Source organism: Anguilla rostrata, chromosome 3 (assembly GCF_018555375.3).
Source record: "Anguilla rostrata isolate EN2019 chromosome 3, ASM1855537v3, whole genome shotgun sequence".
In the NCBI taxonomy this organism is placed as follows: Eukaryota; Metazoa; Chordata; class Actinopteri; order Anguilliformes; family Anguillidae; genus Anguilla; species Anguilla rostrata.
In genome coordinates, this window is record NC_057935.1 from 3,379,521 (window position 1) to 3,449,589 (window position 70,069).

The following is a 70,069-nucleotide window of genomic DNA, read 5'->3' on the forward strand; positions in this document are numbered from 1 at the left end:
CAGTAGGATATACACAAATAAGTACAATGATGATTTCAATGCTGCTTTCACATGGTTCACGGTCAATGGTTAGACAGCAAATCGGATCAGTCATTGTAGTGGACAAGAGCACACAAGGGTGAAATTTGGTTAGGATGGCGAATAATGCGCAGGACGGGGATTACCTTCGAAGTTAAATTGATTCAAGTCTTAGATGTGGCACAACACAACACAACATGAATATGGAATACGAGAAATTAATTTTGTCGCCTTTTTCCCCCCCAACAAACATAGACAAAGAGCTATAACCAAGCACAATACTCCTGCCTATGCTGGAAATAGCCGTTTGTACAGTTCTATCGCCTAGCAACATCACCAGAGCAACGTACACATGCGCCCTCGTGCCATCTTGCTTTTTTTCCTTTATCATCCCAAAAGTGTCGTTCTGCCGTCCACCATCTAGCCTGATCCATGTGAATGTAGCAAAGGTGTCATTATAAGAGCTCTGAGTGTCCTGCAGGGTGGAAGGAGAGGGGCAGGGGGGTAAGGGGGGGGGGGGTGTGACCTCACGGCGTCCCGCTTCAGGACAGACGGCACATGGCGCTCTTTTCGAAGCCGCGGGAGTCGCAGGAGCCCGAGGGGGACGCCATGATGGAGTCGCGCCCGTTGAACTCGGCCGAGTTCAGCTCGATGTGCCCGTCCTGCAGGCCGCTGTCCTGGAGCGTGTCCTTGTAGTGCGACTGAGAAGGACGGTAGACCACATGAGGGTGAGTTCAATGAGAAGGACAGGAAACCACATGGGGATGAGTTCATAGAGAAGGACACGAAACCACATGGGGATGAGTTCACAGAGAAGGACAGGAAACCACATGGGGATGAGTTCATAGAGAAGGACAGTAAACCACATGAGGGCGAGTTCAATGAGAAGGACAGGAAACCACATGGGGATGAGTTCATAGAGAAGGACAGAAAACCACATGGGGATGAGTTCATAGAAAAGGACAGGAAACCACGTGGGGATGAGTTCATAGAGAAGGACAGTAAACCACATGGGGATGGGTTCATAGAGAAGGACAGTAAACCACACAATTTCATTGCATGGCATAATGTGATATTTGTGAGGATATTACTGCTGTATTCACTAATAAATACCTTGTGGGTGTTCTCACCCATGTAATAACTATGGGACTAATTTCATTAGCTTGTGGGAGTCTCCTGGGACAAACCACACCCACCTCCCAATATAAACACCAGGCCCCTCCCCCCTCTCACCTTGCTCACAGAGGAGTCCTCCACCCTGCATTCCTCCGTGGACTCTTCCAGGGAGTTACCAGAGGCCTCCATCTTGATTCGATGGGAGGGAACAGACTTCACGTCGTCCTCATCCTCACCCGCCACAGAGGGAAAGACCTGCGGGGACCAGGGTGAGGACACCCACACCCAACCCCCCCTCGTGGTCACTGGAAATGGTACCTTCCAACATGAGAGCCTGCACAGCTTTTGGGAAGTACTCTCGCCAAACTGAGAAAAACGTTTACAGACGGATGTGTTGAGTGAAGACAAAGACGGATCAAAGAGAAAGGAAAGAAAATAAACCATACATAGCTCACTGGAGAGAGAAAGAGACAGGCAGGCAGACAGACAGACAAACAGACAGACTGAGAGGAAAAAAGAGTGGGCCGTACCAACACGTCCTCGTTGATAGGGGGGTCCGGTGGGGAGATGGTGGCTTTGCTGATGGTTTGGGTCTCGAGCTGAGGACAGGCCGCCTGGGCATTTCCGTCTTTGTCTCTCTTTCCCTTCAGCCAGTACGTCTCAATTTCCACGTTACCCTGGGAGCCACAAAAAAATAAAAAATTAAAATAATAATCATAATTAAATACAGAGGATGGCTTTTGATACCACACACAAATGTTAATTTCCTCTGACTGAGGCTCAGAGACTACGATTTCCGTTTCTGCACAAGCGTCCAATCAGCAACCTGGGTCATTAACTACAAAGAGCAGCCAATAATTAGGCAATGAAAGAGCAGACGTGTGTGATGAAAGGTTGCCGTAATCAACGCGTGTCTTTGAAGGCTGTTATCACCAGCTGCAAGCTATCCCGCCTGCCTCCGTCTTCTGCGGGACTAATGATATTCCCAAACACTAACGGGCAGCCAGGACCAATTCGTTAATTAATCCTGCATTCAAACAGATTTCTTTTAATTGTAATTTGTTTTATTTTATTATTTAGATTTTTTACTCTTTACTCTTTGGTTTTACTGTTTTAATGATATATGCTTTTATTCACGTTATTTTTTTATTTTTATAATTACGAATAAAGCACTCACATAAAGGAGTTTTTATTATCTGAAAATGCACCTCTTTATTTGTTTTGTTTCTGGGTGAATTTTTCCTCCAGTGAAGACGTACAGATATTGTGGAGTCTAAACAATTTCACTGATAAATTAAACTATACAAGAGACCTCTGACCTCTGATTAGCTGATGAGGTCACAGCAGTACAGATTTGGTTGCCATAGATACTGACAGATGGAGAGTGATCATGTGACAGCGCACTTGGTCAAAAGTGCAGTTGGTGACTGTGCTAACCTTGATGGTGATAGTTCCCCTTCGCTCGAAGATAAAATGGCTGCCCTTCAGGTGCTCATATGTAGCGCTGCTCAGCTGAATATGCATCTCCTGTAGCAGCACAATGAGAAACCATCATCTCTTATTAATTTTGAAGTTATTTACCATCAGCCGTAACAGGTGTGAGCTTGCCCCCACGTCATTTCATACCACCAAGCAATTCACAATACCAGAGGAACTTTAAATACAAAGTCAACTTCTGTCGCCACATTAGAAGAATCAAGCGAATACAATATTAACATTATGCTGTAACAGATTGAATTAAATTTAGTTATGTCAAAATTGTGATAGTCAGCCCTCCCTGCGATGCACCAAGCACTCTGTACCTTTCCATTGCTCTCCATGGCAGAAGCCGTGTGCACCGTGTCGCCATGGAGACCATACCGCGGCATCTTGTGCCCCACCACTCCCGCTACCACCATTCCGGAGTGAATTCCTGAAAAAAAATAAATAAAAAAAAAACATTTGAGATACACTGAAATTTCAATTCGGAATTCGAAAAAAAATCCTCGAGGAACATTTTTCAGGTCATGAACTTTCAGCTCATTTGGTGAGTTCAGACGTGATTTTAAGCCAGACCCGCTGCACTCACCAACTCGGATCTGGATGTTGTTCCCGTTGGACGGGTCCTTCAGGTGGTCGATGGACCGGACCATGTCCAGCGCCATGTCGCAGATGTTGTGGGCGTGGTATTTGGTCTTCTCCGGTGCCCCGGCAACCACCATGTAGGCATCGCCAATAGTTTCCACCTGGGAAGGAATGAACAGGGAGCAAATTGGCCAACGGTCTACCCTACAAGCCATTCCAAAGGTCTACCCTACAAGCCATTCCAAAGGTCTACCCTGCAAGCAATTCTAGCAGTCTACCCTACAAGCCATTCTAACAGTCTACCGTACAAGCCACTCCAATGGTCTACCCTGCAAGCCATTCCAAAGGTCCACCCAACAAGTCATTCCAACGGTTTATCCTACTAGCCAATCTAAAGGTACACTCATGTAGGCACATGGATGCATAGACACACACGCACCCGCACCCGCACACACACACACACACACACACACACACCGCAGGCCGACCTTGAAGACGCGGTGTTTCTCGCTGAGCGTGTCGAAGAGCGTGTACATGGTGTTCAGCATGGACACCACCTGCATGGGCGTGATGTGGCTGCATATGCGCGTGAAGCCGACCACGTCGCTGAAGAGGATGGTCACATCCGGGAATACCTGGTCATTGGACAGGAAGAGCAGCCAACCTCACAGTCAACATGACCAGCCATCCTCACAGTCAACATGACCAGCCAACCTCACAGCCAACATGACCAGCCATCCTCACAGTCAACATGACCAGCCAACCCCACAGTCAACATGACCAGCCAACCCCACAGTCAACATGACCAGCCATCCTCACAGCCAACCTCACAGTCAACATGACCAGCCAACCTCACAGTCAACATGACCAGTCATCCACACAGTCAACATGACCAGCCATCCTCACGGTCAACATGACCAGCCAACCTCACAGCCAACATGACCAGCCATCCTCACAGTCAACATGACCAGCCAACCTCACCAGCCATCCTCACAGTCAACATGACCAGTCATCCACACAGTCAACATGACCAGCCATCCTCACAGTCAACATGACCAGCCATCCTCACGGTCAACATGACCAGCCATCCTCACAGTCAACATGACCAGCCAACCTCACAGTCAACATGACCAGACATCCTCACAGTCAACATGACCAGCCAACCCCACAGTCAACATGACCAGCCATCCTCACAGTCAACATGACCAGCCAACCCCACAGTCAACATGACCGGACACGTTTCCTATTCATTCTGTACAATGTGTAAACTTATAAATCATCAACACAGAACATCTGATACTTCCTTAGAATGCTACACAGTTTATTTTTAAACTTTTGTTGCCATTTTCTCCCCAATTTAGTCGTTATTCCAATTCCCCGTGTGTATCAGGGTCCTGGTTGATGCGCTATCCTCTCTTGGTCTGGGGAGGGTGTACACTGCCACATGCCTCCTCCGATACATATGGAGTCGCCAGCTGCTTATTTTCACCTGACAGCGAGGAGTTTCACTGGGAGAGCGTAACGCGTGCGGATGTTCACGCTACCTCCCCCAGATCCCCTCCCTGCTGGACAGGCGCCCCGACCAACCAGTAGGAGTCGCAAATGCAACGATCAGGACTCATACTCCTCACTGGCTTCCCACCCACGAACACTGCCAATTGTCTCACCAAGCTGGAAGTACCACTGCCGGGGATTGAACCCCGGTCTCTGTGGTGGTAGGCGAGTGCTTATACCTCTACACTACCCAGACAGCCCTCGCAGTTTGCTTCTAAAGATCAACAAGAGCTCTGACCTCGCAGGTGTTGACGGCCGGTTCTCCCTTACGGAGCCTTTTGGCCACAGGTTTGGGGATCATCCTGTACAGCAGGTCGTCCGTCTTCTTCATCTCATAGTCCAGCATCTTCATGCTCTCCTCCAGCTTGCTGGACTTCTTTTGTTCCTGCAGTCGAAAAAAAATAAAAGGTATGTGATGTGTTCCATCTCAAGCACACCTGATTCTACCAATGAAGCCCATTGATTAGTTGGACCAGGTGTGCGTGAGATCATAGAACACATCAAATACCTGGAACTGGTCGGGGGTAGCCAAGTATGTCATGTCTGTCGCACACAGGAAGTGAAGTATGTATACGTCGCACACAGGAACTGTAGTGTGTATATGTCAATCCAGGGCATATATTTGTGTGAAAAATACATCACTGGTGCATCTTTGTCCAAAAAAGAGGATAATGCCGATTCTTAAATTTCCTTCCAAAGTAGAATTCTACAATGGCAGAGGTAACTCAGCAACAGTCTCAAAGAAAGCTTTTTCAGAGATCCGAACGTTGGCACCGTCATCTTGTGCAAGTACCGTGTAATTTTGCACAAAACATAACAGAAAATGATTCTGGCAAATGATTACAAGCCACCTCACTTTTTAAATTACACACTAGTGTTAGAAAGTGGCTCGTGGCGTTCCAGCTAAATTGTTACCAGACAAATAACCCATACTTTTATACAAATTTTTACTATTCCCATAGCTATGAACACCAGAACAGGCTGCTTCAGACACATGACTTCAAAATGATTTGAATTAAAGATAAATGTAGGTTTTGAACATGCCATTTTTAACATGTCTTTAGAGACCATACAATGCCCACACATACAGCCTTAGAAAGGCACAGACTTTGTGTGTGTGTGTGTGTGCATGTGTGTGTGCCTGTGAATGTGTGTCTGTGTGCATGTGTGCGTGTGTGTGCATGCGTGCCTGCATATTTGTGTCTGTGTGTGCGTGCCTATGCGTGTGTGTGTCTGTGTACGTGCGTGCGTGTGTGCCTGCCTGTGTGTGTGCGTGCGTGTGCGTGTGTGTGTGTACCTGTCACACAGCGAAAGCTGCGGTCTCTACCTGAATCAGGGCCCGTTTCAGCTCCTCTGACTGCTGTGTGCCGGCCAGCACCAGGTCCCGGCTGGAGTCGTGCATGCTCAGGTCGTTGATGTACAGGCCAGTCTTAAACATGGCACTCAGACTCTCCATTCTGCACAACAGAACAGTCAAATATTATATTATATTGGTGTGCTTGTGTGCATTTCAGTTTGCAGGTGCATGTACAGGTGTGCTTGTATGCCGTTTAGTTTACACGTGCTTGTATAGGTGTGCTTGTGTGCAGTTTAGTTTGCAGGTGCATGTACAGGTGAGTTTGTATGCAGTTTAGTTTGCATGTGCATGTACAGGTGAGTTTGTGTGCAGTTTAGTTTGCAGGTGCATGTACAGGTGAGCTTGTATGCAGTTTAGTTTGCAGGTGCATGTACAGGTGAGTCTGTATGCAGTTTAGTTTGCAGGTGCATGTACAGGTGAGTTTGTATGCAGTTTAGTTTGCAGGTGCATGTACAGGTGAGTTTGTATGCAGTTTAGTTTACAGGTGCATGTACAGGTGAGTTTGTATGCAGTTTAGTTTGCAGGTGCATGTACAGGTGAGTTTGTATGCAGTTTAGTTTGCAGGTGCATGTACAGGTGAGTTTGTGTGCAGTTTAGTTTGCAGGTGCATGTGCAGGTGAGTCTGTGTGCAGTTTAGTTTGCAGGTGCATGTGCAGGTGAGTTTGTATGCAGTTTAGTTTGCAGGTGCATGTGCAGGTGAGTTTGTATGCAGTTTAGTTTGCAGGTGCATGTACAGGTGAGTTTGTATGCAGTTTAGTTTGCAGGTGCATGTACAGGTGAGTTTGTATGCAGTTTAGTTTGCAGGTGCATGTACAGGTGAGTTTGTATGCAGTTTAGTTTGCAGGTGCATGTACAGGTGAGTTTGTATGCAGTTTAGTTTGCAGGTGCATGTACAGGTGAGTTTGTATGCAGTTTAGTTTGCAGGTGCATGTACAGGTGAGTTCGTATGCAGTTTAGTTTGCAGGTGCATGTACAGGTGAGTCTGTGTCTCACACAGGTGTCCCCAGGAAGATGATGGACTCCCACTCGGGCATGTATCTCATCTGTCCCTTCAGCTTCAGACAGCGGCTGCCGTCTCCCCAGCTCTCCATGGCATTGGCGCTGTTTCCGTCTGCGTTCAAACACAGCACGGTCCAATCACAGCAGCCCTGTCTTAGCTTGAACACAGTACCAGCCAATCACAGAACCCCTGTGTCAGGTCAAACACAGCACAGTCCAATCACAGCAGCCCTGTCTTAGCTTGAACACATTACCAGCCAATCACAGAACCCCTGCGTCAGGTCAAACACAGCACAGTCCAATCACAGCAGCCCTGTCTTAGCTTGAACACATTACCAGCCAATCACAGAACCCCTGTGTCAGGTCAAACACAGCACAGTCCAATCACAGCAGCCCTGTCTTAGCTTGAACACATTACCAGCCAATCACAGAACCCCTGCGTCAGGTCAAACACAGCATGGTCCAATCACAGCAGCCCTGTCTTAGCTTGAACACAGTACCATCTGATCACAGAACCCCTACTTTCATTTGAACACAGTTCCACTCAACAACAGAACCCCAACCTTTGTTTGAACACAGCACAAGCCAATCACAGAACCCCAACTTTTTTTTTTGAACACAGAACCAGCCAATCAAAGAAACCCCTGCCTTGGATTACACACAGCCACTTAAACATCTTATAAATGACTAACCCTCATTCAGAGGAGGGTCTGTCAGCAGGTTACGCAGCTAGCCTGCACAGACAAGCGTGCTGAGAGCGCTATTCTCCCAGAACTGGGGCATCGCTTTTCGCTTTGTCTCCACAGGAGAGCAGCCACACGGGGTCTGTGTGTGAGCGAGACACGGGCTCGCATCCCGAATTCAGAGCAGGCTTCACGCTCCGGGGTTCAACAAATTCGATCTGCACCATCTCAAGGACCCCTTTGTCTGCGGGCTTTCATCCCGGCCCGCCACTTAACCGCAGTTCAGTTAAGTTCAGCTCTTTGTCTCTTGTCTCCGTTCAACCGCGCCGGCCTCCTCAAACCGACAACAGGGGGTTACGTCTACAGACTGTGACCTTCGTTTAAAAAAAAAACCCAGAAATAAAACTCTGTAAATGTCAGCGGCAAAATCGACAGTCTGACGAAGGTCGTCGAACGCGAGAGGAAGCGAACGTCGACGGCATGTCCTCTTGAGCGCACGTTAGCTATTCACAGCTCCGCTAGGCTAACAAAGTGCCACATTCTGCAGTTTAAAAAAAAATCAATCACTGAACAAGAGATCCGGTGTGTGATCAGAATAACATGTGATAATAAGCAGACACTCAAAAGTTATAAAAGACTAAACACACGCTGGAGCAATGCATTCTGGGTCGGTCGATCTCGGCTCTCACCTTTGTAGTCGTCTCCGATGATGGACTGGAAGGCCATGAGCTCCACGTCCACGTCCGCAGAGCGGTTGGTGTTCTCGTAGTCGGAATCTATGAAAGCAGACCCACAGCACGGTTTTAAAAAAAAAATCACCATCAACTGCGCTCAAAAGTTTCAACAGACCGGGTCATGTGACGACAGGGGAGGCGGACACCTGACCCCCCCCCCCAAAAAAATGGCACCTTACTCTGGACGCGGTTGTGCAGGTTCCTCTCCCTCTTCACCGGCTCCTTGGACATGATCTCAAACAGGTTGTTGGGGTGCGAGATGATCTGTGGAGATGAAGCAGAGGACACGCCCGTCTCAGCGGCTGCGACTCATTGGTAATTCTGCGGTGGCTCACAAATTATAGATGCTTATGGTTATTCTGGCTATGGCTGGTAGTTCAGCTAAAGAGGTTAATCTTTAACTTTTCAAACCAGTATGTTTTGGCACGCGGCCTCCATCTGTCCTGTCACATTGGGCCAGGGTTTTCAAGGGGTTTTCTGGTCCAGGGAACCCCCCCCCCATCCCCACATAGGCTCAAAGCATTATAAGTTTAAAGTTTATTTTTAAATATTTTCCCAAATCTACATGTAGTTGATTAGTCACTGCATATCCAGTCTGGCCAGGGGTCCACTGCAGTACCTGCAAGGAACTCCAGGGGTCTGCGAACCCACCAGGATATGGGCCATCACCTTCTAAAAGGCTCCTGTGACAGCACACAGCCTGTCTGTAAAATGGTCAGCTGCATGTGGAGTTGCCATGGCAACTTACACGTAACACAACTACATGGTTAAGTGGACCCAAAATAGGCCACCTGTATGTGTTAAATGGAGTTTGCACCCCCTTTGAGTGGTTATAGAACAGCTGACTACAGGGGGTTTCATTCGAACAGCCTGTTGCTTGGCCATCAAGAAAGAATCCTGTCTAGTATATTGCGTACTGACAAATGTATAGCCAAGTCAAAAATGTATGTACTGCAATATCTTTTGTAAAACTTGTGCATCATCTTACATTATTATGACCCTTGTTGGTTTCCGTACAATGCTTGTCTATAGTCCTGAGCCAATCAGATTAATGTCTGGCAGATCACTGTACCTTGTGCCGAGGCAAACTCCTCATATGAATCCTATACTGATTCCTACATCTCGACTCCGGTACGTTTGTTTCACCCGGAGTTCTAGCCTTGCCCCAAATTACACGCTTTAGCAGAGCAAGGCCCCCCTGGCACCTCACCATGTTCCAGGTGAACTCCACCAGGGGGCGTGCCAACAGGAAGGCGTCGTTGATCTTCTTTCCGTCCAGGTCGGGGAAGACGGTGGCCAGGCCAGAGCCCACGTTGTGCACCACCATGTCCTGGAAGACAGAAATTACACACGCCACACACCAGGGGTGTATCCACGTCGGAGTACCCTACTGGGAAATGCACGGGTAATGCGATGTACACAGACTTGAAGCACAATGTCTGGATGGTGTCCAACGATGAGATTGGGGTAAAGCATTAAACGGGAAATTACGAAACTGTCAATTGTAGCGCATAATTAAACAAGTTTGAATAGATGTTGCGGCACATTGACAGACACAAATGTTAAATAATACCGCAATTAGCAGAGATACATCCTCCCCCCATCAGCAGTCCATCACAACCCCCCCCCCCCTCAATATCTGTACCTGTTGGCTGAGCAAGTTACATACAAAGTGCTGTTTCTACACACCCTACTAACTCTATTACTCTGTTTTTCCTTATCCCTCTTTCTCTCTCTCTCCCTCTCTCTCTCTCTCTCTCTCTCTCGCTCTCACACACACACACACACAAACACAGATTTACTGTAAATCCTTGTCAACAGCTTGAATATCAAGAATCTCATCTGTTTTTGGTTTTTCCTTTAGATATTACAGAAACAGTTCTCAGAGAGAGAGAGAGAGAGAGAGCACATTAAATCACAGTAACGCAGCAGTGATAAAGCATAAGTCGCCTCGCACACGCCCACACACACACGCCCGCCCGCGCACCTGTCTGAAGACGATGTTGAAGGGGAAGACTTCGAAGAAGAAGTCACTGGTGATGGGCAGGATCTCCTGCTCCTCCTCGTCCTCCTTCTGAATGTAGCGGTAGGCAGAGTTGTCAAAGTTGAGCCTGGGAAACAGCCATGTTGTGCACAGGAACCATGGTTACAGAATTATTATTATTATTATTATCATTATCATCATCATCATCATGCTGTTTTTGCATTGTTAGTGTTTGTAGAACAGATAAAGCTCATTTTAACCTAATTAAAATGATAAAGAGGGTCGCACAAACAGTCCTCTCATTTTGCCTCTTGAATGATTAATCAAGCACCTAGTTAATTTAATTTACCAAAATAAAGGCGAATAAATGCTTCGGGTTCACAGAGCACTCAGAAAAAGGGGCAGGCTCGACGCCAGGCTTTTGTTTTGTAAAAAAATACTTTCGCGCGGTCGCTCATGTCTGTTTCCTGAGCGACAGAGAGCAGAGCAAAAGACCGGGGTGGGAAAAAAAAGGTTGCCGTGGTGACCAGCGCTGACCTCATGGTCACGTGGGAGTAGTCCCCCACCAGCTGCTCGGACAGCACCTCCACGTGTATGTCCGTGTCGTAGAACTGCTTCCCCATCTGGCGCAGCTGGCCCATGGCGTAGTGCAGGTAGCCCTTCCGTTTGCTCCTGCAGGGAGAGAGTGTGGTATAACGGGTTAGGGAACCCGAAGGTTGTGGGTTTGAGTCCCAGGTAGGACACTGCTGTTGTACCCTTGAGCATAGTGCAGGTTTCCCTTCATTTTGCTCCTGCGTCCGGAGGAGGGGGGGCAGAGAGAGAGAGAGTGGGGTATAACAGGTTAGGGAACCTGAAGGTTGTGGGTTCGAGTCCCAGGTAGGATGCTGCTGTTGTACCCTTGAGCCTTGGGATGTAACAACGGCGCTAAACAGTTTGTGTAAACAGCAGCGTGAGCTGGATCAGGAGAATAGAATAATGTCGTTTGCTAGAAGCCTGTAATGAAATACACAGGTGTGAAATTAGGGGGAGAGGGAAAGGTGTGAAATGGAAGGAAATTGGAAAATTAACAGATGATTCAAAAAGGTAAGTAAGCAGAGAACGAGCAGCTGCATTTTGCTTTCCATTAGGGGTAAACTCTTCCGCCCTTTCTCCTTCCAACCTCCTTCTCCTTTGTCCCTTTCTCTGTCTCTCTTCCTTCTCTGCATTTGTGTTCCCAAATTGTTCATCACCAGAGCTGCATCACACATAGTCAAGTAATAGCAAAGGACAGTATAATGACTAAATTGCACCATTCAGCTCACCTTAGCGTATGGGTTGCTATAATCTTGATTGCCTCTATCTGAGTGCAGATGTTCTCCTGTACTCCACAACACTACAAATCCCAAATCCATTTCTATCCATAAATAATGCTCTCGACCGAGATGTACTGTCTGCTGTAATCGGGTCACTTCTAACTCTATCAATTGGCTCTGTTAACAAAGTATAAAATATTCAAATGAATACCTTTCAAATTGTAAAATACTTCAACAACAGCTTCTTCTCAGTGACACATTTAATCTCTTAGACACCTGGAGCTAGATTTGTTGCCCTTTTTTGGCTCTGTAATTGACCTGTAATGCAGGGGGACCCCATTTTGGCTCTGTATTTACCTGTAATGCCGGGTGACCCCATTTTGGCTCTGTATTGACCTGTAATGCAGGGTGACCCCATTTTGGCTCTGTATTGACCTGTAATGCAGGGTGAGCCCATTTTGGCTCTGTATTGACCTGTAATGCAGGGTGACCCCATTTTGGCTCTGTATTGACCTGTAATGCAGGGTGACCCCATTTTGGCTCTGTATTGACCTGTAATGCAGGGTGACCCCATTTTGGCTCTGTATTGACCTGTAATGCAGGGTGACCCCATTTTGGCTCTGTATTGACCTGTAATGCAGGATGACCTCATTTTGCCACTGTATTGACCTGTAATGCAGGGTGACGCCATTTTGGCTCTCCATTGAATTGTAATGCAGGGGGACCCCATTGTTCAGTCTGTATTGACCTGTAATGCAGGGTGACCCCATTTTGGCTCTGCATTGACCTGTAATGCAGGGTGACCCCATTTTGGCTCTGTATTGACCTGTAATGCAGGGTGACCCCATTTTGGCTCTGTATTGACCTGTAATGCAGGATGACTCCATCTTGGCTCTGTATTGACCTGTAATGCAGGGTGAAGCCATTTTGGCTCTGTATTGACCTGTAATGCAGGGTGACCCCGGTGGCAGACTCCTCCTGGCAGAAGAAGGTGGGGGGCTGCACTTTGGGGTAGCTGAACCGCAGGTACTCGTGGAGGTTATCCAGCCCGTTCACAAAGTCACGCACATGCCGGCCCAGTACCTGCAACACAGGCAGGAACTCAACACACGAACTCAACACTAACATACTAAACACGCCAACTCAACACTAACATACTAAACACGCCAACTCAGCACTAACATACTAAACACACTGACTCAACACTAGCCCACTAAACACACAGAATCAACACAAACCTACTAAAAACACTGACTCAACACTAGCCTACTAAACACGCCAACTCAACACTAACCTACTAAACACACTGACTCAACACTAACCTACTAAACACACAAACTCAACACTAACCTACTAAACACACTGACTCAACACTAATCTACTAAACACACAGACTCAACACTAGCCTACCAAACACACTGACTCAACACTAACCCAGTGAACACACTGACTTCACACAAACCAACAAAACACACTGACTCATCATAGGCACAACACTGACACACACAATCAGGATTGACAATCAAAAAAACAAACACAAAAACAGCTAATAACAGCTAACGGTACAGAAAACTCAACACAGTGAAACACACATGGAATCATAACCAAAGCTAACAGTACAGAACATTCAACACACTGAAACGCACAAGCAAACATCTATCAGTTTTGCATGATGAATGAATGAATGAATGAATGCATTCACCCTCACCTTCAGGATCCTGTCGTATCCGTACTTTCCCACAAATCCCAGGAAGTAGACACCCCAGGAGTTCATCAGTTCATTGTAGGGCGTACCTGTTACCCCACTGGCTGCCTTGGCAATGCGAGGAATCACACTTTCACTGTACACCTGGGGGGGGGGGAATAAACTACCTCAGGAATCACACTCTCACTGCATTGATTGTACTACAACACACATGTACCCACACACACATAGACACACACACATTCAAACAGCACTACACACATGCACGCACACAAACAATACTATACACACACACACAAACATACACAGACACACACACATACACACACACACACACACACACACTAACACACACACACAGGCACACAAACAAAAACACAAACGCATAAACATGACCTTAACTCTGGAGCTATGGAACTCCCCCCGACCCCCCCTTACCAGGAACTCCCTCGTCTCTCAGGACACCCCCTGGCCAGTAAGCCGAGGAAACCAGATACCCTCGGCTATCTGTCAACAGCGGCTCTCTCACACGACAGGTGTGAAAGTGCCCCCCTGACCCCCCCACCCCCCACCCCACCCCGCCTCCCCACCTGCTGGAGCCATCAGCTCCGCCCCCCCCTCGCCTCCCCCCACCTCGCCGCCTCTCCCACCTGGTGAGTGACGAAGGAGTGGAGCCTCACATCCGCTCGCTCCCTCACCAGCTTCCACACGTCGTCCCCGTACGACTCCTTGATGAAGTCGTGCAGGCTCTCGCACAGGAGGCCGTACATGTCGCTGCCGCGGCGACCGTGTCACCGGGGTGGTGGGTGGGGGGGTGGGGGGGTCAGAACCCCAAAAAACCACCCAGGAGGCGCCGGAGGAAAGAGAGAGGCCGAAGAGCAGTGCGGGATATAAACGAGGTCCCGCGAGCCGCGCTGTCGCCGTCCGTCTCCGTGGGAGACGTGCTCACGCTCGAGTCGATTTTCGGGTTTTCCTCCCCCCGCCGCTCTCTGCCTGTTAGCTTCTCGGGAGACTCTCTCTCCTGGCCTGGGACGACGCGGAGGACTCCTTTAAAAAGGGTCTACGCCCCTCGCGCTGCCACTCGACTGCTGACGGCCAGCCATTGTCCCGCTGTCACCTGTCAGTACCTGGTGGCCCCCGGACACGCCCCCGCACCTTGTTCATGTGACAGGAACAGACCGCAGCGCTCTGAGTCCAGCTCTCAGCGCCACATGACGCCCCGTCAAGAGCCTCTTCCTGTCTGATCTCTGCCCCAAAATAAGGACGGAGGTCTTCCAACTTTGGGATGGGGGACAACAAACAGAAAATTTTTTTTGGGGGGGGGGACTAATAGTTCCAGAAATACAACATGATAATATTGGATGGGGGGGCATTTGATGTTTTCCCAAAGTTGGGGGGAATGTGTATGCTCTATATGCATGTACATACACACACATAAGCACATGCACACACACACATACACATACACACACACACACACACACACACACACACATATACCCACCCACCCAGCCGCACACACACACAGGCACACTCATGCACACACACACACACACACACACATATATACCCACCCACCCACTCGCACCCGCACACACACACAGGCACACTCATGCACACACACACACACACACTTGTAAAATCACACAATGATGTGTAATCACAGCCTGCTGAGTTCCCTGATTACAAACATAGAGCGCATGCAGGCACTCCTGTCACACTGGGAGCCACTGGAGCTTCGGTATCCTCTTTAGACTCTGTGCCCCATTACCAAACCCCCCATTTTACCATTACTACACCCCCTCCCCCATTTTACCACTACCAAACCCCCCCCAACTGCAATCTACACAATGGCCACTAATGAGGACATACGGTCAAAACATAAACACGTTACCTCTGAAATCTGAGGTATAACCTGAGGTTGCAATATACACTAATGACACCATGCTATATTTCAATTCAGCTCTACTTGTATAATCCTTTTTACCGAGACACTGTCAAAAAGACATATTACAACAGCAAAAAACCACACATTACATATTGTAAGTGTAATGCATACTTTAAACTTATTCATGGATCATAGGAAATGTAATTATATAGATGGAATGGATCTAGCAAACATAGTGAATGTACTCATAAAAGCTGCCATGTTCACAGAAGAGGGAATCCATTATTCCTTTTAATCTGTATGCATCGACCGTTCTGAACGCAGCGACTTGTTGAATTAATTAAGATGTTGCATTGCTGTAAGACTCAAACACAGAACTTGTTATGAATGATGATACAAGCTCATGAATAAATAAACAAGACTTGTGATTACTGTGTGAGTGTGATTGAGAAAGGGGGGAGGGGGTTTCATCAAGAAAGCCTTGTTTGGAAACAGGAGGGGGAAAATCACAGGAAAACAGGAGGGGGACTAAAACTCCAAATTACATTTGTATGATTTTGGTTTGCAGTTCAGTAAAGGCCTTTACCCTTTTCTCCAGAGAGAAACCGACATGTAAACAGAAGTCAACAAAACCATGTCCAAATCCAAGGAGAGAACGGCCGCAGCAATGCTAGCTGTGCGTTTAAATAGCTTAGCTGCATGGTTAACCCAACTCCAACCCTTAACCTTCGACCCTCAGATATTCAGTGATGATGTCATATTCCACAGTAATGCCATCAGTGGGAATGACATATTCAGTGGGAATGTCATATTCAGTGGGAATGCCATATTCAGCGGGAATTCCGTTTTCAGTGGGATTGCTATATTCAGCAGGAATGCCATGTTCAGTGGGAATGCTATATTCAGTGGGAATGCCATATTCAGCGGGAATTCCATATTCAGTGGGAATTCCGTTTTCAGTGGGAATGCCATATTCAGCAGGAATGCCATATTCAGAGGGAATTCCGTTTTCAGTGGGAATGCTATATTCAGCAGGAATGCCATATTCAGCATGGATGCCGTATTCAGTGGGAATGTCTGGGGGCTGTGCTGAGGTGTGGCTGCCTGTTTGGTTCTGGGAATCACGGGCTGTACGGCTGCATGGTGTCAGTTGTTTTCTGGGCACAGGCGACAGCCGACGTCTAGGATCATATTTTTATTGGGGGGGACGCAGAGGTGGGCGGGGGGGGTGGGTGGGGGAGGTGAATTCAGGCCTTCGGCCTCCTCCGAGCCGCTGCTCCGGGTGCTAAAATAGACCGGTGATGTAAGCGAAGCGGAAGAGGTCCACACGCTCACACGAGCCGCCCCAGCCTCGTCCGCCTCACTCCCGGAGACGACAGACGAGAGCGTGAGACCAGAGATCATCGCCGTCTGGACCGCGGAGCGCGGGAGACGCTAAAACACCGTACCGCCAGCATCCTCACCTGTCGCCCAGGTAACCCGGCCGCGCTCGCCCTCCCCCCCCCCACACGCACCTGTTCCTGGCGTCCAGATGATAAGAGCATTACTCTCAGGATGGAGGAGTGAGGTGGGGTGGGGGGTGACGATGGATGGAATTAGCCGTCTTAAAACTGTAAGAGTGTTTACTGGGCCTGTAGGTTGCCTGCCTCTTCTGTCCTATGTATCGCAGAATAAAGTATGAGATATTTAACTTCTGCAAATTACATGTATTTGAAAGGGGTGATGGCAGATATATCGCAATATCCAGTTCATGTTTAACTTGGACGTGAACATTAAATCTCAAAATGTTGATACATTTGGATTTCATACAGGACTTGTCATGTTGATTCCCATCACTGCATTTTTGTCTGTTTTTGGTATTTACCATTTAGATTATTTTTTCGTTGTTTTGTTTATTTTCGTATTTCCTTTTCTTGTTTTCCGCTCAGTGTGGTGTTTGTGTGACTATTTACGAACAGAGATAAATATCAGGATCTTGGCACTGTTCTAAAGAGGCTGAGCTGCTTGGGTTATGGGGTCAAAATACCGCATAAAGAGGATGCATTGCTTAGGTTGCGGGGTTAAAATACCCATTATGTCAGGCACACGCTAAACGCGCCATCGGAATGACGGCATGGGTGAGCGAGAGAACGACGAACAGGCTGCCGACCGCTTCCCCTCATAAAACCAGACAGCGTAGCAGGGACGGAAACCTGTTGTTGAGGACACGGGTTAAATGTATTACCCTATATCATATCCAGCACAGAGTGCATCAACGTGCATAAAGTTTCATTTACGTTCGTTCTCTTGTATTTTAAAGAAGAATATTGCAAATAATAATCTTAATGTAGAACACGCTACCGAATGCCATTGAGTACCGTTAGCTGATTGTGTGCTGAGTATTCTAAAGTAAGCCAAAAATACACAGAAACGGTTTGAACCCCACAAAGAGTTTGTCCAGCGCAAGGCAGTTTTTTTTGTCTGTGTAAATTCCACTTGGGCAAGAGAGGAGAGGTTTGGACCTTGCACGCGAGTATCTGGAGCGGCTGCGTGCGCGTGCACACTGTGACGGATTACTGGCGATTCACACACTGAGCGACGCAGGGAAAACGAATAGCCTACATCGTCGTCTTAACGATGCTGAATACAACGGATAAGACGGGAAATAACTATATATTAACATTTCAAGTAAATTATATTGCCAAAGAACTGTCTGCTGCTTAGCAATATCAATTATGTAAATATGCATTTACTGTCCTGTTTTCAGACGCGTTGGATTTCTACGGCGAAAACTAGGCTGCAAAGATGCAAGCGCCGTACGGTGACCTGACCAGGCAGAGGAAACAACAGGCCATGGCTTTGAGCAACGAAGCCAGAGGAGGTTATTTATTTATTTACTTTTAACATTTCGCAAACTCCAGAGATAGAGAGAGATTGTTTTTACGGACAACAAAATAAGATAGTTAGGCCTACCAGTTCACGCATGGCTGCAAGATCAGGTATAACTATAAACCTTTTGTAAATGTGTCTCACGCACAGTAAAATACCCAGTGTTAAATCAACTCTTACAGAGTACATATGGTCCTGATATGGTCCAGAGTATGCCTATATGTATTCTGTGACTGGACGTCTTACTGTGTGCGTTTGTGTGGCGTAATAGAGCGGGTCCGTCATTCTGGTCGTCGTTCCGCCTGTTTTTTTGTTATCTTGTTCTCATATTTTCCGATGATCGCAGCCGACTTCCTCTGACTCAGATGCGCTTTTGGGACGGCGGAGGCCCGAGCTCAGCAAAATGTGAGCCCTCGGGAATTTTTAACGACTACGTCAAGAAGGCGATTGCAGTTACTATAACCAGCTTAGCTGCAAGTAGGCTACACGCGACTGTCTCCGACCAGGGGCGGATAGGCGTTTCTAAGGGCGCAGTTTATAACTCGTTTCCCACGCAACGCCGGCTAATAACAAACTTAAGACCTCGGACACATCCTTGGAGCTATTTCAGAGTCGCAGTGCTTTAATACCAGATTTCAGCCGCTGCGTATTCGCTGGCACGCCGTTTTGCTATTTGCAATATGGCAACATGACCTCGGCTCGCGCTGAGAATATCCATACCCGTGTGGCCGAAGGAGTAACCCCCCAGTGTGAGGAATTGAACACCTGTAGTCAATTTTCGACCCTGACGCCAGCTTACAAGTCCGGGAACAATGATAACGTCGCTGCCTGCAAAGAGCACGCGAACGTCAATAAATCGGATTTAGTGAATATGTGTCCGTTTGAATGTTTGCCTTTCTCATAGTGGACTATAAGACCGGCGCGCCCAGCTCTGTATTTATTCGCTGCCGTGATTGCTTCTGCAAATAGTCACGATTTTAAAAAAATGCACATTACCCTTTGGGACAGTTTTAGTTAGGAATTTCCCAACGCCATTATAGGAATCCATACTTATCAGTGCGGGATACCCATTGCATTTTTATTAAGTTATTCAATTTTTGGTGAAATTAAATGTAAGTCTAAATGACTAATTTCCGGTGTATATGGGTGTGTGCGTCTTCACAAACGTACGTGTGTTGCCGTGTGCTGTCTCTCCATCTGCGCACACACGTCTGTTTGTGTTCAGGCCATCTCAACCTCGGGAAGAAGATCAGTGTTCCCAGGGACATTATGATGGAGGAGCTGCATCTGCCAGCGAACCGAGGATCTCGCATGTTTCAGGAGCGACTGAAGAGGGTGGAGATGTTCACCTTGGAGAACGCAGCGAACCCGCCCAACCGTGTAAGAGGCATCACCGCCGCAGCATCTGATTGGTTGGTGGATTAATTTATTAAGTAATCAGGCGTCAAAGAAACTACGTTTGCGTTTGTCGTCTGTGAGACACTCGGGCGCTTGTTCTGAATGCTTTCTCCAATCTCAGTGCGCAGCCATCTTGCTTGCTTAAAAACCGGATTTATAGCGGGTTGTCTTTGACGAGGCCGTATAATACCATTTGCCCTGTGTCGTTTATGGCCTACATTTATTCTCTGAATCCCACAGCGCAAGGAGAATACGATGTATAAAATGAAAATTTTCCCAAAATGAGGGGACTTTTAATACCTGTTCTGTTGCAGTGTCCAGTCGTGAATCACATCCAGATGTCCCAAAACGCACAGGGGGGCAAAGAGAATGTTCGCACGGAGATGACAATCCAGCCCAGGAAAATGTTGGTGACCACTCTGGACAAGACAGTGGCCAAGAAGGGCAGCCCAAATGTTATCGCCCCCGGTAAGCCTGACATCAGCGTTTCCGCTGACTCAGCATGACCCTCGGAAGGTCTGTACAGGATGACCTGGCAACCCTGGCCGAACAGACTGTCCCCCCCCCCCCCAGGTTATTCCGGACCCCTGAAGGAGATGCCCACGGAGAAGTTCAACGTGACGGCGTACCCCAGGGGCTACTGTTCCCCATGGAGTGAGGCGCTAGGCCAGCGTGGGGATCTGCAGATCACTCTCAACCTCCCTTTGCCTGAGACCCCTCCCCAGAAACAGTACATTACCCACTACAGGTGCTTCAACAGGTGAGTCCCTCAACACACACCCTTGACCCCTGCCCCAATCCCCCCCCCCCTCCCCAAACCTCCTGCTTCCTTTCTGAAGACACACATTGAGTAGATTCTTCCACGGGGAGGTCAAACAGACATGGGTCACTCAGAACCCACTGAGCTGGCAAGGACAAAAGCCCTTCGAAGCACTGGAACGAGACCACGAAAGTTCAGCCTCAAGGTTTAAGCAACAGGTGACAGGCAACAAGTCGGGACCTCGAGTCCGTTTGCAGAAGCGGAGAGATTGTCCAAAAAGATCAAAAGAAACGGAGATCTACGAGAGGAAAACAGATTTGATATACGTCACGTTATTAACCTGGAGACAGGCACCCCAAGTTCCTTTTGGCGGGGGCTCGTGTTTCCACCACGCCCGTCCTAGCGGAAACCCGAAACCCGATAACGGGGCCTGCCTCTGTGGCCTTGGCTTCGCTGGCTTTCCATCGCCGCTCTGGCCGCTGGCCTGCTGGCCCCGGCACTGCTGCTCCACCCAGTTTTGCCTTGCGTTTTGGCCCTGTCCGAAACTGCCAACTTCCCTACTGTTGAGTTTATAACTGTAAGTTCAGTACACCGGATGGAGAAGGTTGTTAAATTGGGTGAAATTTTCTCTGAATGTACTTGCAGTCCCTGGATGTCTGGGGCTTTGCTGAGCGTATTCGGGAGCGCACGTTTCAGGAAGTGAGCCATACTTTCTAGAAGGAGATCCTACAAATCTGAGAGGAAGAGGGGGGACCTTTTTCCTACAAGGGCAGGAAGTCTTACAACACTTACACAGTACTGCTGGAAAATAGTTCAGAGGATATTTTTTGCGTACTGCCAATCGCGTAATAAGAAATATGCACTAAACAGTTAGGCAGTACATATTTTGAAGACAGAGTAGTTGGGAGGCTGCTTTGGACACAGCCTTTGTTATGTTGAGTTGAGCAAGAGCCATCCGTGGCGTGGTGACGGGACTGGCTTGATGACAAGGGGCGGGGCCAGTGGATTGTGCTGATAGTAACAGAATGTTTTGCTAATTTTGGTTGATATTCTGCATGGACCAGCTGTTCAAAGATTTACATGTCAAATTTTTTTTTTTTTAATCAAACATTGCTCTTTTGCAGTAATTGCCTGCAATAGCTGTCTGATAGATGGCGTGTGGGTGTGGTGTGTGTGTACATTGAACAATGAAAGCAGAAGTTGCCCCATGCTCATATACTGTAGACTGCCTCTCCATAATGACTAATATGAAAAATACTTAACTTGCTTCTTTTTTTCTTCGAAGTTTATCTAAACTGGCAAAATGTTGTTAAACGTTCTCTCCCTGCTGACAGCGCACAAGCCGAAGGTATTATCGAATAGATTATTTTAAACCTGTCAACGGTCTGCGGATTTATGTTATATTAGAATCGCGCAACGTCACTATAACGCGGTCTCCGTGCTGGCGCGAGAAAACCGAGAAAAGCTTAACAGCCAGCCCCCGGAAAAGAGCGCCTTTGGTGGAAACGCGGTGTTAAATGTCTCGCGTCTATTTAAGCCGCTGGCAGGAAACGTGACACGCTCTGGCCTCCGCATGCCTTTCAGCCCCTCAGAATCGATTGCGCAGACGCGCGATCGCGTTTCCCAAGCAAAGGAGAACACATCGTCAGTGATTACATCTGTGATGTTTTTGCCATTGACGTTTTTTTTTTTTTTTCCATTTTTAACTTTTATAACTCCCTTGGTGTACCCTCTGGAAATAGTCGTGAGAATTTATTAGACTTCTGACGCACTGTACACTGGAACAACGCATGTATTGACACACGCTGGTCTCTACAACTGCATCATTTAATCCACATATAATTTCCATTATATGGAATGCTGGGATAGGCTCCAGCACCCCCATGACCCTGCCCAGGATAAGCGGGTATAGATAATGGATGGACCCTGCCTAGATAGCGGTATAGATAATGGTAGGACCTGCCCTGGATAGCTCCAAGATATGGATGACCCTGTCTAGGATTAGCGAGTATAGATAATGGATGGATCCTGCCCAGGATAAGCAGGTATAGATAATGGATGGACCCTGCCCAGGATAAGTGGTTATAGATAATGGATGGACCCTGTCCAGGATAAGCAGGTATAGATAATGGATGGACTCTGCCCGAGATAAGCAGGTATAGACAATGGATGGATGGATAACCCAGTCTCCTCCTTCCCCAGAGCCCCGATACCTTTTACCCGAGTGGCAGAAGCTCCGCGGTTGGTCCCCACGCCCCGGATCGAGCCCGTGGAGGTCCAGAGCGAGCCCATCCAGGCCCCGCAGCACGCGGGCATGCGCCCAAACTTCAACCGCGCCCCCCGCGGCTGGGGCATGAACTACAACCCAGAGTCCAACGAGCTGTGAGGAGCCCCACCGCCCCCCGCCCCCCTCCCCCAAAAACACTGAGCGGCTGAACTTGCTCCATCCCACCAAGTACGACCCACCGTCACCTCTCACCAGAACCTGGATGACCATCACCCCAAGCGACTATCTGCCCAGCATGGTTCCTGGAGATCTGCCGTCCTGTTGGTTTTCACTCCGACTATAGCAACGCACACCTCATTTAATAGCTAGAGATCTCATTGAGCTGCTAATTAGTACAGTCAGGTGTGCCAAATTAGGGTTGAAGCAAAACCTACAGGATGGTAGATTTCCAGGAAGAGGGTCAGGCAGTCCTGACCTACAGCCACAGTCACACCCACGATACATTCACCAGAGACAGCTGTACTCCAACAGTCCTTAAACCAGCTCCAGCGAATGAGGGGATGTTTTATAGTGTCTGAAGATTGCTTTTATTAATACCCTGAATGTTTGTAAATTATCTTTGAATGTTAACAGCATCGGCAAACTGTTCTCTTCTCAGCCTTGAACAAGTCCATGTCATATTGAATCAGTAACCGTCATCATATCCAACAACCACAGCAATACCAACATACCACTGCTATATTACAGATTACAAATAAATGTATTTTATTCAGCAGCATTCGTCATGAATTATAATATTATTATTGCTATTAAACATGTAAAAATAAGAGTAGCCTTGTGAGTGTAAGTGAACCGTCCAGCTCATTTTGATGCGAAAATAAATTCTCAATGACAAAAATAAAAAATGACTGAAAAGGTGGATTATTTTTAATGTTCAAAGTGGACATACATGTGACACATATTTTACAAAAAAGAAATGCATTTTATTGCCAATATGAGAGCTTATCAAAAATGAAAAATAAAAATCTCAACAATGACAATGGATGGTAAAGGAAAGTAACGGTTTAAAAATGGTTTCCTTTGCAGCAGTTTTAACCGCAATCCTGACCATGAAACCTGGTAGTGAGACGAAGTCTAAGGTGTAAGAACATAAATATGTGAGGAAAATGTTCTCAACGGAACAGTCCCAACGCTGATGTAACAGTCACTACTGATAAATGAGAGCAATGGAGTTCTAGAACACACTGACACAGAATTTTGAAAGAAAAAACATTCCAAAAAAAAAAAAACAAGACTCTTCAAAGAGTTAAGGACCTCTAAAAGGTCCAGGCACATCCAAACTACAATGGCCTTCGCTCAGAACTTTGAGCAAGTCTTCTATCACCACATCACCTCTTTAACTTCAGCAGCAGGAGAGCTCACAATTCCATGCGCGGAATGAGCAGAGTGCAAAAAAACAGGCGCCACCCAGAGGCCGCAAGGGGTTCTGCAAGCTCCTCACCCGGTGGTTAAAAAAAAACCAAGATAATGTAACCATGAAGGAGCTCCTCAACTCCAGTCAGTCACAGCCTTTCCGAAAGTGGGTTCAGCGGATTCTAAGTAGAAGATATTCATTTTTATTCGATGTTAACGGCAGAGCAGCGTAGTGGTTAGCTTGAACAGAGCCAGAGGTTTCCGGAAGGCAGCAGTAACCTACGCAAGATCGCACGCTGCAGCGCTAGCAGCGACAGGCTTCTCGCCAGGAACGGTTATTAAAAACAAATACCTGACCCTTCTATAGAGAACGGCTTTTTAAAATTTCCTACACTGTCCCCAGTCTCCGTTCTTGGGTTATGCACTGGAGGGACGGGGGTGACACCCGCCGAAATGTTCATACCACCGCCACAGAGGGGGCTCTTCCTGGTTCAAGCAGAAAAGCCTTTTCAGCCTTTTTTATTCTTTAATTCTTTTTTCTTTTCTTCTTTAAATTAGCTTTGAGGGACAGCTTGTTTCAGTTTGAGGATTAACGGCTTACGGGAAAGTTCCCATTTGAACCGTTCCTGTCCCCATACTTCAGGTAAAGGGTTACAAAGCCGTGAATTTGCACTGAACCTGAAAGCCCAGCCGCCTCCAGAGACCATTAAGTTGTCGGCTGCGTCGAGGAAACTGTGAGACTAGGAGCCACCATGGCGGCTGGCGTGGGCGCCCATGCGCTGAGGATCCTGGGAAGGGTAGTGGATGTGGCCGGGAGGTCTCATGGACAGGGGAGGGGGAGGGGGAGGACCCATCGAACCCATGGAATGGAACATTGGCGGCCCAAAACCTGCCCGAAAAAAACAAAAACAAAACAAATAAAAACCTTGATCGCCACCGAATTGGAGACAGCAGACAGGTCACCATTTGAATGTTTGTCGGTGAACATGAAGCCAAACGTGAAATTCCACTGACAAGCCAGCCTTATTCAAACTAAACTTTTGGCATGGTGTTGGATGTAGGGTACTGGAGGGGTATTATCCATATTTTGTGCAGGTTTTCATGGTGTTGAATGGAGAGTATCTGAGGGGTATTACCCCATCTTTTGCACAGGCTGGCATGGTGATGGGTGCAGGGTATCTGAGGGGTATTACCCCGTCGCTGGGGCAGTTTTGGGCAGAGCGTACCTGGGGGGGGAGGGTTGCCGATCCCCGGTGGGGGAGGGAGCGCCATGTTCATGACCGCCGGGGAGGTGCTGGGCCCCAGGTTGAAGTAGTTGGCGGGGGCTTCCTCCTCCGATGAGGGGGGCGGGGGGAGAGCTACAGGAGCAGGAGACGGGACAGACCTGTCACTAAAGAGCCCAGAGCAGCTCAAAGACTGACCAATACAGGCACACAGGCATATGCCCATGTGTGTACAGACTACACACACACACACACACGTACAGACTGACCTACAGACAGACACACACACACACACACACACACGTACAGACTGACCTACAGACACACACACACGTACAGACTGACCTACAGACAGACACACACACACACACACACACGCCCATGAATGTACGTACATTCCGACAGACAGACTGACTGTCACACACACAAACACACATTACACCTACACACACACACACAACTTAATGATTTCATGTTTGGATTTCCCAAAAGGATAATTTTAAAGAGTCTGTGAGGTAATGAAGATGCTAACACGATAAACACTTTTAAACACTTTTAAACAGCGCCCCACACAGACCCCAGGCCTGCATTTACAATCACCTGCTGGAAGGCCCGGTACTGGCTCCAGTTTCATCCCCGTCTCACTCACTCCGTCCCTGTCCCGCTCCTTCCCCCGGGCTGCCTGGGACCTGAGACAGATGGACGGATGGACAAACAGACAAGTCAGTTGCACACGCTGCAGTTTCATCACATTTTCAAAAACAAAAGCTCTAATACATACTGCTCTCCTTTCCTCCTGCCCCAGTGCGGAGGAACCCAAATTAACTAACAAAGACAAAGCAGATGCAAAACATTCTGCACCCGGAATTTCCATCCCGGCAATGGAATTTGGATAGCGGTAGCCGAAGCTACAGAGTGCGGAAAGCTAATGTCAAGAGTATTATTTGCCTTATCTACGGTGACGCAAACAACCAGGCCGCCACAGCACTCCCAGAACACGTTCAGGTGAGCACGCCAGGTGTGTGCCGGGCGTGTGCGGCAGGTGAGCGCCAGGTGTGTGGCAGGTGTGCCCAGGTGTGTGCCGGGCGTGTGCCAGGTGTGCGGCAGGTGTGCCCAGGTGTGCGCCAGGTGTGCCCAGGTGTGTGCCGGGTGTGTGCCAGGTGTGCGGCAGGTGTGTGCCAGGTGTGTGCCAGGTGTGCGCCAGGTGTGCCCAGGTGTGCGCAGGTGTGTCCAGGCTCGCCTCATGCCCACTGACGGTGAGCTGCGCAGGTTGATGATGAGTGTGAAGGTTCCGGGGCGAGCTGCGCCTGGCGCAGGCGAACTGAGGCGCAGTGCGTGCACCAGTGGAGTGGATCTCCAACTGTAGAGTGGTTCGCGGGATGCAGGTGAGGGGGGGACAGACATGGCTTATTCCAGCACCGGCACTCACTGAACAGGCAACATGCATCAGTGTGCAGGCAATGTTCACCTGTATGCAGGTATGTTCACTGACAAGGTATTTCACCTGACGCAGGAGTTCATCGAGCGGCCCTGTTCACCTGTATGCAGGTAATGTTCACCTGAACGCAGGTAATGTTCATCTGTGCGATAAAAATCTACATGCAGGTAATGTCATCTGAATGCAGATAAATGATCTCTGCAGGTATGTCATCTGTATGCGATTATAATCAGAGGAGTTCTGTATGCAGATATATTAACATGCGGTATATTCTCGTATGCATATTAATCTACATGCAGGTAATGTTCATCTGTATGCAGATAATATTAATCTACATGCAGGTAATGTTCATCTGTATGCAGATAATATTAATCTACATGCAGGTAATGTTCATCTGTATGCAGGCAATGTTCACCTGTACACAGGTAATGTTCACCTGTATGCATTTACCAGACGTACGATCTTCAGGGTATAATCACAACTTTTTTTAACTATAGTAAAATTTTACAACTTGCATTCACAGAAGGAGAAGAACACAGGACATCATTTTCCGTCAACTGCCACCACCCCGCCAAAGAAAAAAACAAACCAGCCAATCACGTTCATAGCTCCGCTGGCAGTGGGCGGGGCTCTCACCTGAGGTCGGTGTCGGTGATGCTGTCCCCCAGCCCGCCCACGTACAGCGTGGTGATGGACCGGTCCTCGGGGGGGTCCAGGCGGGGCATGGTGGAGGCCCGCTTCAGCAGCTTGTCGGCCACCGGGTCGTTGATGCCGTAGTACCGGTCCTTGATGTTCTGGTCGGCCAGCGGGTCGTCGGGGTCCGTCGGCTTCTCGTGCCTGAGCGGTTCACAGACGGGGTTGCCAGATCACGAAGGGAATCAGCTCTGTGCAGCCGTAGTAACTACAAACAGCTGGTACGTGCCATTTGCTTGCAGAAATACCAACTGTAAAATTTACCCAGAGTGAAATTTACCCGTGCTTCTAAAATCAACCGATTAGTCAAAATTCGCAGAGCAGTACAGTCAGGAAAAGGGAAATGCTTTCTAAGTTTGGCAGTCAAATGTAAGGGAGATCTCCCACAAGCAGAGGTAATGCAGGAGATTTCTGAAAACAGCAGGCAAGGTTGAGTACTGCAAAGAAGTGTACAGGCCTAGGGACGCACTAGCTGCCAGCTAACCTGCTCAAAGGGAAAACCTGGAAGAGGACTATAAGAGATCTTCTCCACCCTGTTTCAATAACAGAGCAGTCAGAAAGCATGTACCAGGATTCAAACCCGTGTGCCCCAGGGTCCCTAGAGAGAGATAAAATGGCCTTCTGTACAGAAAGGGGCGGGGTTTTCAGTGGGGGGGCTGGCTCACCTGTAAGGACACTCCTCCCCTCTCTTGCACTCTCCCTTCACCCAGAAGGAGCAGATGTGGGGGCGGTTCCTCTTGTAGTAGGGCGTGGTCCGCGCCAGTTTCAGGAGCATGTCGCTGGAGCTGGGCGCCTTGCCCAGGAGCCCCACGGGACCCCGCGACCCGTCCGAATTCTGGAGCTGTCCCAAAACACCCAGAGCGCTCAGCGGGAGCCACGTTCATCCGTACTGCAATTACTGTCTCTCACCAGAGGGGGCAGCGAGGAGCACCCTTGAGTCTGACAAAATGTTCTCTGGATGAGGGACCCGTCTGGACCCCTCAGGGTATTTCAATCCTGCCTCGGGGGGCCGCACAGCTGTCGCCCTAGTGACCGTTACCGTGTAAACTCGCCAAGGTGGTTTCATTTCAAGGGGGGGGGGGTTAGGTTTGGGAAAAATGCTTAGGTGACATTTGTGACAACTTGGTGTAAAAATAAATAACACTTAAGTACTCGCTGACACGGAAATGTAGTTCCTGACTACAGGAGGCTGGGAAAAGTGCCAACAAGGCAGCATACCTCTATCATTACCCCAGGGGCTGCCGAAGTACCATACAAAACACCCAGCTGGCAAAGTGGCACAGCAATAATGGTGTTGCAGGTTCAAATCCCGAGTGCCGCCACTTCAGTGAAAATCTGGCTGTTTAGACAGACTCTATAAATATATATATTCTGTAACCACAGATACGGAAGACAGCCAGCATTAGGTCCGTCGTGTGGGTAGAAGGCTCGTCCAATCCAAGCAACCCTTACCTCTCTCTCCATGTTCTGGGTGTAGTATTCCTTATTTACGTCAGACTTCGGCATATCGTCTTTGATTGACAGGCCCGTGTCACGGACCTGGATCGGCAAGCCTGTTGATCAAAGGAGAACCGATTTAAACATCACCGTGGATGCAGGAAAGGGGGTGGCACACATTGGGAATTCAGAAATGAACTATTTTTTATTATCAATAATAAAATGAACAGTGCAACAGTAACCATATTAGCTGCTGAAAGGTATAAGAACAGATACTAATACTTCAGACTGTAACACTTCTAACACGAAATCTGCACTCGCTGTTATTTTCAATCTTTCATTCATTACTTCAGCAGTGGGGTCAGAGCGCTCACAAAAAAATCGACGGCGGGGCGTGGCGTTTGAAGCCAACACCACTAATGACCTCTCGATTCAACTTTGCCTGGTTACAGCAGCGGGTCGAGCGCTCCGATAACGCTTGACCGGCGCTGAACGCGTCGAAATATGAAAACATCAGCGCTCTGGCTTCTGCGGCAGCGCGGCCATCGATACGTTCACATAAACGGCCTGTGAACTACTGGCCGGAACGAGTGGAAAAAAAAACATCCCTGCTTACTGACGGCAGGCCACATCGTCAGTAACGCTGCATGGGACGAAATGAAACCAGCCTCTCGACATTCAGCGCTCGGTTACGGCAGCTAGCCTCTCTTGCTGGCGGAATGTTCCGGATCTCCTGGCGCTCGGTCACGGGCGGCCAATCGCCCGCGGCGCTGGTCCGGCGGAATGTTCCGGAACCCCTACCGTACTCCAGGTCCAGCAGGCAGGTCTGGCACACGTTCTTCATCTTGCTGCAGGTCTGGCACACCTCCGTCTTCTTGAAGCGCATCCGCACCCCCGGGCACCAGCGGAACACCGTGAAGGGGCGGGCACAGATCTGCCGGGAAGGCAGTCAGGGTGTTCAAGCACAGAGGGAGGTTCACCAAACAGAACGAGAAATCCTGATTTAACTGCCGTTCTTTATATCTTTCCCCCTGTTTCAGGGAACTTGGATGAACAGCAACTCCAAGGTTGTAGGTTCAATGCAGGTTCAGTTAGGACATTGGTGTTGGTGGTTCCCAACCTCGTTCCTGGAGATCTAGCTTCACACTTCACACAGACCTATTACCAGGCCCTTACGAGGACAGACAGGAAAGGCAAACCCCTGGGGAAGGCATTTAAGGGGACATACCTCACACAAACCTATTATCAGGCCCTTACGAGGACAGACAGGAAAGGCAAACCCTGGGGAAGGCATTTAAGGGGACACACCTCACACAAACCATTACCTGCCCTACGAGGACAGACGGAAAGGCAAACCCGGGGAAGGCTTTAAGGGACACACCTCACACAAACCTATTATCAGGCCCTTCGAGGACAGACAGAAGGCAAACCTGGGGAAGGAATTAAGGGACACACCTCACACAAACCTATTATCAGGCCCTTACAAGGACAGACAGAAAAGGCAAACCCTGGGGAAGGCATTTAAGGGGACACACCTCACACAAACCTATTATCAGGCCCTTACGAGGACAGACAGGAAAGGCAAACCCTGGGGAAGGCATTTAAGGGGACACACCTCACACAAACCTATTACCAGGCCCTTACGAGGACAGACAGAAAAGGCAAACCCTGGGGAAGGCATTTAAGGGGACACACCTCACACAGGTTCCTCTAAACCAAAACACTGTCCCTGGGCTGCATGTCCTCAGAAACCATCCCCGGGTGCTTTTATAACACCAGTGCTTTCATGTGAATAAAACACACCTACAGAGAAATAAGACTTTCTTCTGAGACTGTCGGACTCTGCCTCAGGACAGCTTTTCTTCGTGAAACTCTTTAACACAAAGGCTCTCCTCCATGTTCCTTATCTTCTCGAGCAAACGGTTTTTTAAGGTTGATATCAAACACTGTTACATTAGGTTATCTGAAGTGGATTATTAACAAAAAGGGCAAATGTTACTAGATTACTAGACCGTGAAATACTTCAGACGGGTCCTTTAAGATAAAATTGAAAGTGCCGCTGGTCTGTTTCACGGGGCTGTGTTTCATCTGTTTCCATACAGTAAATGCATATTTTATGAGCCTTAAAAAAAAAAAAAGGAAGAGGGCAGTTTATGAATTATTCTGAAAGATTTGGGTTCTTTCCCCGCTTGTTATCTGAACCTGCAGAGAACGCTTGCGTGCATCTCCTTAGGAGCCATCTGGAAGGAACAAACACGGATGAACTCAACACACCTTCATTTCCTGTTAGTCCCCGAGGGGGGGGTGGGAGGGGGGGGATGCAAAATGACTGCAAATATCTTGACTGACTGCACCAGGGCTCTACAGTGCTCCTGTTTTAAGAGCATTTACTCATGAAAATTGATGCGTGCCAACTGGAAAAATAATTCAGGCGCACGTGTACAAATTGGGATGCATTAGTGCGCTCTAAATTTTTCAACTTTCAGCCGAAGCACGTGCGCTCCTTTGAAAAAAATGTTAGCGTAGAGCCCTATATGGCTAAAGAGCCAATGATTAAATAAAAAGTGAGAAATGGTAGCCTGTTTTATCGAGACAGACAGGGTAAATTCTAATTAGTTCCCTGCAAAGTGAGCATGTGAGCGCTGACCAATAACCAATAAGAGTCACGTTAAGGCCACTCCGAAGGTTAACGTCAGAGAGATGTGTACAGTGTCAAAATCAGGAACAGTGCGTTCCTACCTTACATTCCTTTCCATATTTCTCTTTTGTCTGAAAAACATAAACAAACTTGGCTTCATATCAGGCAGTTAACAGAGGACAGGAGGTTACAGAAAAAAAAAAACACAGAATGAGAGAACAATTTCACAACCCGCCTTCAGTCTCACTAAACACACCAGCTGAAATTTGCAAGCACAGCAAATTATAACTCAAATATATTGTGCACAATTAAGGCAAGATTCCAGAAAAGTCAAACTAATGCGGGTAAGTTTGAGACAGCATCCATGGACAGTACATACCATCCGAATGTAAGGGTTCTCCCCCAGACATGTTTGACACAAGATGGGAAAGTCCTGCAAGAAGAACAAAGATTCAGGACTTCAGTGACAACAATGTGCAAGTGTCTATGCCATTCAAATGCCTTTTCAGAACATGCCATTTCTGCGCTGGTATTTCTCTGTGGACAGGACCCTATGAGGACGCTTAAATCATATCACCACATTTAAAACAGTGACACGAGCGCAGGAGCGTGTGCTCAAATCCCCGAATCGTGACTTTTGGTCTTCAGAGCCCCCCCTGCTCGCCGTTTCCCCACCTGCTCAAGGTGTCGGGAACGCGTGGTTTGAATTCACCCCCCGTCCAGGTTATTCGATACCCATCGCGTCCTCCGCCAGCGGGCCAGCACGCATGGGACCGCACCCCAAGACTGCAGCTGCGCCCAGGGAAAACTGCAAGCTCACGCTGGCTGATTTCACACTTGCAGACACACACACGCATGCATTACAGAGCACCATCTCGGCACATCTCCCTGAGTGTCAGGGTGCATGTGCCGAACAGACAGCCAATGGCCCTGTGTCTTTCCTACGCCGTGTGCTTCTGCCCCTGCGGCGTTTTCCCTGCTTGGTTTAAGAATGAACGGCACGTGTTTTAGGCACCAATAGCTTCTGTTTTGCTGCTGCGTGTGTCATGACAACCATGATGCTGCATCGCCATGAGCCCTCATCGATGCACAGCCTATCCTCTGAACTCGATGCCTGAACATCGCATGCCCAGTGATGCCCTGAACATCGATGCCCAGCGATGCCCTGAACATCGATGCCCAGCGATGCCCTGAACAGCGATGCCCAGCGATGCCCTGAACATCGATGCCCAGCGATTAGGCCTCTTCTCCGGCTGTTTCGCGTCACCTGGTGATCCTACCCCGTGGTGGGGCTATTACGGGCAGAAGTATGTAGGTCAGCCTGCTTCTCCTCAGGGGAGTGGAACAGACAGGGAACCCCCCCACCCCAATGAGGAGAGAACCCCCTTGGTCAGCAGGAAACACAATTCTACCGCCTCCTGCTCTAGAAAGCCTTTCTGCTGGCACTGGGGGGAAACTGGCACAGGCTGGTTAACTGAGACACACGAGTGGTTCGTGTTCTAACGCTGCATCTATTTTTAAATGTTGCAAACACGGAAAACTGATTAGCAACAAAAACAAAAAAAAAACAGAAATGATTCCACCATTATTAAAAAGGTCTTGAGCGTGAGTTGTTCATACAGCTCCAAGTATCAGGTTTTATTGGCACACGCGGTTCTGGGGGGAACAATCTGACTCATCATAGGGACACCTGCCACACTCTGAAGCTATCAGGTTCGAGCACCTCAGCGCAAAACACAAAATGGAGCTGTCAAATGAAAAGGCCCAAGGAGCAGCTGAACCAGCTCACGTCACCCCAGACGGACAGGAGAGCGGCAATGCAACAGAATGCAAGACCAAACGAGGTGCAGCACCGGGAGAACAACTGTTTATTCGCGTAAAACAAAGCATGTTGTTTCCCCGTTGGACTGTCGCGTTTATTTTAACGCGACACGCCTATTGTTAAATGTAGTTAGAGGATGAATTCTGCTAGCTACGCGTAACAAAAATAACAAGCTCTACACTCCAAGGTAAAGCCATCAACCTTCAGCGAGCAACAAATGTGCGTCAACAGTGCGGTATGGAAACACAATCGCCAAAAAGCCGGTCTTTGGCTGTATTGCACCAATCTGGAGAAACACACTGAACTCACTGCAAACGCATTATCACCTTAACATTTCCTCTTAATGCATAAATGCACAGTGACAATCTTTGGAGTGTAGCCTATATTCCTGGTACGACCACATATCTAGCGATAGGTAGAGAAATAAAGCACTGTCAGTTGCTCATCAGCCAACGTTATTGCTATATTTTGGTCTAGATATTAATACTGCTTTCATGCAAACTTGCAAGCCAGATTAGCTGATAAGGAACCTCATCGTTAGGTAGTATCTTTTCTTTACTTGCCGATGTTCAGGCATTTCGACTGCTGACGTAACATTTACTCGATTGTCTACTGTGAGATAACTATATAGTGTTAATGTCAGCAAGCTACACTCCAGCGAAAACAATTCAATGTTACTTCAATGGCTTGTACCAACTAATGCCATCCAACGTGTCGTTTTTTAAATAAACGACTCAGCCCGATAAACACTGAAAAAGCCTTAGTAAGCAATCTATAACATTAGCAGGCAGTTAGTAAGCAAACAGCCTTGTGGCACGGTTTCAACAGTGGTCTTCAAAAACATCCCCATTTCTGACATACAAGCGACACTTTACTGTAGCCGAAAGCGTTTACAAACATGTTAGCCCAGTAACTTAAACCATTTTCATTTTAAACGTACCGCGTCTTCCCAATTTTGTCTATTGTACGTATTCGCTCCTAACGAAGTCGCCATCTTCAGCCTCCCAGCATTCACCGCGGAATACAACACTCTACCTGCGTCTCGTGCGTTAGGGGGCACGCGGCTTCTCAGTCTTTTGATTGGATAAAGCAGAAAGTGGGCGGGGTTTATAGTTGCAATCCGTAAACTTTATCTTCCTGCATCAATTATGTAAAAATGAACTAATTCACAATTTTAAAATGGGGACCCATCTTCGTCTGGTCCGGTCAGGATGTTGGTTCCTTAGGACAAATGAACGCACTTGCAGTTGTAAGAAGTCGGCGAATTTATGACAGCGCATTATTTAGAAAACTAGAAAACTTTTGTATCACTCACCACCCAATTATAAGTTTATTTCACAAACTATTTGCATCAGGAGTCAACGTATCAGCATTTAGATATCTCTTCAATTAAACAAATTAATCACGTAACATTAGCCAATTCTAACGAATCACACAGTGCGCAGTATGCCTCAAACCCAGGATTGGAAATCTGCAAGTTCTACCCTTGGACATCCCGAGGAACATTCCACTACCGCAAGGGGGCGGTAGAGCACCTGTTTAGATAAGTAAACCGCCGACAGCACGGGAGACTCTCATCTTGGGGAATATTGAATTGCATTAATTTGCTGTTAACTAAATCATATATTTTACATTAATTTTTTTTAAAACGTGCCTTGTGAAATGTTGTTAAATTCACAGTGAGTCATCGTGATCTGAAAAAATATGGCTTTTAGTTTGAAAGCAGTCAGATTATCTGTAAAAAAAAAAGAAAAATAATAATAATTTCTATCTTCTTAGCTTCAGTAGAATGTAATGCCATGCTCGTTAAGCTCTTTGAAAATTAAAATAGAGCGAGTGAGAGGGAGAGGGAGAGAGAGAGAGGGGGCGAGAGAGAGAGAGAGAGAGGGCGGAGGGGACGGGACGGGAGGGGAGGGGAGGGGAGGTGGGGATAAAACTTGCTTTCAAACAAAGCTCTGAAGCCCCACCGAGCTGCTTCGCCGTGTAGCAGTAGGAAATCTGAATTTCATTGTGGAGTCTTTGAAGCGACAGATTAGTGGCCGTGGGGAGCAGGGCCTTGTGTTTATCCACTGACTGGCTACATAATGGGCGCTAACAATGATAACTCTGTTTTTCCAGTGTCCATTCAGAAGAGCTGCAGGACTCAAGTTCCTCAGGCCCCCGAGCTAGGGATGCTGGGGGGGGGGGGGCGCAGGGCAGTCGGATTAGGCGGGTACAGACGCAAAAATAAAAAAGGGGGTCGAGGTATGTACAAAGAGAGCCCCCCCCCGGGTTATCGTGCCAAGTCTGAGGCTGACGGGCGGTGCGGTTCTCCCTTTAAGTGGCTCTGCCTCGGGTTTACATGGTAAACGATTAGCGGCCTGAACTAGCCCCGTAGCCCTCCCGTGCCCGCTTGTCCCTCTGTCTCAGGACAGAAAAGCCAATTAGCAGGTGGAGGATGTTTTAAGATGGGGGATAAACACTAATAGAGGCGTAAGCGCCCCCCGGTGTTTATTTAAAGGTGTGGCAGCGCGGCGCGTTCCAGAGACGCCCGAGGAGGGATTTAAAAACCGCGCCCGTGCCCGTGCCCGCGCCAGCCTCTGGTGGGCACACTGTTTGCAGAAGCCGCGGAAGAGAGGGAAGAGGCCAAAAAAAGCACCCCCCCCCCCCCCAATGAGGAACAGGATGGAGATTGACAGCGAGAGCCAGGCTTTGGAACACTGCCCAAAATTTCCCCGCTGCCTCAGGCCCTACCCGTGCTGTTTGAGAGTTGCCTGCCCTCGCTATCTCACAATAAGACCCAGTGGAAGACATACGTGTTGGTTTGGTGCACTCCTGCCATTGCCCTTGACCAAGGCGCTGGCCTCAGAGCTGGAGCTGGTCCCCGGGCGCTGCACTGTGGCTGCCCACTGCTCCCAAGTAACAAAGATGGGTTAAATGCAGAGGACAAATTACCCCACGGGGGTTGCAGTAAAGTATATCTTATCTCTTATCTTAATAGCATTATCCCCACCACCAGTGCCCAGTGCCTCTCGGTGATGGATTGATTATGCCTGTTTTAGTTAGCGCTTCGAACAGGGAGGTGGGTTCCAGAGCCAGCTTTGCACCCACAGGGAGCTGGTCGCTGCCTTCCTTCCTGGAGCTCAAACGCCAGCCCCTGAGCAGCGATGAAATAAAATCCATTTTTTATTGAAGGGCACGGAGTGGGAGGGGCCTCGGAATGCCCGCTGTGTTCCGAACCTTTGCACAGCTGATCGAAACCCGTTTGAAGTTATTTGTGGTCATTTCTTGGGCTGGACTCAGCCAGGGCAGACTCGGGTTTTGTATTGCATAATTCATAATGCTTGTGCCATTCTTCGTGACCTTCAAATGGCAGAGGGTGATGTACTATGTTTCTTCAGTTGTTTTTTTTATTTTTTATTTTTCTCCATCTGAAGGACTGTGATTGAGAAAAATGGCAATACGATCTGGTAGGAGAGCAGGGCTGCAACTCTCACAAGAAAAATTATGGGAGACGTATGACAATTTTTCTTTTTTGTTTCAAACAAGGCGGACAGGCTGTGGAGCAGGGAGACTTTTTAATGATTCTTTAAAACAGCCATTCTTTTTACGTTATTTATTTTATTTATTTATTTTTTGGTGGAAGGAGGGAGGAGGCACAAAACAAGAGTCACATTATTATTATTATTATTATTATTATTATTATTATTATTATTATTAATAATATTTAGTTATTAATATTTGCCATTTGTCAAATGAATAAATATTCTATTTTGCAATTAAGCCTAAACATTAAAAAAAACTTCTCTTTAAAGGGTTAAAGGGCAAAGAGAGGATGGTAACCAAGGGAAGTACCTGTTGTTTGCTCGCCTGAATCTGGAGCCCAGTATTTATACAAATATCTCAGCCATATTTCTTGTGTGTGCGTTTAGTTCACATGCACCATTGTCCCCAGCACTCATTTGGGTCATTAAAAATAACTGCAGTGCTCTAACTGAGCAAACATACCAAATGACAAATGTCAAGCAAATATAGGGGAATTATGAAATAAACCATAGGGGCCCATTAAGTGCAGAAATAATTATCCTGCTTTTAGCTGTGCAATTATGTAATTCTTTCAAAGCTTATTCTTGCTTCCCATTTTAATATGGACAGACTAATCTATACAAACACTAAAAGCATTGCTGCTTTAAAATGAAAATGATTTATTTAACACTGTGTTATACCACACCCCCCACCACCCCCCCCCAACAACAAGTCACAAGAGAGGTTAATTTGGCAGCACTCATTTGCAAATGTCAGCTCTTAAGAGCCTTAAACTGCTTGTGTAACAGTGCATTATGAATAATTAGTATTTCCAAAGTGTTCAATGCAAAGACATAACAGTGAACTAAGCCCCCACCCCTACCCGTGCATGATGGGAACCAGAGAATGAAGATATGACATCATCACGTTCCCATGGAGGCATGTTCCCGTGGCGATGTGTCAGCCTGTCAGATGCGGCGGGCCGAACCCTTTCATCTCTCTGCCACTTGACACCTCTCCGTGTCGGCGGAGCGGAGAGGATCCCCCCGAGTCCCGCCCGAACCCGGGGCCGAGCCCTCTGATCTTTTTAAACACACAGACAGCAAACTGCACGTGGGGGGGGGTTGGGGGGGGCAGACAGCCGGCTGACCTGTGGAGACCTCTGGATCTTCACCTACTGCGCAAGCTAGCGCTCTCTCTCACACACACATGCACACACACACTAACACACGCACATGCACACACACACACACACACACATACATGCACTAACACATGCGCATACTCATACACACAATACTATTCAAACACACTGAAATGCACACATGCACTAACACGTGGACACACATAAGCTTACACACTGCTCACTCTCACACACAAACATTGTAACTCTGTCTTGCACTCATACATATGCTTACAACACACATACACTTATACAGGCATGTGCAGAAAGATGCACATGCATACACACACACACACACACACACACACAGCTGGGTAACCCAGCTAATTAATTTCGCTTAGTCTGTAGCAGGACGGAGTCACAGCACGGTGAGAAACAAGGCTGTGCGTCAGCCTGCCACTTTCAGGAATGTGGCTCCTTGTTGCCATAGTGCCCCAGATGTCCAGCAAACCGGCAGGCAATTCATACTGTAACTCTCTCTCACTGTAACTCCCTCTCTCACTGTGCTGCAGCTCTCTCAATGCTGTAACTCACTCTCTCCTTCAGTGTGCTGTAACTCTCTCACTGTAACTCTCTCCTTCACTGTGCTGTAACTCCCTCTCTCACTGTACTGTAACTCTCTCACTGTAACTCCCTCTCTCACTGTGCTGTAACTCTCTCAATGCTGTAACTCACTCCCTCCTTCACTGTGCTGTAACTCTCTCACTGTAACTCTGTCCTTCACTGTGCTGTAACTCTCTCTCACTGTGCTGTAACTCTCTTTCACTGTGCTGTAACTCTCCTTCACGGTTCTGTAACTCTCTCTAACTGTGTTGTAACACTCTCTCTCACTGTGCTGTAACTCTCTCTCACTGTGCTGTAACTCTCTCCTTCACTGTGCTGTAACTCTAACTGTGCTGTAACTCTCTCCTTCACTGTGCTGTAACTCTAACTGTGCTGTGACTCTCGCTCTCTCCATGCTACAACTCTCATTACATTACAACACATTACATTTATTTGGCAGACGCTTTCATCCGAAGCGACATAAAATAAGTGCATACCCAAGGTCATTGGAACAACAACAGAACACAAGTCCAATAAGGTACAATACTCATTATGTAACTTTCTCTTCATGCTGTAACTCACATCAATCTCACATCAATAGAGAAGCTGGAGGCTGGGGAATGTGCTGCAACAAGAGATGGAAAAAAACACCATGAATAAATGCATGCAACTCATCTGGACGCGTTTGTAAAATTATAATTTTGACACATTTACACTAGCAGCCCACCAACATGCCCATAAATCAAACAGGCTCTCTTTTTATTCCCCCCCCCCCCCCTCCCTTATCCTTATTATTCGGTTTAATTATTCAGTTTCCACACTGAACCGGCGCGGAGCTTCCCCCTGTGAAGGGATTCCAGGAACGAACGGTCGGCTGAGCTTTTTTAAGTGCCTCGGAACCACAAATACGGAGGATCGGATCAGCCAAATCCCCGCCTGGCATGGGAGAGAGCCTCCCCTGGGCCGGGCACACGATGGCCCCGGGATCTGGTCCGCTTGGACGGGTCTGCCTCCTCCCCTGAGGGCGGCCTGATTCTGGGCAACGCTGCTACGACCCCACCAGAGCATTCAACCGCTCTCCTCTCTACAGCCTCATTAAGAGCAAAGTGTTTTAATCTCGCTCACACAACCCTGTCGACGAACAGCGCGGCGAAACGACAGTGCCGGAGACACAGGGGTGGAAAGTGAAGGGGTTAGAAAGCAGAGGTCCTGCCATGTGTTTCTCCCCCCCCCCCCCCCCCCCCCCCCCCCATGAACTCACCTAGCTGACTGCACTAATTCTACCTCCTGGAAGAAGAATTGTGCCAAGTAGCAAATTCAGGTGATTGGAGCAAAATAATGGGGAGGACTTTTACTGTATGACTCCAGATTTTCCACCCCTACTGAAACATTATTACATTCTTTAATTCTTTTAGCTTAATGGTCCACTTGTAAAGTTTAAACATTATCTTTTTTCACAACTGGGTAGACACCGTAAGCACAGAGGGTTGATTACTTTGCTCACCAGTGCTAGTGACTTGGGCTTAGAACCCACAACCAACTGGTCACAAATCCCGTTCATTGCACGCACTGTCCAACAGCTTCCGCAAAACAATCGAAATGTCTGCTAATGCTAACAGTGTAGTTAAACTCAGTGGCCCATTTTCACAGGTGGATATCTGTTCACTGCTGGCGGCCATTACAAGGTAGAGAACCCCAGTGGTGTTTGTGATCAAGCCTGTGATTGGGCTTCGATCCCACACAGCCTGCTCTCTCGGTCCAGAGGGCACAGCAACAGCAGCCTTATAATGGGCAGAGGCCCAGTTACTGAGCCTTCACCACAGATGCCCCTAAATCTCTGCTTTAGACCAAGCTTCAGCCAACACACACACACACACACAGATCAGCAACAGCCTCCATAGCTCCCTGATGACCACAGCCTGCAACAGTCCAGTGAAGAATGTGCTTTGTTCCGCACTGTGTCGGCCAAGACATCCCACCACTGCCTCGTTACAGTGTCCGCGTGACCAGCTGTCATGTGACCGAGAGCGTGACAGATGACATCACTGCTGCCATGTTCTGTCCTTCTGGCATCGAGAGCCGCCGGGTCTCAAGGCTACTATCATCATCTAGGCCCGAGCCTCCGTCCTCCTCTCCTAATCCAAACTACGACATCAAGAGCCGAACCGTCAAAAAATAAACGCTGCAAGCATTGCAATCTCTCTGGAAATAACAGAGAATTTAAACACCCTCTTTATCATCCATATCTTCAGGCCATCAATTTAAAGCACCAATCTGGGGTTTTTTTTTTTTGTTTTTGTTTCATTTTTCAAGGGTCTGGAAACAGTTTTGAGTTTGTTTTTTGTCTCCCAGTGGATCACTAATTTGAAAGTTGCTGGCCGGTCTGTCTGCAGGGCTGCAGGAAAAATGGGTTTAAAGTCATCCCACCGTAAACCAATAGTGATTGACCATCTTTCATTAAGAGACCGGAACACTAAAGGTTTGCTCCAGCTGCCCCCCAGCCCCCACCACCCATCCCAGCCTCGTCCGCCTCCTATGGTAAAAGCTTTTCATAAAAATACCCTGCCAATATGAATGACTCATCCTATCTGCTACTGCCATTGAACAACATAATTCAAGGATGCGGAGAGCGGAACGCAATGCCGCGCGCCGCTCCACTCCTCAGACGACCCAATACGGAAAAGCCCTCGGATTTTAACGCTCGGCGAATGCATTTCCTCCACCTTTTATACCCTGCCTGTGTTTCTAAATACCTCTGCGGGTTGCATTAATTGATTTGTAATGTAGGAGGGAAGAGGCGGTGTGCTAAAGCCGTTTGCGAGCAGAGCGAAGGATCATTAATATTTCATACGGCGCACGTAGCATTCTTTGGCGAAGGCGGGCCCGAAGGAGAAAAAGAAAAACCAAAAAAACGAATGTTGGATTTATCCATCGATGTATCACTTTCTTTTACAGAGCAAGGTAATCCTGGCGTTAAGGCACAGCACGGGAGACAGACAGGTGAGGACACCTGATTATCTTCATTGGTCGTTTCAGAAACCATGCTTTTGATGAGAGGGATAATTGTATGATGAAGTGTGGAGGATCTCTCGGCCAAATTCCAACTGTCTCTCAACCTTAGACACTCAGGCCTTGATTTCGTGTTCTATGAAACATTAACATTCCACCGGTTATCCCTTTTAAACACAGGTCGTCATGGAGACAGCATAGAACTGCGGAGACTTCTGTAGCCTAAAGAGAGTGTGCGCGCATCCGATAATCAAATACGCCCAAGCGCAATAAAGATGAAAAAGTATATAAGAATCTAAGAACAAAACTTTGTCACGCGGGCAAGTCTCTTCTAATCAGAGCATTTGCTGTATTAATGCTCATTCAAACACCTGATGAAGGTCAACTACTGCGGATAAAGAAATTAAAACTGCTTGGTCTTCTTAAACCTGATCGAACCTTCACTGTGATTGGATGTTTTGCACCCTGTGCGGACCAATCACTCTTCGATTGGCCCAGAACAACCACCTGTAGGTTGTCCTAACCAATCAGAAAGCATATGTTTATTGACGTGATACAATCAAACACGCTTTTTTGAAGACATTGTGATGGCCCCTTTTTAGTTGGCTGAAGTTGCTTTCATACTTTCCTTTGTAGTTTCATATTTGGCAGTTGCATTTACTTTGATGCAACTGTAGCCTACATTTTAATGCGTACACCTTGGCAAAGAATTGACATGCACATGACGTGACAAAAGCTGTAGATTAACTGGAGATGGAACAGAATGGTGTACAGAGCAAGGTGTAAAGTGCAGAGTCGAGGTTGCGGGACTCGCGTATTAAAGACGTAGCGGGGGCAGGCAATGCCCATGCCCCATGCACATTTAATGCTGACAGAAATCGCAAATTATTTCGGAAAGGGAAAAAGGGGAATGAGAAACATTTTCAGGCGGCGAAGTCCGCGGAGCGGGCCCATTAAAGTCACGCAGATTTCGGAATCGTTCGCCGCCTGATACGGTCGACTTCAAACAGGAAGTGACTGCGATTGCGGGGTTCGGTTTCAACTCCGAGAGAGAAAAGAGGTTCTAGTGTTTCACTCTTCATTCACTGTGATGCACTCACATGGTATACCACTCTAATCCTTAAATAAGTGATGAGCACACGGGATTAAATGCAAGCCTTTCCCATATAGCTAACCCTTTTCAATAGATAGGCTAGGCAGCCCACTCACTCCCCAGCCTTACTCGTTTAGGAAATTAAGATACTTATACGTGCGATGCCGGCAAGCATTATTCAAGCATGACTTGAGACTTTCGCATCCCATTTTAGCGTTATCAAATGATCCCTCGCTGACGCAATCTCCTTCAATGTAGTAGGATTTTTCTAATGAGAACTGCGTTGTTCTTTTGCCACTTTAAAAGTCTTCAAAATCTACCCCAATTTCACCGCAGGCGGTCCAATTGCAGTAAAAATAGCAGATGCTCCGTTTCTGCACTGCAACGACTACGTTGGACACTTTCATAGCGCGCAAGAAGCTAGAAGGGTGGGTGAGAGAGGACTGGAAATAAGAATATGGTTACGGATAGTGCAAAACTTTCTGTCCTCCGTGTGGGATGTGCACTTAATGGTTAAACTCGTGACGGCGCTGTCGGTCGCCCTCTAGCGATTGTTATGTTTTCGCTTTTGCGATGTGCGGCAGAAATAAGAGAGCGACTGTCTCGCATTAACTCTCCCACACCAGCCCGCAACGCAAACCAGTGCTGAGCCAGCCAGCCCCGTTTGAAGAAAGCCAGGCAAGACGTCCTAGCGCCCTGGCGTCCGTGCCGTTGTGAAAGGATAGCCTAGTTCACACCGAGGAGAGGAAGAACCTCTCAGTGCCTGATCAAACACGCAGACAAAGGGGTGAGTGAGTGATTCTGGTTTTTCCTCCGAGTGCGTGTTTTTTTTTTGTTGTTCGTAGAAGCTCGACGTGTAGGCTGTGCGTGACTCCAAGCTACTGCTACGTACAAGTAGCTAGCGTTATAGCCCTTTCTCTTTCCGACTGAGAGGTTTCGGGGAATGTACGGTTCGGCCTGACATGCTAATGGAGCGAAAACGAAGCCTGGAATTTGAGTGGAGTTCCTCGTCAGCTTTCGGCTGTTCGCCGTCTGGGTCTCATTTTAGGGGTTGTGTTTCTTTTAGTCGGACAAGAGAACCGAGACTGGGCTCAATGGAGTCTTGCGGCACACGGCATTCTTTGAACACAAGTAAAGTCGCGCTAGGTTTGGTAGGCTAATGGTAGGCTATTTGTTTAAGGCACGCTTAGTTCTGGAAAAGCGGCGAAAACCGCGCGTAAGTCCTTGTATGCAAGGAGATGAAAGGCACGTTTAAGGTAATTAAAAAAACGAAACCGATCGCAAGCATTCCTTGTTTTGTACTACGGCGAGGCACAACATTTAGTGGACAGTAGCAAAAGTTTGCGTGTTAAAACCAAACAAACAACATAAATCGGAATAAGTTGTAACACAACTAATCTTCACTATCTGCACCCATTTACCTAGCAGGGAAAAAAGTCATTTTTGTCCAACCTTTCACGTGACAGCAGAGTTCATGTTGCTAACGGGGAGAGAGAGCGTGGCGTTTTTGGCAGCTGCTTGGCTAAGTTTCTTATTTACTGTTTAGTTTGCAAAATATCCGCGAGTGTCAGTCTATTTTGATACATGTATGGCTTGTTGATTAAAACAGAGACTTGTAAAACTGTATACATTTAGTGTGGGATGGGCCACGGAATTCAACCTAGCCAGTGTGCATGTATGGTTACAATTTGAGCATTATCCAGATTTGCTGACGATTTATCGGATATCCTACATGCTTCTGGGTATATGAGCCCAGGTCTCATCTTCACATGTATGCTACTGTAGAACAGAAGCTAATTAACGATGATAAACTGAGCTCCGGGCCGAAGGCGTCTTGGTGAAGGTGTATCAGTCTAATCGACGCGTATATCAGCTGGAACGGTGAAGCTACACCCCGGGACCCCATTAGGTGATTGCCGGATAAGACTCCCCGCGACAAGCAGAAGGGGGGTAGGCTACGGGCAGGCGAGTGATTACGAGAAGGTAGTGTCGTAAATCAAGCGGTGGGTGTCCGCGAGCGGTTGGAAGGGGGGAGCTGTCAAAACCGTACAGTGGTTCTTGTTGCAGGGTCGGCGTAGGTCGCGCGCCACTGTCCCCTCGACACGTTTTTGCTGCGAGTGGCTTGCCACAGTTCAGATGGAAAATGAGGATATTAGGTTCGACTGACCAGATGCCTCGGAAGTTAGTCACATTTATTTTCTCGGAAAATAAACCCCCCGCTGAGTCTAAAATATAGCAATGTCTATGTAGCGTTGTTGGTGTCCCTCGTGCGCCGATTTAATAGGTCGTTTTCTCAGAATATGACACGCGCCTGGTCAGTTACCGCGTGCTTAATTTTAATTCCACCCACAACTAAATCAGGTTGTTGTCCTGCATGTAACGGCTCATCTCACTGGAAAGGTTTCGAAGTGTCCGGCTATTTGATCTGCGCGATTGTTATATACAAAGACGGAGGGAGTGTTTGTTTTGTTCAGATGTGCAGAGTTTAAAGGGTATAATCATCTGTGTGCAAAGGGAATGTGCTGCGAAGGCATGCCTACAAAAACAGGAGAGACTAATCCGTTTCTTTTTTTCTTTTTTTTTGCCGTTATAGCTCTCTAAATCGACAGTTTGAATTTCCTCTTGGGCAGTACTGTAGGCTAGCCAACCAAGAAATATTTCAGAAGATTCCGATTGTTTCCCGTACAAATATCACCAAAGATGTGCCCGGATTTCAAACTACGGTTTCCGTTAAAGGCTGTTCACCTAACCTTGTTTTAACTTGTGGACTTTTACCTGACGACAGAGTGCATAGGCTATTTGTTGCTACCTTGCCCCACAGGGGCTTCTGTTGACCAATGCTTCTTGTGCACGATCAGTCCGCTCGCGGCCAAAATAAGACTGATACAGAGGGATCCACTAATTTCTTTTTTTTATACTTGGCATCACGGAGCTTATCAAACTAAATTATGCACTGAAGTGTGACGATTTAAAATAAGATAAAACTTGAGTCAGGTGAATTAAGGACGATAGAAAGTTTTACACTCCACATGCAAAGTAGCCTAATGAAAAAAAAACAACAAAAAACATGCTCTTGTCCTCTCTTAACTCAAAAAATGTAATCAAACAACCACAAAGAAAGGGGGAGTGAAGAAGGATTAAAAAAAAACAAAACAATGCTGATAATTTAAAGGGTGGTCAGCGACCGTGTGCTGTGTACTAAACATGGAAGGAAACCTTATATTTTGGTCCCAAATTTGTTCTGTGCAGGTATTTGTATTTCAACGTTTGCCATTATGGTGGACATGTAAGAAAAGGTAGCGGGACATTTCATTACATTACAGGCATTTGGCATTTGGCAGACGCTCTTATCCAGAGCGACGTACAACAAAGTGTATAACCATAACCAGGAACAAGTATGACGAAACCCCGTTGTGAACAGTGGGTGGGGTTGGCTGTGGGGTTTTTTTTTTGGGGGGGGGGGGGGCGGGGGGCGGGGGGGGGGGGGGGGGGGGGGTGTGAACAAGCCCTGGCGGAAGATGTCCCATTAGTGTTCAGCTCTGGCGGCCTTTGCAGACCAAGGGTGTGTGTGTTAGCCCCTCTGGCTACAGACTGATTCCCGCTGCAGATTTTGGGATTTAGCACAGAAAGAAAGATAAGGAAAGGATGAGAAAGAAAGAAAGAAATAGAAAGGGGAAAAAGCAAAGAGAACAGAGAATATCTCCTTTCTTGTCTGAGAAAGATGAGTGTCAGGTTGAAATTCTTTGAATTTTAAACTTGGTTTAATTGGCAGTAACTAGATGACCGTGTGAATAATTTAGTGGGGGGGAAAGCCCAGTGTTCATTTTTGGTGTGCCAACCTGAAATCCATAGCCGCGGGGTCTGTTTTTTTTTTGGGGGGTTTTTTTTAACAGGCTGACTGTTACCCAAGTGCCCTTTCGGTCGGACTATTGAGCGGAGGGCCGTTTTATTTTTATTTAAATCTAAATCCGGATCAGGGCAGATGGTGTGGGGGAATCAGCAGGGGCGTTTCTCCTTCCCGCTCCCCGAATGTCTGTCCCCCCGCCCGTCCCCCAGAGAGGGGGGTAGCGGGATGGTTCGGACCCCGGAGCGTAACGAGGACGAACTCCGTTCGGTGCCGCACCCGTGTCCCGTCGAGAACACGCCGAGGTGTCCGTGTTTTTACCCCCGTGCCCCCAAACAGCGGGGGCCTGGTCCCAGGCAGACCACCAATCGGCGCACTCGGTCCTTTTCGATGTCCAATCAGCAGACTCTCTGCCTGTTTCGATGTCCAATCGGCACACTCGGTCCTCCTTGCTTCTCTGCCTTTCTCTGCACAGTCTCTCTGTAGTCAGCCAGATTGGGTGAGAATCTGTCATCAGCACATTTTTAAAAGATTTTTTATTTTTTTTTACATGTAATTTTGTATATGCATGACAGCAGGAGCATTATGACATGGAAATTTATTCATAAGCAGAGAAGTTATGGCCTTTAATATAATGTGTTGTTATCATTATAAGAATTGAAATGCGGAGCTGAACCCAATGGCTGTAGGATTTATCTAGCTGGTCATGTCGATCTCCTAATTGTAGGAAGAGGGGATAAAAAAATAAAAAAATCAGAATATGATTGAATGGAATGAATTTTCTGGTGCATCTAACGTTATGTAACGTGCTATATGTATAATTGAAACCGGTCAGCTGGTGGTTCGCGTGGACTGCTTCTGCATTCATTTTCCTGGATCCGTGTCTGTTGGTCCTGAGTAGGAACAGACAGTGGAAGTTATTCATTAGGTTCTGAACTGAACCCTCTGCACCACCCCCTGGCTCAGATTCTGCCCCCGGGGTCAGTTTCGCAGTGGGTGAGCGGGGGTTTTGGGTCAGCGTGGGGGGAGCCGATGCATGGGGGGGGGGGGGGGGAGTTTGAACCTGGTCGAAAGGGGAAAATACCCTTCACCCGACTTCATCCAGAATTCATTACTTCGTTCTGGGTTCGTCTCATTAATTCCAGCAGTGAACCGAGAGAGAGAGAGAGAGAGTTTTAGCACATGTGAGTGAGCGAGCAAGCGAGAGCAGGAGGGGAAGAATGTTCTTGAAGGGTGTATGGGTAATATGCCCTAATCGGGGAGGGTGGGGGGGTGGCGCTCTCCCACAATCCCCTGCTCGGGAGAGGTTGGAAGAGGTGCCCTTGGCCGGCTCTGGCGCTGTGAAATTGAGCGAACGGTGCCGTCGAACCCCAGGCTGCGCACCCGTCCAGCGCTGGGTCCGGTCGCCACGGAAACAAAACCTTTGGGGGGGGGGGGCTCAACCCCGGGGGCCCCTCCATTTCCTCGCTCTCTCTCCCTCTCTGCGAGTCCCGAGGCGACGTTGCGGCTCTCTTCCCGGCGAAACGCCGATCAATAGCATCGAACCGGGCCGAGAGTAATGGACACGGCACCATTTAATAAGACAAAAAGGGGAGAGCTTCATTAGTCCTGAGAGGGGTGAACAGGAAGGACCGAAAAACCGAGAGCTGTTTTTTTTCTTTTCTCGGGAATGCAAAGTGATTGTTACATCAGCATTAGAATGTTCGGTTCCAGAGAATTCCAATCGCGCATCTGTGACCTCACGCCCTAAAACCGCAGCGAGCCAAGCTGTTTAGCCGCCGCTGAGGGCTTTCCGCAGCGCCTCTTGCCAACAAACCAAAATCGGACTGAGCGAGCACTGCAAGGAGGAGGATGGCTTGTAGTTGGGGGGTGGGTGGTGGGGGTGGAGTGGGTGGTGCTGGGGGTGGGGGGGTGGAGTGTGACTAGCAGCGCAAACATGACGGAAAATCCCAGACCTTCTTGCGGGCTGTTTCTCCTCCGTCTCCTGGCGTTGCCCCTCCCCCTGGGCCCTCGAAGACACGTGGCGGAGAAACAGCGAGGCTTTTACACCGTTTGCTCTTAAACCGCTCGGGCTCCTCGTTCCGAAACTCGGAACGCAAGCTTTTATCCGCGCTGGGGGGGCGTATCGGTCGATTTTGAGCTAAAGACCAAGCTTCCCCTGCGAGGAGGGCAAATGATGCACTTGCGCTGACGCTAGGCGATGATGTCACCTGTGGCAGGCGCGCTTCCCCCCGCTGCAGTCCTTGCGTCCGATTGGCCCCTTGTGCAGACCGTCCGTCTGGATCGAAATGGGTCTTGAGTTCAAGCTTAAGCTGCAGTCACGACTCTCAACTTTCCCAGAAACCCCCCCCCCCAAAAAAAAACGTTTTAGCCCTCATGGTGCAGTGGCCTGAACTTGTTCCCCAGGTAACCCCCCCCCCCCTTCCCCAGAGATAGCCAGCCTCCCTTCAGTAATGTCTGGGGTTGGTGTTTAACCACGAGTCAGATCCTGCTGAGGTAGAAAGGCCGGCTCGTTTCTTTCTCTTTGCGCCGGGTGGGGGGGGGAAGGTGGATTGGGGAGAGAGAGCGGCGGGCTCCTCTGAGCTCTCGCTCTGGGGCCGGAACCCGATACGCGGGAGAAGTTCCCTCCCTTTTGTTCTCGGGCCCTTCTTCAGCCAATCGCCTGGCCCCGCTGTAAACCGAGCTCCCATCGATTGTTCGCTAATAGGGCTGCGGGACTGAAAGGGCTTTTTTGTACCAGAGGTGGAGGTGCTAGGCGGTGGAAAGGCCGGTGCGGTATGGAGGAGGAGTGAAGAGTGTGTGTGTGTGTCTGAGGGTGTGTGTGTGTGTGTGTGTGTGTCTGAGGGGGTGTGTGTGTGTGTGTCTGTCTGAGGGTGTGTGTGTGTGTGCCTCCTCCCCCCCCCCCGGCCCGCTCTCGTAAAAGGTTATTTGTGATGGAGATGTGAAAATTAGGCCTAATTTGTTATTTATGGGTTAAAAACAAACGGAGAGACGTGGGGGGGGGGGGGGTGGGGGGTGTAATAGACCGGGTCCCTCGCCCACGTGTCCCCGAGGCCCCGCTCCCTCATTAGTGCCGTATCGGACGACCGGGGGACTGGTATTAATAGCGCTATTTGGTTCCAAATTGAACCTGGAATTCACTATTTAACAAGCAATTTTCAGATGTGACCTCGTCGTCGGGTGTTGCTCGGTGACAGAAGATCGATGGCTTTTTTTCCGACGGCCCCTCTCGACGGATCCCCCCCGCCACCCCGAGATAACCGAGAGTAAGATCCAGAAAATGTGTGAATTGATCACGAAAAAAAAAGCATTGATCCAAATGTCTTTTGTCATCTCCCTTGTAGGCCCTAATGCATTACCCTTCAGCCGCTCTCCCACTCTCTTCATTTTTACACTGTTCTTTCATGTTATTTATTTATTTATTTATTTTTACCGTGAAGACAGAAAGTACAAGTTTGTGTGTGCGCATATATGCTATGCTTTTGACCTTGGTGTGTTTGTAAAAGGTGCTCTGTTTTCAAAACTCGCTATTCATCCTAGCGCTTTTCTCCCAGGGAGAAATGGGTACGGCCCGGGTGTTTCTGTGAAACCTTAGAAATGGGGAAATATCTGAAGGATGCTTATTTGAAAGCGTGGGTCTGGAGACGCTGTGAAATGCCAACGCCTCGCACCGCTCCGTGTTTTATGGTGCAGTGAAATTCTGCCATTTGTTTATAGTTTTTTTTTTCCCCCAGTCTTTTGGTAAATGATTCATTCATTCATTCATTCATTCCTGGTTTGTTTGGCCCCCGTTTGATTTATGCCTCTCGTAGAGGGTGCTTTGATTGCGCGGCGGTAAAAAAACCGACGTAAATTAATTGCTTGGCGGTAATGAAAAAGGCGTTGTTACGCGAACGGCGGCGGCGGTCGGGCGCGCGGCTGCGATTGGCGGAGGGCGACGGCTCGCGCCCTCGGTTTGGCGGTAAGTCTGGGCCGGGCGGCCGGCTCCACGGCTCGTCGGTGGAAACGATCGTCGTGGAGACGCGTAGGTCGTCCGAGCGGACGGCGGCGTCGCTCACCTGGCCGCTGTGGGAGACGGAACTGAAGTGGCTCGTTGACCTTTGCCGCCTTATTTAAACTCCGCTAAAGTTTGCTTCTGGCATTACAGTAGTTCTTGCTCCCAGGGCAATGCCTCTGGTTCTATATTGACCTAATTGGGACAAAGGTTTGGGGATGAACATACACCCGACGCCCCCCCACCGCCCCCCACCACTGATATCCATCCTTTTTTCACTTCACCTTTCCCCCTTCCTCTGTACTTCAGAGAGACTAACATTTGGCTCAAATGCAGGGCTACCCAAACCCTGTTCCTGGAGATCTACCGTCCTTTAGGTTTTCACTCCAACACTAGCAAAATAGACCTCATTCAACAGCTAGAGATCTCATCGAGCTGCTAATTAGTAGAGTCAGGTGTGCCGGATTGGGGTCGAAATGAAAACATACAGGACTGCACATCTCCAGGAGCAGGGTTAGGCAGCCTTGGTGTAATGCTTCCCTGTGGTTGGCACAGGCCGGGGTAGAGCCTGGTAGGAAAAGGACACGGGAAGAGGGAGCACGATGACAGTTATGACCTGACATTGGATTCGAACCTGCAACCCTATACCAGTCCACTTCCTTAGCCGCTAACCCCGCTGTGTCTCTCCCGTACGGTTTGAATGCTCCGTTTACCTGCGGCGCTTGATTTGCCGGCGACTTCCTCCGGGGGGGCGCCGTCTGGCGGGCGCAAAGTGCCGCCGTCGCGGCGCGGACGCGGGATTGGCCGACGGGAAGCGGGACGTGCTGACAACTTGTTTTTGCGAGTTTGTCAACTCGACGGCGATCCAGTGTGACGGACACGGAGGGCTGAAGGAAAATCGATCTCGCCCCGCGATGCGAGGGAAGGGGAGACTTTACCCCCCGAGACCGGAGGAAGGAGACGAAGGCAAGTCGCGCGACGTGAGTCAGTCTGCCGGAAGGGGCCACTTCCGAGCAGCGATCCGCTTCCATGGAAACCTAGACCGTTGGAATGGATTTCAAAATCAAAGGCGTTCAGCGGTAATTCAACGGCTTTGAGTCCTTTGTGGATTTTAGAGGAATCCGTGTGGGGAACATCTGCATAGCCACGATTGCCAGTTGTTAGCTGTTCGTTGAGTTGTTGAGTTGGGGGCCTGTGTTCACTCAACATTTTGGGCTTAACTGTGATTTGAGAGTAAACACAAGCAGTACCTACCCCCCAGCTCAATTTGGCAAGTTCATTTCTGAGATCAGCGCACTCAGTGAATTGTTTGAGAAGAATAAAGTAATTCTTATTTTGCATTGTTAATCCGTATAGGACACATTTTGATTGAATCCCGTTCAACAGCGTGCAACAATGCCAAATTCAAGGGAGAGCCATATATTTTTAGGGATTATGTCTTAAATGCTCAGCAGCTGTCTTTGTGTTTCTAGGTTTTTTTTTTGCCAGCAGTAACCGTTGGATGTTTTGCATGTTTAAGATGCATAAATTCTAAATCTGCAGGAAGCGCAGAATTTGTCCCTGAGATGTTCCTGTGAGCCCGTATTAACTGCTTTCGCCGATCCGCAGTTAAGATTTGCCGTGCCGGTCCCTCGGACGCAAATCTGTTTAAACGGTCCTTGATGCCGAACGAGAAGCGTCTGTTTTTAACCGCCACAATAATCTCTTAATTTGTTTTATGGCCGAGAGTTTAAGTTTTTCTAAACGTGGTGGAAATGTTAGGCCTATCTTTTTTTAAAAGCTTCTTTCTTATTTTATTAAGCCCCGTGGTGGCAGATAGGGGCTTATTAAGATCCTGCCGCACCCATCTTAACATCCATTAAAGTGGAGATCCTGTGCGTAATCTCGCCTGGAAAAGGCGTCTTTGTGCAGCGTCAGCCTCTCTCGCATATTTACCAGGTGACACTTCCCTTACCGGCGTGATGCATTGCCTTTCTTCCCCCGCTGCGTTTCCTCCATTACTGCTGATAATACCGAATCCGCTGTTTAAATATAAATAAATAAATGGTCACACGCAGTTTTAAAAGCCTTCTTATGCATTTAGAAAACATGTTAATGTATACGTTGCTGCTATTAGGTTATGGCTTTTTTTTTTTTAAAGAAAAAAAAAACAAGTTTTAACGGGGATGGCGTATGTGAATTGAGCCGTGGGTTAAATAGTCACTTTTTCACAAGTGTGATTGTTTAAGCTGAACATGCAACTCCTCCTCCTCACATTAATTTAAAAACCACAGATTTTTAGCGTACCAGACGTAAATTTCAAAACAACAAGGAATTAAACGTGCGTCGGAGTTATTTCACGCGTGCTAAAAGGTGAAGTGCCCAGCGAAATCAAGATGGGGTTTGGGGGGGGGGGGGAACAGGCCTGGTCGTTAATTACCCTCTAGCTTTGTATTCATAGGTTGTTCGACGGCATACGGAGTGCGTATAGAGGGCCTTAGCCAAAACGGTGAAAGGCTTGCGTCAGGAGTGGCAACGGGAGGGCGGAGGGGATTTTGAGTGGAGCGGGGGCTTTCCACTTGACTAAACTACTCGTTTATTAACTGGCCTGTGAACACGCTTGGGGTGTTCGATGGGCCCCAGGCGTGTTAATGGGCAGGGGTAGTGGGGGGGGGGGGGGGCTGGCATTGAGTTTATCCCCACTCTCTTTCCTCCCGTAGTGCTGGCAGAACAGGCTTGGATACTGCTGTTGGCTCAATATGATGCCAAGCTCTCTCTCTCTCTTTCTCTTGCTCTGGCTCCCTCTCTATCATTTCTGTCTCCCTCTCTCCCTCTGTTTCTGTCTCTTTCCTTTCTCTGCTCTCTCCTCTCTCTGTCTTTCTCTCATCGCCTTCTCTTTCTCTCCCCATCTCTGTCCTCCACTCTTTCTGTCTCTAGCTCTTCCTCTCTCCTCTGTCTTTCTCTTTCTCTCCCTCTCTTTCTCTCCTTCTCTTTCTCTCCCTCCCTATCTCTCTGTCCCCTCTCTCTCCCTCTCCTTCTGTCCCTCTCTCCTCTCTCTTTCTCTTTTCTCCCTCTCTTTTTGTCCCTCTCTCTATGTCTCTCTCTCTCTCGCCTCTTCTAGCTTCCATTCCATTGCACAGACGAGGGGAGGAGCTGGGGGGGTAATTAATTTGTGTAAGTGGCGTGCCAAATTCGGGGGACCCCCCTCACTTTGTCTTCTTTGCGGGGGTCCGGCGAGGGCCAGCTGCCAGAGGGGCCCCGGTCCTGCCTCTGTCCTCTCCCTGGGAGGGGTGAAGAGACACCCCCCCCCCCACCCCCCGCCCCAACCCCGTTTGGGACCCCCTGTCTCCAGGCACGATGGGGGAGACGGCTCTTCAGAGGCAACCGTACCCTCGCTGAAAAATGCAGGTTAAATTTAGCTGGGGGGGGGGAGCTTGGGAGATTGTGGGAAACTGTGAGGGATTTTTTTTTGTATTTAAACTTTTTTTTGGGGGGCTTGTGTTCTAAACGTGAAGGATGTGTGTACTCTCGGTGTGTCCCTGGATATTTTGTCACAAGCCTGTCTGCGTGCGTCCGTCTGCGAGCGTACGTCCATGAGCAAGCGAGTGTGTGTCTGCGAGCGTACGTCCATGAGCAAGCGAGTGTGTGTCTGCGAGCGTACGTCCATGAGCAAGCGAGTGTGTGTCTGCGAGCGTACGTCCATGAGCAAGCGAGCGTGTGTCTGCAAGCGTACGCTCATAGGCAAGTGAGTGTGTGTCGGCGAGCTTGTGTCGGGCGACTGTGCGGCTGCAAGTCTGTCTGTATGTGAGTGTGTGTGTGTGCGCGCACGCGCGCGTGTCATTTGGGTATGCGTGTAACTGCTCTAGCGGTCGTGCGGGTTCAGGAAGGTGACGGTTACCCAGGACCCCCTGCAGCGGTGGGCAGGAGGCAGAAACAGGTGGAGCTCAGCGCTGTTTACCCAGGATCCCCTGCAGCGGTGGGCAGGAGGCAGAAACAGGTGGAGCTCAGAGCTGTTTACCCAGTTGTCCGGGCGCTGCTTGTTTTCGGAAACATAATCGGCCATCGGGGCTGCTAGGCCCGGCTGCCCCAAACGGGCCCTGCTCTTGCAGTGTTCCGTGGGGGGTCTCTAGGTGAAAACGGGGTGGGGCGGGGGCGGGGCCCTCTCTGTGAATGGCCCGGGGGGGTGTGCATTGGAGGGGAGGGAAGGGGGGGGGTGCTGTGCCCCCTCTCTGTGTGTGGGAGATAGGATGGGGGGGGGGGGTATGTTGGCGGGTAGATTCGCCCCCGTGTGTGCAGTGCTGCAAGCTGAGCTCTGTTGATGGCCAGAACAGCTGCGATGTCAGGAGACTATGCCGTGTGTGTGTGTGTGTGTGTGTGTGTAGCCCTGTTTAAAAGTTTTTAGGGGATCTGCCGTAGACTTATGGATTTTGTGAAACGGATACTTGCAGACTCCGTTGCTGCCCCCGGCTTTCCTCCCCTACGGGGCCTCAAAAAATGGAATGATCCTCGGTATTCGACCTTGCCCACCCTCAATGGCAAATGCAAAAAAAAAAAACAGCAATTTCATTTGGAGAGCACCTTGGGGATTGACTGCACAAATCTCATCTTCGTGTCAGAGAACGTAAGGCTACTAGAGTAATAATGTTGGCCATATTGTAGCTCTTTCCGTTTGAATCCTGACTGCGATACGTGCTGTCTGACTGTTCGCCAAGCCTAATCATATCAAGTCAATTTTGTGTGTACAGCGGTTTTTACAGAAAAGGGTCACAAAGATGTTTTACGGAGTAGCAGAAGGGCAAAACCACACCACTGAGGCTAACCACATCGCCCTGAGACTAACCCTGTTTACTAAGCCTGACGATGCCCCGCTGAGCCGTTTTGTTTTGTTTTGGTTTTTTTTGTTTTTTTTTAGCAGAAATTCTTTTCCAGAGATGAACTTTTACTGTATCAGTTCAGGTTAAATACTTTTGCTCGAGGCCATAACATCAGCACCCTGCCTGGGAATCAAACTGGGGTTTGCAAGCCCAGTTTCATAAAAATTATGCCACATAGCCACCCCTGCGAACAGACCATGAGTATGCTGCACTGAGCCTGACTGTGCTGCACTGAGCCTGACTGTGCTGCACTGAGCCTGACTGTGCTGCTCTGAGCCTGACTGTGCTGCACTGAGCTTGACTGTGCTGCACTGAGCCTGACTGTGCTGCTCTGAGCCTGACTGTGCTGCTCTGAGCTTGACTGTGATGCTCTGAGCTTGACTGTGCTGCACTGAGCCTGACTGTGCTGCACTGAGCCTGACTGTGCTGCTCTGAGCTTGACTGTGCTGCTCTGAGCCTGACTGTGCCGCTCTGAGCTTGACTGTGCTGCTCTGAGCTTGACTGTGCTGCTCTGAGCTTGACTGTGCAGCTCTGAGTCTGACTGTGCAGCTCTGAATATGTTTCACTTGCTGGTCTGCAGTATTCACAGAGCTTAAAATGGTCTCACTGTCCAGAGTTTTTTAAGCTCTTTGACTTGGAATTTTAAACGTCCACTCGTGCAGTGTTCTAGAACACCATCGCCGTCGTTCACCAGCATAGTGATTGTTACATCAGCATTAGAATGCCCCGTTGCGAGGGACGTGTTGTGTTTTTGGGGTTCTGGGCGAAGCCTCGAAGGTAGCCGTGGGCTTAGGAAATGGAGCTGGGGGTGCAGCCCCCCCCCTCCTCGGTGGTGACGAGTGAAGGGACGTTTTGGGCTAATGGAGGACAGGTGGAACTAAACTGTACGCTGGTGCAAGTCCGGGCATGAGCTGCTTTCTCTGCCTAATGAGCCAAAGATGTCATGGTCCTTCAAAGGTTTCTCTCTCTCTCTCTCTCATTTTGTTTTCCCTTTCTCCCTTCCACCCTCTCCTCTCTCTCTCTATCTCTCTCTCTCACACTTTGTTTTCCTCTTCTCTCTTCCACCCTCTCCTCTCTCATTTTCTCTCTCTCTCTCTCTCTGTCCTGTTTGCTCTCTGTTCTCTCTGTCTCATTTGTTCTTTGTTTTCACTGTCCCCCCCCCACTCGCAGTCCTCTCCTGCGGTTGGATCCTCTCCTTTTCGCACTCTCTCCCCTCTTTATCTCTCTTCCTTGTACTTATTTGAGCTCTGTTAATAACCCGTGCGCTTTGTAGGTAGAGTAAACACGCATTCATGCCATCAGGGCTTGTACAGAGCACACAAAAAAAGCAACAACAATGGGTAGGAAAAGTTCTGGAACATAATGGGCAGCTAATGCTAGCCATCTATAATGATGAAGGGTAGTCATTGTTGAAAAAAGGAACGTATTAATATATAAAGAGAAGCCATTAGACTCAGGCGTGTCCCTGTTTGTCTGTCAGTCTGTTTGTTTAAGATGTTGTAAGCCCAAGCGTCTGATGAGTTTTACTTAGTGACTGACAAGTTATTTTGTCTCTCAGATCGTGACTGAATGCCCCATATCAGGTTGCCAGTTCTGACTGTTTGAGGGATTGTCACCATTACCCCGTGTCCTTAACGTTAAGGAACTGCGGATAAATTTGTGTCCTCTGTGGGAAGAATGCGTGTCTTATATCCCTGTAATTCTTGACTTGTATCTCTGTCTTCACCCCCCAAGTGCCCCTGCGTCGGTACAGCCTGTTCCTTCTGGGGTTGCCAGGTTATGCTCTCAGAGTCTGTACTTTGTCAGTTTGTGTGTTATTTTATTTTATTTGTTTATTGTACACAGCTTGACCGATGGTCTGCCACAGTGTCATGTCCTCATGGTACTCCAGTAAAACAAATATGCTCTCTCTCTTGTGTGTTATGTGACAGTGGGTTGAGCTATTTTTGGGCTTGGCAGTGGCAGGAGTGGGGCTTCCTGTGTCTTTTTTTTTTTTGCCTGGGTCCATCTCTCCCTCTCTTCTCCTCTTGCTCTGTATCTCTCCCTCATTTCTTCTCTTCCTGAGCGCTCAAACTGTGGAATAAACGGACAGAGAGGGCCTGTGAAGATCTCTTACTCCTGGAGAACAGCGCTGAACACGAGAGAACATTTGATCGCTCTGCTCTTTCCGTTCCCCCATTCTACTCATCATGTCTCCTCTATCTCTCCTTCCCTCTCTTCCTTCATGCTGTTTTTTTTCTGTTGTTGCCTATCTCTCTGTCCTCTTATTCCTCTTTTTTGTTCTTCCCTCACCCCATCTCTATATCTCTATCGATCTATCACTATCTCTCTCCATCTCTATCTCTATATCTCTCTCTCTCTCCATCTCGATCTCTCTCTCTCATCTCTATATCTCTCTCTCTCTCCATCTCTATCTCTATATCTCTCCCTCCATCTCTATCCCTATCTTTATATCTCTGTCTCTCTCTCTCTCTGTCTCGCTGAAGTGTGTGCTGCGTGCGCGGTAGCGTATGTCGCTGCTGGAGACTCGCTCGTCGAGTCTCGCGGTCTAGAGATGGAATGCAGCTTGCCTGCGCCGGAAGTTGCTCGACCATCGGATGCTGAAAACACCTCAGGCGAACGATCCGTCGGCGGCGAGTGGAACCCGCTGGGAAAACGCAGGCCTTCCATGACTATGATCCGCGGCGTGGGGGGGGGGATGGATCCCTGGATTCCAGGGAAACAAACCCTTCCATACCATTATCGGGATTGGGGTAAGGACGAGTCTGGAATGGAAGATTGCCGGAAATTCCAAGGGGAAAAAAGACTCACAAATTCATCGGAATTTAGGGCAAGGAGACTAAGCCGTGGAATTCCAAGGAAAACGATTCTTCCGTGACAAATGATCAATGATTTTGGGGGAAAGAAAGGGTCTGGAATTCCACGGAATTCCCTAACGATCGGCAAGCGGGAGATGAAAAGCCGTGGAATTCCGTGGAAAACCGAGGCTTCCACAGCTAACTGATCAGCCGACGGGAAAGAAAGGGTCTGCAATCCCACGGAATTCCCTATCGATCGGCAAGTGGGAGATGAAAATCCGTGGAATTCCGTGGAAAACCGAGGCTTCCACGGCTAACCGATCAGCCGGCGGGAGGGAAAGTTCGTCGGGCCTTATTTACGGGGAGTAGACTTTCGGTCGCTGAGTCGCACCGCGGCTGAAGGCTGTTTAATTAGGAACCGCGCGCGGTGTCTCGGCTGTTTTTGTCGCCGAGGCGCCACGCTCGGTTTAACTGAATTAAACGCGCTTTCTCGTCACGCTAGGCTCCGTGAATATTAAACTCGTCTCCGCGTTTCCGTACTTTCTGAGCTGCTGCGTAAGCGCTCTTCTCCCCGTGAGGTGATTAAAGTTGAGAACTTTATGTCCAAACAAAATGAGAATGTAATTGTTTTTTTGATTTTTGATTTTTTTTTAAAGGGAGTTTTACAAAGAATTTACAACGCTATCTGGTCTAAAAGCCACAAAACCAGCCAATCGAGACGGTGGTGAGGAAGAACTCCATGGGTAGCATGTAAAAAAAAAAAAGAGAAAAAAAAGCACCTTCCAAGCCTCAAGTGAGAAATCCCATCCTCCTCTGGCCGGCTCAGCGTGTGGATTCATGCTAGCCAACATTGTCAAGTCAGTTTTTCTGGTAACCCCAATGGACGCAGATGTCTAATTAGAATCATTTTAACCTGACTGAGGCGGAACGGCGGTTAAAAATAGTCTGACCGTGCAGACTGGGTATCAGCAGGTAGACATGGCGAACGTGGTCAAGTCGATTTTTCCAGCCCGTTTGGTCAGTTGAAGACGGGTTGTGCGAACGTGTCCGGAGATGGCATCTTGGGTGGGTTGGGGTGCGGGTCAAAAGGGCAGGGTGGGGCAAAGGGCAGGGCGGGGTTCCACAGGAGGGGGGAGGAGAACCTCGTAAAGAAAAGTATATTAAAAAACATTCCGAAACAGGACCGCTGCATAAGTGGTCGTTTGTTCTGCCGTGGAAGCGCGCTGTGTGAAGTGCTTGTTGCTTTGCTGGACGTGGGACGTCGTTTGATTGGCTGTCACATGAGTTCATGGGTGTGAAGGGCAAAAGCGATGGCCTTCATTTTCCATTTTCCCATTGCTTCCCCCACCCCAAACGCTTCCCCCCCCCCCCCCCCACACACACACTGCTTTTGTAAGGGTCCCTCTACCCCCTCACGCCCCCCGAGGTCAGTTGGTTGATGATGTCACCCTCGCGTTCCGTGGCGTCGAGTTACAGCCGCTGAATTCCGAATGTGCCCCCACCCCCGCTCCGCCCCCCTCCCACCGGCGATCGGGGTGAGGTAATGCCTTGCCAGGCTGCCTGGAACCCCCGAAACATTCCGATACCCCCACAAACAAGGGAGCTAATGCCCTTCAGAGTCAACGCTGAACACAACATTGAAAAACGGCCTCGTATAGAACTGGGCTTGTGTCCCAGAGGTTGCGGGTTTCACTCCTCCCCCCCAGCAGGGCACTGCCGCCGTACCCTTGAGCAAGGCGCTTTCTCCAGCGTATATCCAGCTGCATGTGAGGCTCCAGGCGTAACGAAACCCGGATGAGCGCGACTAAAAATGTCTTCCATCTGTAGGACGTGTAGGGGAAGGTGGGGGGGTGCAGTGGAGGATTCGCGGTTGTGGGGGTCCCTTTTTTTTTTTTTTTTCTCTTCGATGCGTCTTTTAAAAATATTTACGTCAAAATATGTCAAATATTATATTTTATTTATTAATTTTGCTTACTACAGTATGGATAACCCCCCCCCCCGCTTCCTGCTGAGTGCTCTCTCCTCGCTGCGTTTTATCATTGGCTTCCTGCTAATTAAGGAAACGGAATTATTCCCCCCCGCCGCGTCTCCGGGGAGCCGTTTCGGCTCGGTCCCGGGGCTGATGGGTAATCTCGGAGCTCGGCGGCGGTCTTCGCGCTGGCATGATCGCGACTCTTACGTTCCCACTCCTCCTTCCCCCTCCTTTACCCTTCCCAGAGTCCTGTTCTGTTGTGTTCCACCCCGCTCCCTGCTCTGTGCTGGAGGGGGGGAAGCACTCTGTTCTTTTTTTTTTTTTTTCTAATTTCAATCTTTTTTTGTATGTTTTGCCACCTTGTATTAACCCCTCCTCCTCCTCGCCCCCCCCTACAGGGTGTAGCAAATATAATTTCTGCCCCCCCTCTTCCCCGTGGTGAGTGTTGGCACCAAGGGAATGAGAAGTTGGGGGGGGGGGGGGGGGCAGAGGGAGAGAGAGGCAGAGAGAACAGAGGAGAAAGCCATTTTCCTTATATTACTGTCTATGCCCTCAGGGGATGAAAACACACACTCACACGCACATGCACACACACACGCACACACACACGCACACACTCACACTCACACACATACACACACTCACACACACACACACACACTCACACTCACACTCACACTCACACACACACACACACACACACACCCTCATCATTTTCTCGCGACTCTCTCTCTCTGTTCCTCGCCTTTCGTATCACGGGGCGTGTGATCAGAGGCCGCTCCGTTAGAATAAACCGCTGATATCGTTTATCAGTCCTCCCCGCCTCCCGCGTGCTCGTGTGTTTTCCCGTCATCAGCCGATCATCTTCACCCGTCACGCTCGCGTGTAATGGTGAGCTAACTCCCAGTAAAAAGCTCCAGCCGGCATTGTTAGCCTGGGCGCTACGTGACCGATATATCAGAGCGATGGGGGGTGTACTGCAGCGTACCCCTTTTTTAAAAAAGCGGTAATGTATGTACCCAATGATGTCGAGGTCCCGCTCCAGCCTGAGGGCTGTGGTTGAGACGGGTCTTTGGGGACCCATAGATCATGCAAGGGCTGCTGGGATACGCGGGGTCAGCCGCAGACAATCGGTGTCTGTTCCGTCTGCCCCCCCCCCGGGGCACAGCGAATCAGCCGGTTATATGCAAATGAGGGCCGGGGTCATTTGAATATGAGCGACCGCTTTCTCTTTCTCTCGTTCTCTTTCTTTCTCTATCGCTCTCTCTCTCTCTCCCTTGTTCTCTCTCTCTCCCCCTCTCACTCTCTCTCCCTCTCTGTCTCCCTGTTTCCCTCCCTCTCTCTCCCTCTCTCTCTCTCTCTCCCTCTCTGTCTCCCTGTTTCCCTCTCCCTCTCTCTCTCTCTCTCTCTGTCCCTCCCTCGCTCCCCTGGGGATGCTGCGCGGTATTCTCCCGCTTGGCGCTCTTGCTGTAGGGCAGCGGCGTGCGGGGTGACCCCGCTGTACTCCTGCAAGCGAGCTCCGCGCAAATATAAGCCCCAGTGTGTGTGTGTGTATGTGCGCGTGTGTGTGTGTCTCTGTGACTGTGTGTGTGTGTGTGTGTGTGTGTGTGTGTCTCTGTTACTGTGTTTGTGTGTGTCTCTGTGACTCTGTGTGTGTCTGTGCGTGTGTGTGTGTGTGTGTCTCTGACTGTGTGTGTGTGTGTGTGTGTATGTGCGCTTGTGTGTGTGTGTCTCTGTGTTTGTGTGTGTGTGTGTATGTGCGCGTGTGTGTGTGTCTCTGTGACTGTGTGTGTGTGTGTGTGTGTGTGTGTGTGTGTGTGTGTGTGTGTGTGTCTCTGTGTCTCTGTTACTGTGTGTATGTGTGTATGTCTCTGTGCGCGTTTGTGTCTGTGTGACTGTGTGTGTGTGTGTCTCTGTGTTTGTGTGTGTGTGTGTGTATGTGTGCGCATGAGTGTTTTTGTGTGTGTGCGCTCACACGACTGCCTGCCTGTTTGTTTGTTTGTTTGCGTGTAATGCTGTCCCCCCCGCTTCCCATTCTAAGGAAGTGAGGAAAATACAAAGCACACTTTGCTTGGAGGGGTGGGGGGGTGGGAAGCAAAGCAAAGCACTACCAGTCATTTCCTTAATGGTTTCAAAGTCAGTTTTGATGACCTGATAAAAGGGAGGGAACAGGGTGGTGTGTGGGGGGGTTCGTTTTATTGCTTCTCACCGGGACCTGGATTAACTTGTGTCACAGTGTCCTAAATTAGCTTCTCCTTGCCAGCTACTGGCTCTTCAGTATCAGCCTGCTGGAGAGGGTGTCCCCCTCAGCCGGGTAAAATCGCCTATATTTGGGAATACGAATTGCCGAATTGACAGTTTGGTTGAATTGTCGCAGAGTTAGGCAGTCAGAATCAGAACTTTAATTTCCCCTTCTGATGTTGAAACAGTTGGCTTGAATTAGCATTTTCAAACAAAAAGTCACTCTATGGCTTTCATTTACAGAAAGGAGTTTGTATTCCTTACGTTGGCAGTGCTATGTAATGGTTAGGCTTCCAGCATGAGGGTTGCAGGTTTGATTCCCAGGTAGTACACAGCCGTTGTAACAGTCCTCTAGGCAGCCAGCCAGCCAGTTGGGTGGACCACCCAGGAGGTCGGCTAGTTTGGTGTCACATTTTCCCCACTTGGAAATCTCATCCGTGAGTCTCCTCTCTCCTCCGCTGTCTGTGGCTGCATTTCACTGCTGTCACGCTCATTGGCTGAACATGCGACATGTCCAAACTCGGCGTGACCAATCAGATTACAGCGTGCCATGCCCAAGCGCGCCATATTTCCTCCACAGATGCGGAGTCGTAGGGACTCGGGTCTGTGGCCGTGAGCAGTCCTACGCGGTGTCATTAGTTTCAGTATTTCCATGTGAACCCTACATTCAACACGGATAGCAAAGGCATTTAAAGTGAAGAAACCGCATCACGGTTATCGTGGACGAACTCGAAATATATCTGTACGGTGGTGATTTTTTAAAATGTTAGCTTAGTAGCTAACGCATTGGGCAGAATCGCTTCTGGTTAACTTTGAGGCGTTCAGAGAACCGGGTGTAATGAGGAAGAGTGTATGCTGTGAAGAATCATGCCATTCAATATTCATGTAAAAATATTCTTTGAGAGAAAGAAATGACACTGGTTTGGGGTGAATGTTAATTTAGTCTAGTGAATTGGGATTTGGCCTGCTTTACGTAGGAAGTCTCCGGCTCTCCTCTCTGTCCGCCTGTGTCGTTATCTATCTAAGGTATATGGTGTGTGTATGTGGATTAGATTTGGCTGCCCTATTGTCCCCCCTGGTTAAGTGTAAGGTTGGTTGCATAATTCTTTCATGTTAATGTTTACCCCGTGCGCCAGATGGGTCATCCTGTGTTCTCCCCTGAGGTGGTCTTGGGCAGACTCTAACACCCCCCCCCCCCCACCCCACCCGGCGTGCAAATGAGGGCCGGGGTCATTTGAATATGAGCGACCGCTTTCTCTTTCTCTCGTTCTTTCTTTCTCTATCGCTCTCGTTCTCTCTCTCCCACTCTCTCTCCCTCTCTGTCTCCCTGTTTCCCTCTCCCTCTCTCCCCCTCTCTCTCTCCCCCCCCACCCGGGCCCTCTTTTGCGATTGCATGGCACTTGTCCCCCTATTGCCGCCCCGCTCCAGTGATCTTTGAGTCCCGGCGATTACCCCCCCGCCGCCGCCGCCGTCTTATCTAGGGCCCCGTTAATGTTCAACGGCCCCCGCCACGGGTGGGGGGGACAGGGGCGCGAAGCCATGGAGGTCGGTCAGGGGGCGGAGGTTCGAGTGCTGTGTAGAAAGGTTGGGCAGGGGCAGGGAGGGAGGGGTTTAGAGGGTGGGGCGGGGGTTGGCGAATTGGTGCAAATGGATGGTGTTTGGGTTAAGGTGTCCTTGACCCTGTTTGTGTGTGTGTGTGTGTGTGAGAGAGAGAGAGGAGACGGAGGGGATGGAGACACAGATATGGACAGTTTTATTTTTTTAAATGCCATTGTTGGCATTATTCATACCTGATATTTTTCCATTCACATGTCCTCAGATAAATTCAATGCTTAAATGCAATGCGTCATTTAAGCAACACCCCCCGCCCCCAAGCTCAGAAAATGACCACAAGTCACTATAAACACCAGACAGGTTACCCTAAACCTGAAGTTTCATAGTTTTGGAAATAGTCAACTGCACAGTTTCCCCAGCTGTTTGTTCTCCATGTCTGTGCTGGTGTCATATTCCGTGTATGCAAAGGGGTCCGATGAACAAGGACTTTAAAAAAAAAAAAATAATAATAATAATTGTTTTCATAACTAGTGAAAATAAGCCTACGGATAGCTGAGGATCCAGGCGTTGTGTTATTTTAATTGGGTTTCCCATTTAATGAACATTTGCATGAAGTAATCCATCTGCATAAATTGCCTAGATCATAGAGCGCAATAGCTTACTCTGAAATCGTAATAAAATGATAATTAAAAAGTGTCCCAATAAACTCCCTTTTCGCACTTTCAAAACGCTCGTAAAAATCAAAGAGCTGGGCCTCTGCCAGCTGGGAGCGGGACGATAATAATTATCGGGCATCGTTGGCTCCAGGAAGGGCGAACCTGCCGCGGTCTTAAGACATCCTGACAGAGAGAGAGAGAGAGAGCGAGGGAGAGAGAGAGAGAGAGGGAGAGAGAGAGAGAGAGAGAGAGAGAGAGCGATAGAGAAAGACATCCCCGGCGATTTCTGTGGTGCGATAATTTATCCACGATGTCTGCACAGTGAAATAATTGCGTACGCAGTTGACCAGTTTGTGCGTTGCAGGTGGTTTGGGGGGATCCTTTTGAATCAGCCTGTTGAGGAGCCGTGAGCAGCTTTTTTGTTGTATTGGTGATGGTGACGCTGGGTAGTTTAAACGGCTAGGCCCCAACCGTAGTCTTTAAGATTTGTTTACTACACATTTCTGTTATCAGAGCCGTGTCATTAAAGCTGGACTTTGCCTGAGATATGTTCACCCTCTTTGGTGCGTCTTGGTACCACCAGCCAGCTTGGCACCGTCTCAAACAGGTGGGAAGGTGTGTGTGTGTGTGTGAGTGTGAGAGTGAGCTTCGATAACCTGATAACCGTGCTCCAGATAGATTTCTGTAGTACTTTTTCAGGCTGTAAAGCGCTCGGGTTCCTGTTGGTCTAGATGCAGTATATAATTACAGCACGCCCTTCCTACCTACCTTTTAAATCCTTAATTACCATTACACATCCTCCTGCTTCTCTTAATTAAATCAGGGAGATATCCTGTCAAGATATGCATTTGTTCTCAGGTTCACCTTTCCGGTTGTGAAAGTAAAACCGATTTTGAGTTTCTTATTGTGGATGAACGGGCACTAAACAGTAGTCTGATGATTCAAGCACTGTTTTTGTTTGAAGTTCTCGTCATTTGCTGTGTCAGGCGTACGAGTTTGTCTATATGTTTAAGGTTGTGTTTTACAATGGAATGTAACTCTTTAAAGAGTTGTTTTTTTTTTTTTTTGGAAAGTTTTTTCAAAATTCTTGGTCAGTGTTCTAGAACTCCATTGCTCAGACCAGCAGTGATTGTGACATCAGCATTAGAATGTTCAGTTAAGAACATTCTAATCACATATTTGTGATCTTGCACCATAAAGAGCAAAATGGAAGCTTTAGGTAAAATACTAGCAAGAAGACTGAGGTCAGCCTAGACTACATGGCCCGTGGTAGCTGTCAGTCAAGTGTGAAACAGTTACACACCTAGGACCCACTACAGGTGTTCTGTAACTCTCCTCTTCCTGCGCTGTTCAAAGTCTGGTCTCACCTTTGGGGTGAGGTACACCCCCCCCCAGGAAAACGTCTCCATACTGCCAAACCCCCAGCCCCCCAGCCCACGAAACCTTCTGTCTTGCAAACCCTTTTTCCAGGTCCAGAAGCATCTGCCTGTAGGCTGAACTGGGCTCTACGAAAATTAAAATTCCCTGTTCAGTCTAGCATGTCCCACAGCGTTTAACGATGTGCAGCACAGTTTGTGTGTTGAAGTTACGCAAGTGTTGGTATTTATTTGTCTTTTTGCTCTGTGAGAAATGGGGGAGAGAAAAAAAGCTACTCCAGCTAAAATTGTTTATTCAAGGTCAAGGGCGAATCGCAGATTGAGAAGAAGCTTGAACCCTGGCTGTTATCTGAGTGCAAATAGAGAACACTTGTGCTCACGGCGGTAAACAAAGTCAAATTAAGGATAGTTATTTAAACATTTGGGTCAGATGCTGGGTTAAATATTTGAGGATCTATTATTTATACCAGCCAATTAGCGGAGTGTGCAGAAAAGCTCTTTTGTGGAATTGTTGTTTTTATTTATTTTATCGGCGGTGTTTTATCGGCGGCGGTTCAGAAAGGGGAGCTCTGCTGCAACCACCAGTGTGTAGGGCGCTAAAATAAAATGTAATGGATTAAAACAGAGCAAAAGAGCACAGCCGTTTAATATCGATTTCTGAGGGGGGTGGGGGGTGTTGTGAAGCAGCCAACATGTTAGAAAACATTAAATGGGTAGTCTTCTCTCATTATTGACATTTCGAGCCTGGCTGGATGTATTGTACCACCGGCATCTTGAGCCGAGTTTAAGAAGAGAAGGGGGGGGGGGGGGAAACAAAACAAAAACATATTTTATTGCAGTTCAAGCTGCCGATCGCATGCTGATACTCCCTGAGGTCGAGACGGCACACAAAAACGGTCCTCGACTCTGCTAATGGAAAAAGTGGATGTCTCTCGTCCCGAAGAAGACGCTTTTCGATTCTCAAACGGCGAAAGATACAATCATCATTTCATTACCGGAGTCTCGCAGAGCGAGCACAAAAGAAAGCATTAGTGCTCTGATAAAAAGACAGAGTCTTACTTTTACTGTCGATGGGGCATCATTGAGGCAACCTTGTTACCATTCAGACACCAAACCCACCCCCCGCCCCCGACCCCCCCTTGTATTATTGATGTCGCTAAGTATTTCTATAATTTGTCTTGTGCTGTCCGTCAAAGATGCAGTACTGTCCTGCTGGTATTTACCCACGATGCTCCTGGTTTCAGATTCACTGTCAGGCTTTTAAAGGAAAACAAATTATGATTGGCAGCCAGATTTCTGGGTGTGGCCTGTTTTGTGCCCTGTTACCTGTCATCAAGCCGGAAAGGGAAAAAAACCGACTTATCCAGTTTGCTTCTATTATAAAGAGATTACCCTGCTGAAACCATTGAGAATGAAACGTTTGGTGTTTACAATGGTGGAACTGGAATGGCATGAATTAGGTCATTTCCCTGAAGAGTTGGGAAAGGATCTGCAGGGACGTGGCGAACGGTGTTTGTTTTTAAGCCACATCGTTGTGTGTTTGTGAAATCTGAGATTGCGCAATGAGGCGGGGAGAGTGTGGGACATCGAATCGGAGGATTCTTACCCTGTGTGAACGTCCCGCGCTTCTCTATGGAATGTTGGACGCGTTAAAAAAACAAAAACAAAAAACAATAATGCGCTTTATTACTGTTTTTAATTTTTTTTAAATTTTCTTTTTACAAGTGCCTTGCAGTCTTTTCAGTGCAACCGTACTGAATACGGGTCAGTAAATAATGCTAATTCTGCTAATTATAATGAACCTAACCCGTAGTTAACCTTGTTTGCGTGCCTTTTAAATGTCATTTGAAACGAATTTCAGCTTTCGTATATTTTACGGGCGGCCTGTTGCATTATAATGTTCGTTTCACATTCTTGTTTTTTAATGTGTGACTAAAAATCAAGGGAATCTGTGGGAGTACGTGGTACTGTTATATCACCATCCTCTCCCCAATGCTGGTATTGGGACCAGTCTTTGTAAAACTCCCTCGTCAGTGGAACTATCGTATGTTGCATTTCCCTTTAAATTTTAATGATGGTGAGCTTCTGAGTGCATAAATATAATTGGTTGGTTTGGTCAGTGGCATCAGACACCAAATTCTGACGATGGAGTTAATTGGTGTTATGCATGCATGTGTGTAGGTTGTTTAAGGACACCGAAGAGCATTAGGCTTCATCCAGAATTGCAAAAAAAAAAAAAAACAAGATCCCGATGTTATATTTACAACTCTGTCGTTGTGATCGTTGTGAAGTGGTATTGCTGCCCAGAGCTTAATTTGTTTTCTCTTTGAGCTGGAGTTTCCAGGCGAAAAGTCGGGACTCCACTGATTTTGATCCGAGTTGGTACTTGTCCATGGTTTTGATTCAAGTAATAAATTAGTTTTTGTCAATTTCTCCGCCGGCTGAATAAGATTTGGGGGAGTGCCTTTTAAAACTTTTAGCTTTTTTCTGAACCTTTTTTTTTTTTTTTTAATGTTCGCTTTTTAGATTAGCTTGGAACGGTTATTGCTAATTATCCTGGGCTCTCTTCCGTTTCGAGCGCGTCGCAAAAATTTATGCGTATCTACAAGAAAACGTGCCTCCCCTGCTCAGACTCCGGCTCTTCAAAGCAAATTCTTGGCACATCCCTCCTGGGCTAGAGTCTTTTCAGCGACTGTTCCCAGATAGATGCGTGTCCTTTTTTCTCTCTCTTTCTTTCTCTCTCTCTCTGAAGAATCCTTTGGGTTTGCTTCTTCTGCATCGCTACATTTGCATAACTGAAGTTAAGTGATTAATAAATTCAAAATGGCCTCTGTCCGTTACTGATTTCACAGGCTTTTTCAGGGTTTTCCTCATTCTTTCTGAGGGGGATATTTCACGAAGCAGGATTACTGCGTTAGCTGGGTAACTGCGCTGAGTAAAACACCCGGAACACCTCTTTTTAGTCGAGCACCCAAAACCAGTTTTACTCTGTGCCGTTATCCCAATAACTCCATGAGCTGGACCCGTCCTCCATCTTGCTTCGTGAAACAGGGCCCAATTCCCGCCAAAACTGACCCCTCACCTGCATCCAATGGGCTCACCCTCTGGACTTCAGACACACCTGCTACCTGCAGTCTCCTGATGTCCCATCTATCCTGGATAGACTCCTATGAAATGCTAACAGGTTAGATGGCTAAACGCTAGGTGTGTTTTGCGTAGGCTACTTGGTGCAGTACGTTGCAGTCGTACTACTGGAAGTTAATTGAAGTGGAGCAGCAGCATCCCATAATGGGGAGAAATGGTCTGGTTCTTATTTGGGTTTTATCCTTCTGTAAGCAATAAAAAGTAATTTCCATATTATTTTGCAATCATAGCAACCGTCGGTGCGATTTATATATATTGGGGGGGTGTGTACGTTTAGATAAATGTTTTTGTTCTGCGTACTTTTTTTGGCAAACCTCTTCGTTTGCTCCCCCGGGCCAATCTTCTGCAGTTTGCTTAACGGAGCGTTTTGGGATTTCCAGTTTATCGGAATCCCGTTTAACATTTAAGAGGACCCACCGATTGGGCCGCTTTGAGCGGTACCACCGAGGGTGCTCTTTCCTGGCGGTTTATTGGACCCGTTCCGTTCAGGACATCTGTGCAGTTTGCCAAGGGGTGAAGGGGGGCCTCTACGCACCCTGTCCCGTATTCAAATTCTGCACTGTACTCTACTCAGTCTGTCGGTACGAGTCTCACAGATTGGTTGGTTCTGTGTCCACACAGAAGCGCATAATGTATAGGATGTGCACTGGCTTTCTTTTGGGAAATCTCAAGTTTTTTTTTTCCTGCTTCACTGATCTGTTGTGCTGTGATTCTCAGATTTATTTACACACACACACACACACACATACACACACACATATATATATATTATATATATATATATATATATAGCTTTTTATGTTTTGGGTGAATTATTTTTTTTAGCCTAAAAGAAAGCCTTCTTTGCCTGCATACTCATGCACGTGCACGCACACGCGCACACACACACACACACATGCGCGCAGGTATTTAATCATGTATGAACACAACAGCTTTGTGTTCATACATGTTTGAGGGCCATCTGTCTGTGGGCCATCTGTCAAGTTTAAGGGGA

The 70,069-nt window shown here is 48.3% G+C and overlaps 4 protein-coding genes across 7 annotated transcripts in view; 2 read left to right on the forward strand and 2 right to left on the reverse strand.

Moving 5' to 3' along the window:
* Window positions 1-258: 258 nt before the first annotated feature.
* LOC135249842 (soluble guanylate cyclase 88E-like) lies at window positions 259-19,568 on the reverse strand. 2 transcript variants are annotated; one of them, XM_064325466.1, is made up of 18 exons: window positions 14,157-14,319; window positions 13,510-13,650; window positions 12,745-12,884; window positions 11,047-11,181; window positions 10,513-10,636; window positions 9,736-9,855; window positions 8,705-8,789; window positions 8,481-8,567; window positions 7,103-7,220; window positions 6,080-6,209; window positions 4,991-5,137; window positions 3,687-3,833; window positions 3,203-3,359; window positions 2,937-3,046; window positions 2,572-2,661; window positions 1,665-1,811; window positions 1,252-1,389; window positions 259-719 (listed from the first exon to the last, which is right to left on the reverse strand). In XM_064325466.1, exons 1-18 carry the CDS (start codon window positions 14,274-14,276, stop codon window positions 561-563), a joined length of 2,295 nt encoding a protein of 764 aa, XP_064181536.1. In that variant the 5' UTR covers window positions 14,277-14,319; the 3' UTR covers window positions 259-560. The 2 variants fall into 2 exon arrangements, with proteins under 2 accessions (XP_064181536.1, XP_064181537.1); XM_064325467.1 differs by lacking the exons at window positions 13,510-13,650; window positions 14,157-14,319 and adding an exon at window positions 19,433-19,568.
* Window positions 16,640-22,829, forward strand: myoz3a (myozenin 3a). Of its 2 annotated transcripts, none has more exons than XM_064325469.1 (6): window positions 16,640-16,868; window positions 18,141-18,254; window positions 19,488-19,642; window positions 19,975-20,128; window positions 20,234-20,420; window positions 22,623-22,829. In XM_064325469.1, exons 2-6 carry the CDS (start codon window positions 18,179-18,181, stop codon window positions 22,804-22,806), a joined length of 756 nt encoding a protein of 251 aa, XP_064181539.1. In that variant the 5' UTR covers window positions 16,640-16,868; window positions 18,141-18,178; the 3' UTR covers window positions 22,807-22,829. The 2 variants fall into 2 exon arrangements, with proteins under 2 accessions (XP_064181539.1, XP_064181540.1); XM_064325470.1 differs by lacking the exon at window positions 16,640-16,868 and adding an exon at window positions 17,907-18,061.
* Window positions 22,830-23,552: 723 nt separating this feature from the next.
* Window positions 23,553-34,573, reverse strand: LOC135249697 (pre-mRNA-splicing factor RBM22-like). Its single transcript, XM_064325215.1, has 11 exons — window positions 34,252-34,573; window positions 31,869-31,922; window positions 31,591-31,620; window positions 29,653-29,785; window positions 28,867-28,967; window positions 28,080-28,255; window positions 27,358-27,558; window positions 26,539-26,590; window positions 25,884-26,208; window positions 25,287-25,418; window positions 23,553-24,949 (listed from the first exon to the last, which is right to left on the reverse strand). Exons 1-11 carry the CDS (start codon window positions 34,303-34,305, stop codon window positions 24,801-24,803), a joined length of 1,407 nt encoding a protein of 468 aa, XP_064181285.1. The 5' UTR covers window positions 34,306-34,573; the 3' UTR covers window positions 23,553-24,800.
* A 7,588-nt stretch (window positions 34,574-42,161) lies between these two features.
* ndst1a (N-deacetylase/N-sulfotransferase (heparan glucosaminyl) 1a) overlaps window positions 42,162-70,069 on the forward strand; it is a 95,224-nt gene continuing 67,316 nt past the window's right edge. The window contains exon 1 of one of the 2 annotated variants that reach the window (XM_064325471.1): window positions 42,162-43,430. The gene's annotated coding sequence lies outside the window, so the exon portion shown is untranslated. Of the gene's footprint in view, window positions 43,431-43,484; window positions 43,900-70,069 lie in introns of those variants that run through there. The other variant, XM_064325472.1, reaches the window with a different exon arrangement.

What these genes read in the sequence shown, in the direction of transcription:
- LOC135249697 (XM_064325215.1), bottom strand. Translation starts at nt 34,305, where the DNA reads ATGGCGACTTCGTTAGGAGCGAATACGTACAATAGACAAAATTGGGAA. An exon ending in CCCAGAACATGGAGAGAGAG is followed by an intron (nt 28,256 to 28,866) that starts GTAAGGGTTGCT and finishes GTTTTGGGACAG; the next exon opens with CTCCAGAATTCGGACGGGTC. An exon ending in CGGCAACCCTCCCCCCCCAG is followed by an intron (nt 24,950 to 25,286) that starts GTACGCTCTGCC and finishes TTTTTCGGGCAG; the next exon opens with GTTTTGGGCCGCCAATGTTC.
- LOC135249842 (XM_064325466.1), bottom strand. Translation starts at nt 14,276, where the DNA reads ATGTACGGCCTCCTGTGCGAGAGCCTGCACGACTTCATCAAGGAGTCG. An exon ending in ATCTTCCTGGGGACACCTGT is followed by an intron (nt 6,210 to 7,102) that starts GTGAGACACAGA and finishes TCTGTTGTGCAG; the next exon opens with AATGGAGAGTCTGAGTGCCA. An exon ending in AGAAACACCGCGTCTTCAAG is followed by an intron (nt 3,360 to 3,686) that starts GTCGGCCTGCGG and finishes ATTCCTTCCCAG; the next exon opens with GTGGAAACTATTGGCGATGC.
- myoz3a (XM_064325469.1), top strand. Translation starts at nt 18,179, where the DNA reads ATGCAAGCGCCGTACGGTGACCTGACCAGGCAGAGGAAACAACAGGCC. An exon ending in GAGCAACGAAGCCAGAGGAG is followed by an intron (nt 18,255 to 19,487) that starts GTTATTTATTTA and finishes GTTTGTGTTCAG; the next exon opens with GCCATCTCAACCTCGGGAAG. An exon ending in CAGCGAACCCGCCCAACCGT is followed by an intron (nt 19,643 to 19,974) that starts GTAAGAGGCATC and finishes GTTCTGTTGCAG; the next exon opens with TGTCCAGTCGTGAATCACAT.